A 60,238-nucleotide genomic window follows, 5' to 3' on the forward strand; every position below is an offset into this window, starting at 1 on the left:
CCCCCCTTCTATCTGTCTGTCTTTCTCTGTCCCCTCCCCCTCGGTTTGTCTGTCTCTCTCTGACCCCCTTCTGTCTGTCGTCTGTCTCTGTCCCCTCCCCCTCTGTCTGTCTGTCTCTGTCCCCTCCTCCCCGTCTGTCTGTCTCTCCTTCTCCTAGGGGTCCTGGGCCGGAATGGGGCTGCTCTCCAGGGAGAGGCGCTGGGCCCGGGAGGACAGGGAAGCGGCCTCTAACCTTTCTAGGAAAGCTGAGGCAGGGCTGTGGGCCAGGGGAGGGGAAGGAGCGCCGCGGAAGGTGGGGAAGGAATGGAGGGTGAATGAAGAGGAGGGAAGGCCGAGGGCAGGACCGAGGTGAGCATTGTGCGGGGCGCTGCAGGCCTCCCCGTCCCACATCTCTCACCCCTCCTTACCATTGAGGGGTTGGAGGCAGATGGAGGTGGGGTTGGGCTGGGGACTTGTCTGAAGCTAGATTTGAACTCGGGTCTTCCCCGCTGCAGGCTCGATGCTCCGCGTGTCTGTTGAGAAGCCGTGTGTGAAGGGGATTTGGAAGGGGGGAGGCAAAGAGGCCTCCCGGGATTCCGGTCTGTGGGTGACACAGATGTGCTTACTGACTTTTCCTTCAGACAGAGCCGTTGCTCAAATGCAGCGAGGTGGCTCCGTGGATGGAGCCCTGGGCCTGGAGTCAGGAAGACCTGAGTTCAAATTCAGCCTCAGTGACTCACTAGCTTTGTGGCTCTGGGCGAGTCCCTTCCCTCTGACTCCCAGAGGCACAGGGAGGATCAGAGGACAGTGACTGTGACGTGTGTAGCAAGGATGCTGAAGCAGAGCAAAGAGGAATCCTGGGTCAGAGACAGGTTTTGTGATCTCGGGTCACAAATAGCTATTTTATTATTATTTATAAGGCACGTCTTGCCACCTGTCTTCTTGCCACCATGGTGCCCCTGCCAAGTGTTGCCATATTTCAACTTTAGCTTTGAATTTGCCGTTTGTTTAAAGTTTGGAGAAGAAGGAAAAAAAAGCTTTAATCGTCCTAAGAAAATCTTTAGAGCAAGAGAGACTATTTTTCCTTTTTTAAGAAAAATCCAGGTGACTGATATGCTTGAAAAATAGTGTTAAAAAAGCGTGTCTTAAAATCGAGTTAAAACAAGCTGAATATTGTTCAAGAGAATTATGGTCTAGGCTCTAGGTATAACAGTGCAAAACAACTACATTTTACTAATTCTAGCCTAGATGCTTCCGTATTAACTTTATTTTTTTATTTTTATTTTTATTTTTTTTCCATATTAACTTTATATTTCTTTCTAAACAGTGCTTTTGGGGATCAGTTTAAAGCTGTTGGAAGGTCTTTGGGCATTTAATTTGACTGTCATTGCCTTAAAGGAGGAACTTGTTTTATGGCATTTATGCGGGTTTTAGGCCTGTGATACTTCCCAGGATCTCTGCTTCCTGAGTTATGATAGCTTTGCTGTCTCCTCTACCTTTGACCCCGGCCATCTCCAGAAAGTTTCCTAGGAAGGGCAGGGACTCATTGGTACCATCAGCAAAACAGGCACATTCCTTTCTGTCTTCTTGAGATGTCTTAAGGAAAAAGAAGGAATTTGAAATACTTAAGATAAAGGCCCTCCCTCTCCTTATTTTCTAGAAGTGGATCTTATCTCAGACTTGCCATATCTGCAGGCATCTGAATTAAACTGCCACATTCTTGGCGAGCTCTGCTTCCTAGCACAGAGGCCTCCAAGGCCATCCCAGAGGGATTTCTCCAAGTCTTTCTCTCCTTTTAGGGAAGTATTCCTCCTGCAAAGCAGAAGGCTTTCTAAGGAAGAGGAGCCATAGTTCTGTCAACTACTAATTTTGTGGCAGGATTAGTTAGTGGCCATGTGGCCCACGTATCTAGCCCCGAAACCATCCGCCAAAAGATCTGGTCAGCAAACTTCGCTGACCCAGTGTGGCGGACGTTGAATGAGCCAGGAAGCCAGAACGTGCGCGCCACCCTTCTGGTTCCAGAGAAACACGGCTGATTTCAAGCTAGGCTCGTGGTCCTCTTGATTCATTTTATGGGAAAATGATAGTGCTTTGCGGGAAGAAAAGACCTTCAAATAACCTGGGAACCCATTTTAAATATATTAAAATCTTTTTACAAGTAGATAGAAAAAGAAAAATGGGAAACACCAGGAGTGTGTGTTTGGCTAGTTCTGTGTAGATCCAATTGACCCTTTATTTGAACTTCAGGACGATTGATTTTGGAGCCGTCTTGTGGTGATAAAATAATCCACACGGACACGGGTCGGATTAAACAGCTGCACCTGAACTGGCACCGTCACTGAAAATTTAGTTCCCCTGCTTTGTTGTCTAAATAGAGATCACCCTTCCCCAACACCATTCCAGGATCTCGGGGTTTCTCCGGGCTTTCGTGTGAATCCTGTTAAGCCGGAGCTGTCGCCTCCTGCGAAGCTCGTCCCTTTACCCATGTCATGGCCAGGGGCACAAGGAACAGAGAAGCCGTCGAAAGCAGAAAGCACGTCCCGGAGAAGAAGAAGGAGTAGATGTAGGTCTGGGTGTAGTCATAGAGCCAACCTGGGGAGAAAGAGACATTTCTGTGACTTCCAAGAAGCAGCTGGGCCCTCTTTCAGGCACAGACCGTAGTCTGGCTCCTTTGGGGTCTCCCGGAGCCTTCATCAGCTCAAGCAAATCATCCCTCAGAATCTGGAGATTTAAGAAAGGGGGATTCAAATTTGAAAACGACACACGAGCCCCATAAATGTCAGCGACGTCAGGGGGTGGCACTGGAAAGCACAAAGAAAGACCCTTTCTGGGTTTGGCCGCGTGCCCGTCAGCATTTAGAGTTCGGGAGGATGGGATGCTTAGGGGTGGAGCACCCCAGAAATGGAAATGGAGAGGCTACCCCTATTTCTCTATTCCATAAGACTGACCAATTGAGAGTCCTTTTGAATGGAAATATACTTAAAATAAATTCCACGTAGATGAAAACTTTCTTTTAAGAAATCTGATGTTTAGCTTGGCCCATGATAGGACCTTATTCTAAAGTCTATAGCAGGGAGGTTCTTCTCTCTACTGACCCAGCAGATCCCTGAGCCGAGGAGGGGGACGCTGAGAAAAGCTCTGTCTCGTAGACAACATGGCTTGATGGGGCGATTAGATTCCGTGACCCTGAATGTGGTTCAGGCGTGGCGGGGTGGGCCAGGCAGCTCCTGCGCAGAGCCGCGGGGAGAGGGGGGCTTCCTGAATCATCTGGAAAGCCTGGCTGTCTCCTGTGGTCCACATCCTCGGGGCTCACTAAGGGGAGTCCCTCGGCCACCGCATTCCATTTTTTGTCCATAGTTATCTCTTTGGTGGGCAGCCAGGCGGTTCAGGGGATAGGAAGCCAGACCTGGAATTAGGAAACTTATCTTTGTGAGTTCAGAGCTAAATCTGGCATTAGACATTTCCTGATCACGTGACCCGGGCAAGGCACCTAACCCTATTTGCCTCTGTTTCCCCATTAATCAGAGAAGGAAATGGCAAACCACGCCAATATCTTTGCCAAGAAAACCCCAAGTGGAGTCATGAAGAGTCAAACAAGACTAAAAAACAACAATGAAAAATATTTGGAATGTAGAAGGAGACATGTAGTTTATTGGGGCCCTCAAAAGAATACACAAATTCACTATTACTGAGATCCTCTAAAATCTTGATTATTTGGTATCCATAAACTAGCTCTCCAGGGAACTTATAAGTGAATGGGCAGCTGAAGACCATCCTAGTTATGTTTTTGGTTGCCAAAAGAAACTTGGATTTAGTGAACTTTGCTAGCAATAACTTAGAAGTGGCACAGATAAGCTAAAGGCCCTCATTTTGTGTTTGTGGTTATAAAAACACAATACAACTCTGTTATGTCAAGAAAAGACTCCGCCTTTTTTTCACACAGTGAGTGTGTTTGGTTATTTCTCTTTCCTTTCCTTTAATTGGTTTTACTAACAACTTAAAAAGATGTTTTTTGTTTCAGATTTTACAGTAAAACAATTGATAAATTTAAAAAACTTAAATGAAATATGACTCTTCTTTATTCATTACTTTCCCCCCCTTCTTTGACTCCTTCCACATCCTTACAAAAAGAAAGATTAAGTTGCTATTGAAAGAACCATTTTCAACCCATCCTACAAAAGACCCCTTTAACCAGTTGATCATGACCAAACTAGACTATAAGATTTAAAGTCTTGCTGATGTGGTCCCCATTCTAACTGGTTTGCCACCACTGGTTCTAAGACAGAAGGTAAGGGTTTAGAATTTAAAATAAATAAAAATGAAGATGATTGGGAAGACTAAGAAAAAAGATAAAGAACTTAGTATCAGGCATTGTATAATTTTTTTTTCACGAGGAAGGCAGCCACGTGATACGTCCAAGTAAAGCCGAAATGTTTTTTTTTGGTGGCAGGTAGTTCTGGGAGAGAGTTAATTCAGAGAGTAGTGTAGGAAAAAGAGGTCAAACAAACTGTCGGTGCCTTTCCTCGGTCTCATTTAACGACTGAGGCCTGTCTGGCTCTCTAGACGCTGCTGCCCAGAATAGCAGGTCGAGGAGTACTGCCAAGTCTGCGTAACGAGGCAGTAAGATCAGCTTGGCAGATCTGTCAGAAGAACAGGGAATGCCACGGACGCTGTTGGCAGAATCAGGAAACGAGCTCTAGATCATTATTGGGAAGTGCCAGAGACACGGGCTGCAGAGTTGGGTTTGTGGGTCAGAAGATGACACGGTCCTGTTTCAGACTGGACTGTTGGGGGCCGTGGGGCTCGGATGCTGTTCTAATGCTCAGGGAAAGGAACGGATTTCAGCATCCAGAACACTTTAAAGTCTGGGAGTGAAACTGGGCCCCACCTGGTGAACCAAAGTGAAGTGCTTTGAGACCTTTCAGGGAGGGCGGCGTGCCTGGGCTCTGCAGAAGTTCTCCAAAGGATGGGCTGAACCACCTAAGTCTTAAATGAGTAATCCTTTTATTAAATTGTTGGCCTCAGGATTCCCAGGGCCTTGGGCCTTGAACAGAATAAATACTGGTTGAATTTTATGGAGTGGTATGGAGTGTTGGGCTGAGGCATCCTCCATTTCTTTCACGGGGAGTCCCGTTTTCTATTCTCGTTTTCTCACCTCTTCAGCCTAAACGGAAAAGCCTGGCGCTTTACAAGTGGCACTTGATTCTTTCTTGGAAGGCGTGAGGCCTTTTAAAATCCCTCGCACCCGGCTCCTTGGCATGCCCGTGGATGGGTGCCCTCCTCGTCTCTGCCCCGTGGTACGGGGCTGTGTGCCGCCGCTTTCACGCCACACCGCCAGTTGTGCTTTTGTTAAAAACAGGATTTTATGGTGGTGTTTGTTTCCCGCCATCTTCTCCGAGGCCTACCTGAGGCCTTAGTGCTTGGACAGTCGCCCCGTGGGGCCCGGGGGCACGAGGAGCCCTGCTCGGATCTGCTCCGACCTCGTGGCCAGGCGACTTCTGATGTTTATTGGGAGCAGGAGCCCCCCTCGTCCCCCCAATAAGGGCCAGCAGAAGAGTCGTCTGTACACACGTGGGCGCTTTGGATTTAGATGGAGGGATCCACAGACTTCCGCAGAGCCTTATGGGATTTGGATATATTTTAAGAACAAAGAAAGTCATTGACGGTTTGCCCTTCTCCCGCGCAGGGGCCGGCGGTGCCTGGGGATGCTGCCGCGAGCCTCCGTCCTCCTCGGCCCTTTGGGGAGCGGCAGGGGAGCGGATATCTGGAGGCGAAGAGCGCCCCGCCCAGATGGATCTCTAAACGTTCTGCTCGCCAGAATAAGGCTCGGCATCTGAGGGAGCATCTGCGCCGTCCGGGTAAGAGCCGTGAGAGCCTGCGTGGGTGAGAGAGCGGGGCTCCCGGGCACCCCGAGGGGCAGGGCCGAGCCCCGGGGTGGCCCGTCCGGAAGGGTCTCGAAGGCGGCCTCGTCCTCCTTCCAGGTGTTACAGCCGAGCTGCCGAGGCCCAGACCGGGCTAATGAGTGGCCTTGCAGGGATTCACCCCCAGGGCCTCTGACGCCTGAGAATCAAATCGGGATCAGGGAACTAACTCGCAAAAGAGAGAGTTCATGATTTCCTGAGACCGTGGCCCATTCGCCATTATTCCCACAGGGACCGGGATCCCAAGAGAGAGGTGGCCCCGAATGCCACTCTTGCCTGGACAAATTGTTCAGACTCTGTGGGCTTCTACTTTTAAAATTAAAAAAAAAAATCAGATTCTTAGAGCAATCCCAGATCAAAATTGCACCCATCTTGCAGAAGGAAAATCAAGGGAGGAGGTGTAAGTGCCTTTCTCGAGGTTGCCCTGTAGAGCGGCGCTCTCCCTCGCCGAGAGGCAGAACTTCCGCGTGGGAGAGGCCTTTGGGGGGCTCGTCCACGTGTCCCCCGACAAGGATTCCCCCCCACAAAATGCCCAGCACTCGGCAGCCAGCCTTCCGTTTCTGCACCTCGGATGGGGGGGAACCCAGGACCTCTCAGAACAGCAGATTCCTCGTGGATTGTAATTCGTAGTTCTTGATGCTTGAATGAATTGCTGTGGGGAGTTAGAATTGGTGCTAAATTCAGCCTGTTCTGGCTATGGGGGCACCCGGAAGGAACTCGGGGTTAACTCCCAGGAGAAAAGTAAAGTGTCTGCAGTCCCGGCTCCTTCCTGGAAGGGTTCACTCGGGCTCAGTAAACAGAGGAGTGACTTTCTTTTTTAAACCCCCACCTTCTGCCTTAGACTCAGTTCTGTGTAATTGGTTCCAAGGCAAAAGAGCAGTTAGGGCTAGGCAAGGTGGGTGAAGTGACTTGCCCAGGGTCATACAGCTAGGAAGTGTCTGAGTTCAGATTTGAACCCAGGACCTCCCATCTCTGGCCTCATACTCTACCCACCGAGCCACCTAACTGCCTCCTAAGTGAATGTTTGGGTTTTTTTTTTTTAATAATATTTCAGAAAGAAGAAAAATATTTAAAAGGTGAGGAAGCAGAATAATCTAATTGTTGTGGGACACCATAACTGAATTGGGGGGCTGGGAACAAATTACTTTTATCCTCTATTGGCAGGTGAGTTTTAATACCAACCCTTGATGAGAAAAATGAAACAAATTTGAGCTCTTGGCAGCTTGAGGATACTCAAATGCCACAGATGTGCAGGATGAGGAATGGCTGGTAAGTCACCTCCTGACTTCCTCCTTTGCTTTGTTTTTAGGATTCCGTGACTGCTTCATAGCCTGGCCAGGTGTGCTAAAGGCGTCACATTTCATTTTGGCTTTGCCTAATTCGGTAGAGACTTCCTAGGAAGGTGAATGAGCAGAGGGAGTGCAGAGTGTCCTGAGGTTGGAGAGGTTAGGCCATAGGCTAGGCAGCAGAGGAGGCTCGCTCAGGTGAAGGACGTCTCTTCTTGGGATTGACCCAGGGGCTGGGCCTGGGAAGTCCACCTCAGGGTCGACGTCTTTGAGTGATCCTGAAATGGACTTTCATCTCACTGAAGATCTTCCTCCCGTATTTCTGAATAAAATTGACTTGTGAGGGGTTAGAAAGATTGATGGTCAGCAATATCAAATTCATTTTTATGATCAACCGATGGGTCTCCCTTGGGGTATTCATGCACTTCCCATCAGTAAATTTCAGTTCACTTCTGATTTATGATTTTACTTCCTTTTTTATACCCATGGTTAAGAAATTAAAATATAATTTTTATAAATCCTTGAAAGCCTATATGGACACCCTATAAAACCATATATTAAATAAATGTAGTTCTGCAATGTCTACAATTTCCCACACTCTCTGTTGGCCCTCATTGAATTGAGACAAGTGATAAAGAATTAACTTTTTTTTGCCCAGTTTTACTTCCATACAGGAAAGAGAAAAATGAATATTCTGGTAAGCTATTATAAATTAGTGTTCTGACTGGGGATCACGGGGGAAGGTCCGTCTTCTGTGGCATTCAAAGCGGCCTAGAGAGTTTGAGATAGAATTTGACTTTTTATGGTTGTCATAGCAAGAAAGAGAACATTCTTGTAACATGCACCAAAGTGGAGAGACCCACCTTTGGCTTTGTTTCTGGTATTTTGTCATAGATAATTCTTAGGGCAGTTAAAATTTAAGACTATCTTACAATGGTCAGTTACCTATAGTCAGTCAGTGGTTTACTATTCCTGTGACTGGAGTAGGGATGTAGAGGCACAAATGTGACCACTGTTCAACAAAAGCCTTCCCTGTTAATTTTATAATTTGAAAGAAGGGATGAATTAAAAGACCAAAGAGATGCCTGAGGACTCTCCTTTTCCAGCTGCCTGTAATCAGGTCAGCACTGCAGTCAATTAGCAGTCACAGTACAGGAAGAAGAGTTTAACATAATTTTGTTTTAGCTGCTGTAGTTAAAGTGAAATTAAATCTAACAACCCCCTTGATTCAAAGAGCCTTACATAAATATTTACTTTCTATAAATAACCTTATCCCTTTCCCTAATGAAAAAAAAAGAGAGAATTTAAGATTTACATGGTTTTTGTTTTATTTTTAGAAATAAATACATCCATAGGTAATGGTATGGAATTTGGAAGTTAGAACATCTTTTATGATTTCACTGCTCAGCCTCATTCTAAATATTTTCATTATGCTATTCTTTCTGTTTTTTTCCTTTCTTTTCTTCCTCTTCTTTTTTTTATATTTAACTTTTTCTTTAAAGAGGTTTCCTAAATTAACTACTGCTGCTAAAATAAACTTCTGTATAATTTCCCTTTTGATCTTTGCCTTTTATTGAGTCTTCAATTTACAGAGTCTGAAATCTGGCTCCAGTATTAAACTACACATGTCAAAAAAGAGAGGTTCAAGATCAAGTCCCTCTTTGTCTCCTATAGTGGTCATGGTTGGAGAAGCATAAAAGTGAGTTTCTAGTGGCTGTATTTTTACTAGATGATTGGAAAATGTTATATTGTCTCTTCCTCAAACATATTCACTAGAAATGGTTCCATATCCCCTCAAACTCTTAACTCTCAATATGCTGATCTTGTTCAAGAACATAAATATTCAGGCTAGGTTAAAAAAAAACAGTGAGTATTTATTTATTTATTTTTTTATCCTGGGACTCCATTCTAGGAGCATAGGGCCACAACCAGTAGGCAATGTGTCACTCAGGGTCACCCAGCTGGGAAGTGTCTGAGCCCGGATTTGAACCTAGGACCTTTTGTCTCTAGGCCTGGCTCTCAATCCACTGAGCTAGCCCAGCTGCCCCTACTTTAGGTTGCAGTTTCTTTAGCAAAGTATAAAGTTGGATTTTTAGTCTTGAGAAGTTAATAGAATTAAGCATAGTCCTGCCGTCATTCTGCTTAACTTTCCACATTCATCAGGGAGGGCCTGCTTCCCTGCCACATTTTGTTCTAATCTTTTAAGTCCAGATGAAACGTCATCCACCATTTCTCATGAAGTTGTGGAATGACTAGGATAGAGAGAGACCTTCCACATGGCCCTGCTGCTGAGGCAAAGAAGAGACTGGCTGTTGGAAGACTGTCTCAGTGATGGTCTAGCAATTCCCACAAGATCCCAGGAAGCTGCGACCATGAAGTTCTGAAAAGCCCTGAAATTAGGGTAATAGGACCCGAATATCTGCCTCTTACCGTTGTGCCAAATTCTTTCCCCCAAAACCTATTCCCTTGAGGAGACTCAATTTAATTCAACAAGCATTTATTAAACATGTAGGCATAAGATACACAGGTATCTGTACAAAGGAGAGAATGAGGAAGAAGCTGAAAAACGGTCCCTGGCTTCAGTGGAGCCTCTTAATGTGGGGGGTGCTGCAGAGGCACAAATAAATGAAAAAAAGAATTTGAGGAGAGAATGGCCATCAACATTTGGTGAATAGTAAAGGCTTCCCATAGGAAATGACCCTTGAAAAAAGCCAAGGACTTCAAGAGACAGATGGAGAGCATTGCAGATGGAGGAGAATCTGTCCAAGCCTAGTGTCAGAAGGTGGAGCATCAGATTTGGAGAGTAAGAAGAAGACAAGGGAATGAGGCAGAAATGAAACAGTTCCTTTTTGGTAGATTGTGGATAGAAACTTAGACAGGCATCAATGTTTTCCTGGCTCTTGATTCACTTAGAAGGTAAATAATTACCTGCTATGGGTGGTCCAGCAAGAACAGCCAGTCCAGCAAAAAAGGCGGAAAATCCCAAAAAACTGTTTAGTGAATAATTCCCAGCAAAATCAACCTGTCAGAATCAGAACATCCTTGTTAGAGTATGTAAAAAATTGTTTCTTAAGACATAAAAATATGTCATCCCAAGTTTTGTGAAAAGCAAAAAAAATATATTTTTTTACACTAGGGCTAAAACGATATTTTCAGAGATTCATGGCTCTGAATACTGAATGATCACAGCCAGATTTCTGGGGTGTATTTCATCAAAAAGAGCTGCCACCTGGAAATCCTTGAAAGAAGACTGTTTACCTCCAAGGTGCCACGTCCCATTTTGTGGAGCTAATAAGCAGCTGGTCTCAAATGACTGGTAAGTAATCAACTCGGAGAAGTTGAGATTTTAAAGCCAATTCGAAGCTGCTGTAAATAACATTTTCTTGTGCTAACAGCTAGAGATACTGTCTACAGAGAGAAGCCAAGGTATATGGGCAGTGACATTCAGGGCTTCCTACCTGAAACTGGAAAACTGGCACACAAGGACAGGTAATACCCCTTCTAACCCACCAATATCTCCATTTTTATATCTTGTCAGGGCCCGCCTATCTGAAGCCATAGAAGCAAAGTGGACTCAAGGTGCCTCTGGGGTGGTTTAAAAAAAAAAAAACAGACTTGAGGCTCTTTCAGAGTTTTCCTTTTTTCTCTTTAATTTCTCCCTTGCCATACATGGATAGAATAATTCTCTCTCGTTCTCTAATCTCACCCACGATGGATGACTGGACAGATCCCTGACGGGGGTCTGCTTAACTATTGCAGGTCCCAGGGCAGTTTTCTCTGGCCACCAGATCAATTTCTAACCTCCTTCTGTTTAGGGAGATTACAGTAAAACATCGTCCTTCCTGGATGTTTTTCCTAACTAATGAATGTGTCTACTCACCATTACAGGGAACACCACTGCCATATAACAGCCACAGAACATGGCAAAGAAGATGGAATAAGTCATGAGGAGAGGAAATGTGGTGGCTAAAGGACCAAGCAGGTTAGTGATGCCACAGAGGATGAGGTAAGATTTGTAGTAGTTGTATCTCTTGATCCAGTTTTGGTCAGCAGCCCATCCAGACAGTGGCTGCATGACTGTCTCTGTGATACCTGGAGAGGCATCGGAGAAAATCCACATGAAAGCCTGGACCCAGTTTGCTCGTCTCCTTTGAAAGGAGTGACCACCTGAAACATCTTTGCAGATAGCATTTGACTCGGTCTTTAGGCCAGGTGAGTAATGTAGCAGCATCCTGGGAAGGGAGCCACCGAGAACCAATTCGTTTTACTTGTTTGTCCATCCCTACCCAGCTTTCACGTAGCTGCCCTAAACACACCCAGTGAAATATATTAAGAAGAACTCTTCCACATTGATTGAAAGTCACTTCTTGTCACCTCTAAGGATGCCTCAGGATACCCGTTAGCTCCCTTTAACCCAGCCTTCCCACCCCAAAGGGATCCTCTCTGTAAGGGAATACAAGGAAGCAGGACTCTGGGGAAGCCCGTAGAACCTTCCAGCCAGTGTCCTGTTGGGCTTGGGATGTGAGATGGAAAGGTTGTTAAAATATAATTAATAAAGTTTTATAAAAAGGAAAATTGAGACTCGTTCTTAAGACCTGTTATAAAATGTTGATAACCTATCCTGGTTTCCTGTGGGCTGCATGTCATTGTCACTTGCAGATACTTTGGGGTAAAGGATATCTCCAGCATGGCCGTGGTAAGAAACCAGAAGTACGTTATCTCGCAGAACACTGGCTCCTTCAGTGGGACCTCCTGTGCATTGAGTGGGAGGCTGCAACCTCAATTGCATTTGTGGTTTTCTTTTATTTTTTTTTCCAGACTAATAGAACCTCATAGGCTTTCCTCTTGAAATACTTTACCCTATTATGAGTTTATGTAAAATCAAGGCATTCAGATTAGGAGGTTCATAGAAAGAAATCTGAATAGCATGTGGTTTGTTTTTTTTTATTGTAAACTATTTCTAGTTTGGATGTAACATAGGACTTAACTTGCTCTAGGAAAACTGGTTTTTTAGAAGCCCCCAAACTACACTTTTTATATCAGCTTCATATATAGGTAGTAAGAGGAGTCCTATCAACAGTTGACCCATTTTTGTGTGGCTCAGTTGTTTATTGAAAGCCTGAATGTAAACAAAATAAATGAAAAATCAGTTCAACAAATATTTACTAAGAATCTGTTCTGTGCAAAGTGCTGTGCTGGGGCACTAGGACTACAAAGACTATTAAAAAAAATAGGCCCTTCACTCAAATAGCTTGCATTCTACTGAGGGGATATAACAGTTGCATAGATAATGAAGTAAAAGATATTCTGAGGGTGGTGAGAACAGTAAAACTAAGAGGCCAGTGAGAGCAATAACAAGGAAAGGGATCAGGAAAGGATTCCTTCTTGCAAGTGAGAGAAGATGAGCTGAACCATGAAGAAAGCTAATGATACCAAGAGGCAGCAGGGAGGAAAGATTCCAGCACTGGGGAAGGCCTTGGAGATGAGAGGCAGCATCACGTAGGTTAGTAAATGAGCTAGTTGGCCATTTTATGGGGATTGTTTTTTTCTTTGTGAGTGTATATTAATCTTGTTTTGACCTTGAAATAGAACCATTATCATATAGGAGCAGCCAAAGCAGGAGGGTATGGGTCATTAAGATAATAATTATTATTGAATCAGCCTTGCAGATGATTATTAGAATTATCAGTCCTGCCTATTCACTAATGGCTTTGGTAAATTGCCATTTCTGGATACTATTTCATATTCTAATTGGAAGACCATTGTGATTTTGCTGGAGCAAAGAGAGTTCTGATATGTGCCAATACAAAATGTACATGGGAAAAGGGCATTTTTAAAGCTATTATGTGCTCATAACTTTTGCTTACTGTTGGGGTTATAAGTACAAAAACTAACTTGTATCTGCCCTCAAGAAGCTTACATTCTAATAGAAAGAGAAAACCCCAAGGGAAGTGGCAGCTAGAGAGGAGCGTTTTGGTCTGAGAACTCACAGGGATAGCGAGTGGAGCCATAGAAGAATCGTTTGGTATACCCTGCCAGGAGCAGTGACTGGATTGATTTGATTACAGTTCCCAGAGAGACAGGTGGGAAAATTATCAGTGAGTAGGTGAGTTATAAAGAACATTTACAATACTACAATTATTTTTCATACGATCATTTAAAGTTTGCTGCGTGTTTTACATACAGACCTGAGGTAAGTACAGCTTTCATCCCCTTTTACAGCTAAGGAAATAGTCTTGAAGAGCTTGTGACTTATCTCTGGTCATATGGCTAATAAGTAATAAAAGGCCTGGGCGGATAATAAAGCAAGCCTTTACTATGCGGGCTTAATTATCTTGGTTTAAGGAAAGGAACGCTGGACTGAACATCATGAGACCTGTGGTCTTACTGGTCCCATTCTTTCACTAACCAGTCTGGAGCAAATCACTGATAGCAATGGGACTTCAGTTTTCTCCTCTCTAAAATGAGGCAGGTTGGACAAGAGGATGTCTGAGTAGCTTCATCTCCAAAATTCCACAATTCTGTATTGGACTATCCTAAGTCAATGAGAAATCACGTAATGATTCAAGGCAGAAAATATTTAGTTATAAATGGGTATTAGTAGCTAATTGAACAGATTGCCTGGCACATAAGCTCCAGATAAACATTGATGGGCTTGACTAACTGGAACTCATTATTTAATAACATAGTTTCTAGAGCTCTATATTTGGGGAAAATCTTAAGTCAGATATTAAGAACTCTCTTCTAAGCCTTAACTTATTCTTTTGTAGTCTTCCCTTTTCTCCTCCTTTCTTATAAGCTTTTTTTGTTCAGAAAATGACAGGTTAGTTTTTTATAGAGTTAAGCTTATCTTTCCTTTTAATTATAAAGGTAAGAACCCGGAAAACAACTCCCCAAAATTAAAATCTTAATTTTTCTTACCAGCCACTGCAATTAAATAAGAGGCATCCAGGGTGTCAATCCCCAGAGTTTTAGCTCTGGCTACCAGATGGAAAGTAGGGACGAAATATGCTAACTGGCCAAATAGGAAACACCAGGTGAATAGGTAAAATAAAGGGTTCTTAAATGAGGAGAAATCAACAAGCGGCTTGTGGGTCCCCGAGACAGCATTTTTATCATAGCATTGAGGCTCGTTGCTAAAGACCTCCTCGTCGTCTGGGCATCTTGAGATTGCTACACTTTGAACAGTCTCTTCATCCTCACTGACTAAGCAGTTTTCAGTGGGAGGCCGCCGTCCGTCATTGCTGGATGGAGCTTCCAGTGGGCTGACCGCATCTGGCCTTCTCATACTCGGTCTGCCTTCCCTTTTGTTGTTGATGGGCCGTAAGAGCATACTAGAGGGTACCAAATTTAATGAGATTGCTCCGAATATTAGAAGGGTACCTAAATAGAAAATGCAGTTAATTTTGTAACTTAAATGTAACCTTTCCTCATATTGCTTATAGGTTTGATAAAGATTTCATTGTTAAACATTTTGAGCTGAAATAGCCTTACCCCCAAAGCTGATTTAAAAAATTCTTTGTAACTTGAAATTATAATTTGATGGTTGCCCTTGGGGAAGAAGGGACTCTAGAAAGTGAAAGAGGGATGGAAAAAAGATAATCGAAGGTGCTTAGAAATGATTTTCTCCTTTACTTCATCCCTCCCCACCAATCCCTTTTCTAGAGACCAGATAATAAGGGCCCAAAATAAGCCTCTTTTTTTTTTTTTCCTTCCCTCAAAAGCCTGGAATAGCTAAGAATAAGGGAAAAAATTTCTATATTCTACTAATTAGAAAGTATTTTGCACTTAAAAAACTCTTTAAAATTTAAGTATATTTAAACAAAACGTGTCATTTATACTTTATTGTAAATTATTTTAATCTTGTCATATAGTGAGAGCTCAGTTTTTAGGCAGAGAATCATGATACTAGGAATATCTGTAATCGATAACTAGGTGTGATAATAAAGGATAATCTGTAATCGATAACTGCGAAGTGAGGGGTAGCCATAAGGGTGCCAGAAGGTAAGAGAATTCAGAAGGGTAAATGGAAAGTGGCTGCATGTAAGGATTACTGAAAATCATTTTATGTATTCTCCATTAGTGGCAAAATACATTCTTATCACATGATAGACATGTGAGAATTAGTGTAAATTGAATTGAATAATAGGTCGGATTCTTCAGTTGGATAATGTATTATGGCACCTGGTCCTTTAGTACTAATATGAGAGTTATAACCAGAGACTAAAGCATGTAGGTTTGTGATCTTGGCCAGATCTGTCAGGGATCTGATTTGGGGGAAGTCTTAGTTTATGCAATGCAGGTTTCATCAGAGTCATGTGTTGTGTAATGGTAACAGAGATTCAATTTAGGAAGAAGTAAGAATGAGAGACAGATATTTATTTTTTCTAAAGAATAATTAAAAGGAAAACTCTGAGGAGAATATTTCGACTAATACTTTATGATACTTCACAACTCTTCCCCTCTAAATCCTTTGAGGTAGGAGCATATTAGAAGACTTTGACAATGTGGCATTAGTGAACAGGTTCCAGAATTTTTGGACCTTATATAGATTGAGGAGAACTATAAAATTCACTATCTTAATTTTGTGCAATGGTTTTAGAGATACCAGGTACTAGTTATTCTGTTACAGTTCCCTTTGGAGAATGCTTATTGAAAAAACATAGCATCACGAATGAGGCTCTTTTGCAGAGCTGAGCCTATCGAACCAGGTCCCCTGGGTGTTTCAGTTTGATGGATACCTTGTTTTTTACATCAGCAAATTCCCCATGAGACTTTCCTCATAATAAAGAAAAACAGTTAAGCAAAACCATGGCACATGCCTGCAGCTGACAGCATTGCTTACATCTTGTATTTGGAGTCTTATTTCCCCACGAATAAGGGGCTGTTTCCTCCTTCTCCAGGGTTGTGCTTGTGGGCATGTACCCTCTTTTTCTTCCCTTTATAAAATTTATGAGCAGTAATAGCTAAAATGTTTGTTTATTCTCTTTAAGCTTAGGATTCATTTTTTCTTTTTCCTTTATCAGTAATCATAAAGAAAAAAGTATCGGAAACTATCAAATGCTCTTTTTTGCTTGGTCATTTTCACTGTTGTATGTTTCGGTTACATAGTGTTTCCCGAGGACTGAACTCTGCTAGTTAATAAGAAATTGGTAATGAGCTCTAAAAGCCTCTGATGCCTGCTGGTAAGCCTTGTGGATACTTAGAGACCTATCCCATTAGGCCCATCTCTAGGGAGTAGGAAATTTCCTTGTTTACTTTAGACAATTTTTTAAGGACCTTTCTCCTACTCATTTCCCATTAAACTATTATCCAGCCATCAAGTCACTAAGGGAGAAAGATTGTATTAAAAAAAATGCATTCTTGAGTCTTAACAAAATTGAACATGTCAGTAGAGCCAGTATTGGGGTGACTCACCTGGCCAATCATATTCGTCGATCAGAATTTTTGTTAGAGGGGCCAACAGAAATGTTAGCCCCATCCCTGAGCGGGCAATGGCAGTTGAAAGAGCTAGTCGTTTTTTGAAATATTTAGCAAGCATCAGAGGAGCTGCAAGATATAAGAGAGCAGAGCCCAAACCTAAAGAAAAGCAAAAGCAAAAACTTGGAATCACATTCACTTCCATTGAAAACAAGCATGTGAGTCAGTGGTCCTGAGAAGAAGCAATATATGACATAAGTGAATAGTTGGCTAATATTAGCAAATTGGATAGGTTCAGACTCACCTGGGAGAAGTCCCATAGATAGACAGAGGAAGGAGATGCTTGTGGCCAAGCTGCTGATCAAATATCCAGTGGAAATAAGGAGAGCACCAAGAATGGAAGTAAACTTCTCTCCTACTTTTTCACATAATATGGCACCCAGTGGAGCTTGGATAAAGAGAATGAGATTTTTAAAAGAGAGGTTATTCTTCAAACTAAGACAATATTAAACGTTGTAGGATAAATTAGGAATGAAAGTGCTCAGCTTCACCATTTTTTTGTGATTTCTAGGATGAAGAGTTTGAAGGAAAATTTAAGGCCTGTTGCTTTCAAAGTGCATATGCATGTAGATAAAATGATACCTATGTGGGTTGTCTGATGATCTCAAAATCTTGGCTACCCTATTGTATTTCAGGATGTAGACATGATGTAGACTTGAATTTTAGAACTCCATTTGGAGTAGGGTTGAGGGGAGGCGGGTTTTATGAAGGTATTAGGAGAGATCAAGAACAATGAGAGTTTGGAGAAGTATTTGAATGAGAAGAGTATTTCAGAGGAGATTTGGCTGAAGTGTTTTTAACCATTTGTTCTGTAGTATGTGTTGAAAAGCTGAGCACTAGCATTTAGGAGGAGGCAAAAGAAAGAGGGGACAACAGCTCAAAGGAAATTAAGATTCCAGAAGGTGAATGAAGGGTTTTTTGGTAATGGAGAAGTTGAGGAAATTGATAGGGATTCTAAAACAATTGGGCATAAAAGGTAGATTACTAGTGATCAGGAGCAAAAACCTAGCTCTCCTCTATTTTATGGGGAAAATGAAGGCAGTCTCTTAAGCTGTCTTTCATGAATAGAAAGTCAATGGCATTTTCTGTCCTCCCTATTTCCATCCAATCCATCCCTCATATCATGCTAGGTTTTGGTGAACTTGTGAGGTCCAGGTTAGTGAAAATTCATTTTAAACCATTAGTGATGTGCTTTCCCAACAAATTTGTTGTATTATAGTGTCCAATGTGTAAATAGAATTAGCTCTAGCCCATTCCTAGTTAAACTCGTACTTAACCTAGGCATAGAAATGACGGCACTTCCGTAGTGGGGAGGGGAGCCGAGCTACCCACACGTGACAATAAGTAACAAATCAAGAACAAGGGACTGCCCTTTGGGCAGTCCAAATCAGTGTAGAGGCTGCCATTTGTCCACTTGAATTAGAGGTGGACCCACGGGAAGTGTGGAGAGACACTATCTCTTCAAGTATGTTGGTTACTTCCTGTAGAGGCAGTTCCAGCTCTGAACATGGTGCTGACAGATCTCGGAGGAGCCTTCAGGCAGCTTCCCCTCTGAATGGTCACGTGGGTAAGTTAGGCTGACTTCCTTGGCCTACCTAGACCGCTTCCAAACTCTGCCTTAAGCAGGCACTAGCCTGTCTGGTTGCTAGGCCTTGAGGCTTGCAGCTTCATTTATTTAGCCTTTTAACCTAATCTCTAGTCCAGGCCTCCGCAGACTTGGACTAGCCTCTCCCTTTTCTCTTTATTCCTATACCTTTACCTTCCTGATTGTAAATAAAGTGCCTTAACCCGATGCTGACTTAGGTCTGATTTAATTACGGAATCAACCTGAATTGTTGATTCCTGGCGGCCACACTTTAAATACATATCTATAAAATACCTAAATTTCCCTCTTACACCAATCTGTGTCTTGGAATTAAAAGTGATGAGTGATAGATCTAGGAGAGTATAGTTGAACATAATGGTATTACAAAACTAGATCTTGATGATTTGACCCAGTAAGTTTCAGCCAGCCAAACCATGCTTGCTCCAAATGAATTACATTGCAGGGTTTGGAAAAAATACCCAGCACCCAAGGACAGAATTAGTGGTTCTAGATGCTGGGCCTGAAATTGGGCACTATACTTAATTTCAGGCTCAAAATGGTAGGTGGATGAAGTCTATTTCGACTTGAAAGGACTTTAAGTTGATAAGTCAGTGTGAATTCTAGTAAACGTTTCTCAGGTTAAAAGCACCCTTCCCAATGTCTTCCTTCAGCCTTGGGTGGCTGGCATGGGGCATCGACCCATTGACAAAGGCCCTGAGTTGTTTGTTTGAGGAATACCTGCAATGAAGCGTAATGATGACATTAAGGATCCGATCCAGCCAATCTGCTCTGAAGTGCCACCAAATTCTTCTTGAAAAACCACGAAGAAAATTGCAAAGTTCTTGGTCAGTCCCATTAGAAGCATATTTACCTAAATCAAAGCAGTACAGATAGTTCCGGTCAATGGCTAAGCTTAACTTTGCAATCCCCAGAGGCAAACTGAAGTATTTATGAAGTGACTCAAAATTGTGCAATATAAGAGACAGTCAAAAGAGCTAGTATATTTTATTCTGAAGAAAACTTGGACAGAACAAGAGCTGAAGGGTGGAAAGAACATTGAGTCCTGGCAAAGATTCAAACTAAGCTCCCAGGGCCTCAGTTTCCTTAGATGTAAAGTCAGGGATTTGGTTCAGATTTGCCTTCCAGCCCCATATTCTAGGACACTGAGAGCTCAGGCTGTTATTTGTAGAGAGTCTAGTTCCCAGTTTGTTCTCAATCATTAATTGATTTTGCAGGGATGGAGTCAGAGGAACTGCCAGTGACTAGCTGTGTTGACCTAGGGCAAAGACCTTTCTGAGCCTCAGCTTCCTTATTGTAAAATGAGAGAACATACATTCCATGTTCTTTGAGATCCCTTCTAGCTCAGGATCAGGGGTATTTGAATGATTAATTCCTGCTTGTAAATTTTAAGGTGAGTTCTGTCCCAAGGTCTTTGAGAGATGAAACAACTTATTTTAATTTTGTGAATTAGATAATTCATTTTTCATCTTGCTCAGTCCTAAGGTAAAAGGACTTCTTTCTAATTGTCTTAAAAAAAAAACCTTACTTTCCATTTTAGAATCAATACTATGGGGAAGGGAGAGAGGGAGAGAAATTCAATCATATAATTTAGGAAAACTTATGTGGAAATTTGTTATTACCTGTAACAGATTAAAGAAAAAATAAACGGCTATACTCAAAACCATCAAAAATAAAAATGAAGAATCAATACTGTGTATTGGTTCCAAGGCAGAAGAGTGGTAAGGGTAGGTAATGGGGGTCAAGTGACTTGCCCAGGGTCACACAGCTAGGAAGTGGATGAGGCCAAATTTGAACCTAGAACCTCCTGTCTAGGTCTGGCTCTCAATCCACTCTCAATCCCAGCTGCCCCATCCCAATTAACTTTTAAGGAAGAGTGGTATTTAACCTAAAGATGATCTTGATTCATAGCTCAAAGCATTGCTGGTGAAGGACTTCCTTTCCAGGGATGATTCCACCCTCCTCCCTAGCAGGCTTGTGTTTGCTGAGCATAATTTAGGGACCTTTTAGCATTGTTTCAGCTGTTGAACACTAGGTTCAGACTAACTTCATTCCAGCTTTATCTTTGAATTCTTGGGCAATCACCAAGCTCCAAGAGTGAGTGGGGAGGGGAATGTATCTTATTCCCTTCTGATATGCACCTTGTTCTACATCTTCATTCACTTATTTTCTGCACTGACCGGAGACTGGCCATGATGGCATACATGTGAAGTACCTCTTGCTTCAGACACTATATACCAGTTTTCTTTTCAAACTTGGGTAGGGTTCCTTTCCCCTTTCTCCATTTTTTTCTGAGGGGAAGGAGGGGTAATAAACTGCATTTCTTTGTGTGCTAGACACATTCCCACACACACCAAAAAAAAAACCTGTAGCCAAGAAATTAAGTGGTCATTGTTCTAAATTTGTGATAATCTGATTCTTGTTACCCATAAAAGACTTACAGGGAAGTCTTCAATGAGGGAGGTATGTAGTCTAAGTTGAGTCTTGGAAAGAAGGGAGGTAATTTTATAATGTAGTGATTTCATGGGTAAAGTGATGAGGAAGGAGTTATTTCCAGAATTCTAGATCTTGGATGTGATTTTCATTGGTTCTGGGACATAATTGCGTCTGTCCAGGTTACTATAAATGGAAGACTTAACTTGAGAAATTGGAACTTTGAGAGTCATGTTTGTCACTGCTGTCCTCAAGGATTATGGCAGGGTAACGGATAGACTGATTTAAGTGCCATAAACCTAGGGAAAAGTGGGAGAGTACCCCAGAAACCAGATAACAGGGAGAAGGAAAGGACAGCGCCATCTAATAGCCTCTTCTTGCCTCTTCCATGTGTAGCTCACAGCTTACCTGTGCTGCCTCCTCTCCCAGAAGGCTGTTCCTAATATCTTAGCTGCCAGTGTTCTGCCTCACTCCCCACAAACTACTTTGTGTTTATTTTTTATGTAGTTTGCATATCCTTAGCTGCATCTGTGTTTTCCCTTGGTAAAATCTAAAATGATTGCAGGTAGTGACGGTTTTGTTTTTTGTTTTTTAACCATGCCTTCTATCATGGAATCAGTGTTGTATATAGTTCCAAGGTAGAAGAGTGAAAAGGGATAGGCAATGAGGGTGGGTTGGGTACTTTGCCCAGGGGTCATATTGCTGAGAAGAATCAGAGGCCAGATTTGAACCCAGGCCTGGCTCTTTATCCACTGAGCCACCTACCACCACTGTTCTTGAAGCATACTGGCTTTAATACTATAAAACAATCCCTGTCCATCCCAAACTTGAGCAACTACTCCATTTTTGAGAAGTAGATCACCACTTCTTCCTGTTGTTTTAGTCTGGGCATTACAGATCTTCCTAACGTATCCATGGTTGGAGATGACTTAGCTTCACTGTAGGGGATAGCTTATATACCCTTCTGGAGACTGCTGGTTCAGGAAACAGGTCTGGGTCAGCTTTTCTCCACCTACAACTTGCTGATATTATGGGGCTTAGAGTATTGTCCTTACTCAAAAGTAATGAAAGCTTTCTTTCCCTAGGTGCTAAACTTTAGGCCTTTCCTTGCCCAGCTACACAAGCTAGGGCTCTGCCACAAATTTTAGCACTACCCGATTTCCTTATCATGTGCCCCATGCCTCTTTGAGGTCCACTTCCTCACATGTTAAGAATATTCTTTTATTGCCCACCTCCAACCACTTCTGTAAAATGGGAGGGTTGGCCTAGATGACATCTAAGAACCAATGTTCTATGCCACCCCAGATTCTGTTAGAAAAGTGAGTGTGAATAGGTGGAAGAAGAGCTAAATCTCTCTCACCAGACCTCTGACATTTTCTGTCTCTCTGGCTGGTAAGTCTACACTGAATACTTGGACCGTGGTCTCTTGTCATTAACAGTCTATTAGAACTAAAGGCAATTCTGTATTCCTGAGGTGGCCCCAGGGATATGCTGACATGCAAGGGCTCTCATCCCATCAAATAACCATTTTGACAAACAAAGGGTTATTCCCATCCTTTCCACCTTAGGGCCACTGAGAACAGACTTCTCTGACACCCACTAGCACCTTGTGTAATTTGTTAATGAACCAGAGGAAAGGAGGGAGCGGGAAATGGGGAGAACCTTTCTTGAAGCCACCAGCATATACCCCTGGCCTGCTTCCGACACCTTTAGTGTTCGTGCAGTTCAGCTCAGATGTTTACTATGAGCCTTGGTTAGAAGGGCATCACTTGCCCATAATCTTATTATGTAGGGACTGTTTATTATGCTCCTGTTTTCTTCACTAAACAGAATGATCTGTTTAGCAGGAAACTGAAATCCATGATAAGGAAGTGTGGAGCATCTTGCTGTCTTGAATGAGTCAGGTCATTTGGCCTGAATGACTAATATCCCATATAGCTACTAAAAGAGCTGATGTGATTGCTAAATTGCTTTTGATCATCTTTGAAGCACCATCTGGGATAGGAGAAGTCCTGCATAACTGCCATTCACAAATCTAATAACAGTGCTTGGGCTGGGGTAGGCCAGCTAATAAGTCAAATCACAATTCAGATCCAAAAAGCAATTGTGATTGGTTGAATCTAATGAAATGTAAAAAAAAAAAAAAAAAAAAAAAAAGCTCTGGGTTTTGGTTTTTAAATAACCCAATTGAGAGGGCAGCTGGGTAGCTCAGTGGATTGAGAGTCAGGCCTAGAGAGGGGAGGTCCTAGGTTCAAATCCGGCCTCAGACACTTCCCAGCTGTGTGACCCTGGGCAAGTCACTTGACCTCCATTGCCCACCCTTACCACTCTTCCACCTAGGAGCCAATACACAGAAGTTAAGGGTTTAAAAAAAACAAACCAATTGAATGAATGCAAGATGAATAAGATACAGCTAGACCAGTTCATAAGAAAAAGCTTGGAAGTTTTAAGACTGCAAGTTCTGTAAGTCAGAAAGGTGACAGGCCAGCCCCACAAAAGCAAATGCAGTCTTTAGGTTCATCAATAGAAATACTGCTTCCAGAGTGAAGAGTAGGACAATCCTACACAACTCTATCCTCTGCATGCAACATTTTGCCAGGTTCTAGGGGGTCACTTTTTAGGGAAAGATATTGGATATGCTGGAGTTGATGGGGTGACCAGGATGGTGAAAAGACTCACTTGTTTCATAAGAGGATGGAAGGAAGAAGCTAGGGATGTTTCTCTTTAAGAAAACTTGGTGGGGACATGAGCATTCTTTTCAAATATTTAAGGATCTCCTTCCCTAGAATGACTACTGGCACCAAACCTTCTTCCCTCAGGCTTCAAACTGCATACCTTCCCTCACTCTTACAACAGAAGACACGGTCTCTGTCTTCACTAATGCCATTTATTAGCTATATTGTAGAGGGGCATCTCATTGGCTACAAGTTGGATTAGGTGGCTGCTTAGTAGCTTTGAATCCTTGAGATGTTCTATTTCTGTGAAAGTGAGGACACCTGATGAGGGCTTCCTGAACATCTTTGTCAGTTCTCTCCTTCCCACCCCTCACCCCCACTCAGTGGAAGAAATGTTCCCCCACCTGTAACCAAAGATTCAAATTCTGGATGCCACATTTTAGGAAAGGTCATTGACAAACTGGACTAGGTACAGAAGAGGGCGAAAAGGCTCACAACTGCCCCAAGAGAATGGACCGAATTACCTTACTGTGTCCTTGGAACACATTGTCTCTTCCTTCCTCCAAGATACAGCTGCAAGAGTTATCTCCCTCTCCACTGGATCTGTTCATCTCCCAATAAATATATTTTAAGGCACCCTCAAACGGAATGCCTCCTTTTGACCCTTCTACTCTTTGTGGCGAGCAACCAAATTTTTCTTTCCCTTGGCTGCCTCTACTTCCTCACCATCAACTAACTTGAAATCTAGCTTCTATCACTGTCATTTTACTGAAACAGCTCTTGAAGGTCACTAATGATTTCCTAATGATCACATGAGAGCCTTTTTTAAGTTCTCAACATCTCTGCAGTATTTAATGCTCAAATAACCCGCTTGATATTTTCACTTCCCTTGGTTTCTAAGATGATCTCTACTCAGTTCAATAAACATTTAAGTTCTTATTTTTATAAGACACTGTACTAGCTTCTAGGGATACAAAGATAAAAACAAGTCTGTCCACAAAGCTCACACTGTAATAGTCGGTATGTAAACTGTGAGTAGAATCCAGAATGAAGTCTGAGGTTATTTTAGCCAGAGTGTTACTACAAAAGACTTCATGCAGGACATGGTAAGTAAGCAGAGCCTTGAAGGGAAACCAAGACTTAATGAGATAAATGTCAGTAGTAAGGCTTGGCCAGGATGCAAAATGTATAAGGAAATAGGGTGAAGTGACGTGGGGAAAGGTTGTGAAGCTTTAGAATGCCAAGTTAAAGTTTATGCTTAAAATGGTGATACGTTTCTTTCCTGAGCGAAAGAAGGTATATCTATTATCCTGCAAGCAGATAATGAATCACAGAATTCTAGAGCTTAGAGTGGCTGCCTTCCAGGTCTCAGAATTTTTTTATAAAAGAGAACTCAAAAGTATGGTCTCTCCAACCCCCATTTACAGTTGCCTCAGCAATCATGGCAATTTCATTGACTTCCACAGCTTAGAGTCAACGGTTGGCAACCTTTTTGGCCGTGACAGCCATAACCGCCTGCAGAAGGAGGAGGATGGAGGGGGAAGGCGCTGGAATATGGGGCAGGGGCTGAAGGGCCCCCTGGGGCACATCCTGGGGCTCTGCCCGGACTGGCTGGTCCGGAGGTGGAGCCAGATATGGCGTTGTGACCCCTGGCTTAGACTAACACCTTTCTGTAGGCGACCCTCAGATAGACCCAATCTCTAACTTGGACTTCTTTTAGAGCTCTGAGTCCCTGAAGGATGCCTGTTGGCCAGATCAGGATATGCACTCTTGGATTGATTGCCCATAAAATGGAGCTACAAATATGGCAGTTTTGGGTGGACCCTACAGAGGAATGAGCTGGGTCCCTCGCTGAATAAAAGGAAAGGAATGGGGAAATCAATGGTGTCAGTGACCTAAACCACCTTTCTTAAACCCACATATTCTTGTGAAAGTGCTGTGTGGCTCATTTGGGCCCACCTATACTAAAATGCTTTCCTGTGGCTGTCAGCTTACATTTAGCCCCGTGTTGAGGCTAGTCTTTCTTTGCCATTTTGCCCCAAGTTATTATCGAATCAGTTGGAGAGTCACAGCTGCACTTATTCTTTTTTTTTTTTTTTTTTGCCTCCTGCTGTTGATTTATAGGACAGCTAAATGAGCATTTTCTACCTGCTTCCAGAAAAATGGTTACTTGGCCCTAGCAGCTCTTTCTGTAGTGAGGTTTTCATTTTAGCTTGGCAGCTCTCTAGCAGTGATTCTCTGTTTAACTTACTTTCTATTTCCTGGTATTTCAGTTAGGTGAGCATCAATGGAATAGCTGCTGGGAATAGTCCTTCCATTTTTGAAAGAACACTCAGGGTTACTTATGAATAAGCCAGTTCTCTTGATGTTGGCAGCTACAACATATTTCCTTATTCCTTTTCAGTGGCATGATCTGTCAGTTTAGTGTAGTATTTTTTTTTAACCCTTACCTTCCTCTGAGAATCAATATTATATATTGTTTCTAAGGCAGAAGAGCAGTAAGGGCTAGGCAATTCGGGTTAAGTGACTTACCCAGAATCACACCTAGGAAGTGTCTGAGGTCAAATTTGAACCCAGGACTGCCTGTCTCCAGGCCTGGCTCTCTATCCACTCAGCAACCTAACTGTTCCCCACTTTAGCTTTTTGGCACACTGCTTCACCATCTGGTCCTTAAGCTGGTCCCTCCGAACTGGGAGAGGCTCCAGATGGGCATCCCTGACATCTGAGAGGTAGCACCAAGACCAGTTAATGGTGCCAATCATTTGAAGATGAAGTCAGCAGGATCTTAAAGTTTTGGGTCAGCATGAAAGTGATTGTACCGTACAAACTATAAAATACCTTTGGGGAACTTTTCCTGAGAAGGAATGAGTTTATTTTTCAAGTAGGATATCATTTTAAGCCTTTCTAAGTTGTCAAGGAAAATGGAGGGGGAAATTCTCAAGTTGTTTTTTTTTTTTTTTTTTTTTTTAGTTAGAATCATACAATTTATGAAGTTTAATTGTAACATCCTATGGGGGGGGGGGGTTCTTCCCTCCAGGAAAGAGGAAAATGAGTGAAATCTGTATTTGACACAATGTTTCTTCTAAGGACAATTTAAATCGAGTCTTTTAGTTCCCAAGCATCTTGTGAGTCTCTGAAAGTAGTCAAAACTCTTTCCTAGATAATTTAGCAATAACCTCCTAATCATTCTCCCAGAGTCCCTCCTTCCTCCTTCCAGCAGCCAAACGAAGTCCATACAGATTTGACCCAGACACTCCTACTCTAGGAAGCTTTGGTAGATTTCCATAATTTTTAAGCTGAAATACAAACTCCTTTGTTTAGCATTTAAAACCCCTGGAGGTCTGGCTCAGGGCTGTTTATCCAAGCTGATTATATGTTAACTTTGTCTCCTACGCTGTGCCATAGCCAAAGAGACCTTATTTTTGCTCCTGTGCACATCATCTCTAGCTTCCAAGGTTGTGCACAGGCTGTCTGCCATATTGGATTGTGCCCCAAGGCTCACCTCTGCTGGCTTCAGCTGAAGGCTAACTCCTCCTCAAAAAAATGCCTTTCCTGAGCCTCCAAGGTTACAGAGGCCCAGCCCTCCTCGCTGTTCATTTTGTGTATGGCCTGTATCTCCCTGGCAGAAAACAAAGACTGGAGCCATCTCGCCTTAGCATCCTCAGGACCCAGCCCAGTGCTGGCCTGTTGAATAGATGAAGACCCATTGATTGAAGATCCCACTCAAGGAACACCTCTCCTCCTTGCTGTTCATTTCCTTTCATTCTAACCTTAAGAGAAGCAGAGGATAGCCAGCTGGTGATTACCCTGCAGAGGAAATTCTGGTATTCACTATGGAGAATCTTTTCTTGGACTTTTTGCTTCTTAAATACATTGTGGCCTGCTTACTCTTGGGCCATTTGGATCTGAGCATTATTTTATTTTCTAATTGTATCCTAAAGCCACATGGAAATTCTTTGATCCTGGGTTCAAAACTGGCCCCAGACAATAACTATGTGATCCTGGGTGAGTCACTTAACTCCCACTGCCTAGCTTCTGCATTGGAACTGATGCATCGTATTGATTCTAAGATGGAAGGTAAGGTTTAAAAAAAAAAAAAAGTTTATGTGTATGTAGAGTCCAGTTACTTTTTAACAGTGCAAAAGATCAGAGTGATGAAAGGTCAAGTGTCCTAGTAAGTTTTTTCTTAACTGGGTTGCAGATGTTTTTTGAATATTGACAATCTAGTTCCAACTCACTAAGTAACTTCTCTCTTTGCCACTTCCCATAATGCTGCTATCCTGCATGCACACTTGGTGAAGGGAGGTAGGAATAAAAATTTGCCACAAAAATAATTTTTCTTTGAATATTCTTGTGGCATCCTTTATATTGTTCCCTGAAAAGAAGTAGCCCTACTCACTGTGTGACATCTCCATGTCCTAACTGCCAGGAAGCTAGAGTCAAGCAGATAATAGTTGGCTGTTTTAGGTCATTTAAGGTTCTTCTGGTCTCAAAAAACAAAAAGTTAATTTTTTTTGCATTCTGGATTAAAATGAGAAACCGAACCTAGTATTTCTCCCTGTTGACCCTGTCTTCCCCTATGCCATGCCTCCCCTAGACCGAGACTTCCTCATGTTTTGCCCACTGGAGGCTAAGGAAGAAGTATAATCTCACAAATATTTACCAGGAAGAAATGAAACACTATCATCCATCCCCATCCTCCGTCATGGGGTTCAGCATAAGGATGTAACTTTGCCTCCTTCCTCATCACGATCGGTTCTACCTTTTTTCTCACTTTTAAAGAGAATCCTGTAAGAAAATGGCCATTTCCCAATTAGTATTTTAAGCCTCAGTTGGACTCGAGAAAGCTTTTAAGTCCCATTCCTCTTAGTGGTACTCGGCAACCTACCCATTAGCTTTCCAATTTACTTGCTCTCTTTTATTTCTGAACTGATACCATAGGTTCTGTGATCAGTGTTGTTCTGTCTACACTAACTTACCAGGTATAAGACTTTTCCAGAGTCCTGTTCATCTTTTTGTTAAATTGACTTACATGTAGTGGTCTCTGAGAATGAATCATGCTCATTTCCCTTGTCTGACCTTCATGACAAGTCCATCTGTGGAGAAAGGGATTATTCAACTTGTGCCATCAGTGGAATTTTAAAAGCCTGGTCATCCGGAAAAATCCTTGACCTGTTGACTTAGAGCATTCTTCGAAGTTCTGGCTTGAGGAGGATGATCCCTGAACATCACGATCTTGGTTGAGTGAAGAGCAGTGTCCTCTGACACAGAGTCCTTTTCACACTAATCTTCCACAGTCGGTTTTGGCCAAACGAATTCTCCTTTACTTTCTCATGATGTTAAGTGGCTTAGGAGGTCATTTAATTAAGAACAACAGCAACAGCTACTGCCTGAAGTGCTTACAAGATGAAGAATGATAAGGTTCTCTCTTCTCACTTGTATCCTTAATAAAATCTAATGGTTAGACCTTGCTCAACCTCTAAAAAGACTGAGAGGTACCTCAAGGGATCTCCAGAAAGCCCCTCGTCTAGAAAAAAATTATAAGATTACAGAAGGGCCCAGTTAACTAACTTCACAGGCGGGGAACAGTTTTTTAGTTCCCCACAGACCAGGAGGGGTAGAGAGGGTAACCGGATAGGACAGACCAAGGGTTGGGGCCGCATGGTAATACCAAATGCCTAAGCTGGTGGGCTGTGGTGGGGGAGGAATGTATCCTCGCTGTTGATCCAATGAAACACAAAATGCCATTTCCATCTTACCTTTTGATGTGAAACCTGGCAAAGCCTCGAGGAAGGCAGTTTAAGAAGAAAAGCAAATTATACCATGTCGTGGACTTCTACTCCTTTTCAACAGCTTGCTCCAGCATACTGCAGAACATAGACCAAGTGAGCATTTATAAGAGCCTGTAAAAAGAGCAGACAGGAAAACCAGACTCCGATCCCAATGGACTTTACTTCCTGAAGGGAGGAGCAAGGTCTGTCATTTGATCCCAGCAAAAACTCTTCCCCCTGTGACTTCTTAGCATTCATCTCTTAGCTGCTCAGAGCTATCCTGCCCTGGCTCTGAAGCTCCTTCACTCTCCACCAGACCAAACAAGCCCCTTTTTGTGTCCTCTCTTAAACTTCTGTCACCCAGATTTCTCCCTAAAAGTCCTCGATGCTGAGGGCTTTCATCTTCCTTCCCTTCTGGGGCCAGGCGGAGGGTCAGCAGACTGCTACACCACACTTTGAAATTCATCCTGTACTGGCCTCCAGGTTATTCCCCATCTTGATTGACTTGAACAAGGCTGGACAGCCTCTCTCTGTTCCAGTCCCATCTTCGTCATTGGGACCTTCGATACTCATGTGGATGACCAGACATCCTGGCCTTCAAATTTCATCAGCTTCCCCTCCTATCCAGCTCTTAGGACCTCGTTCCAGCCAGCTGTTGACCGATGACAAGACTGAAGCTGTGATCAACCTTCCCTAACTCTGAATTTTGCATTAGTCGTTCCATGATCTTGTAGGCTCTTTTCCCATGGCTTTTGTGATGTTGCTTTCCAGGTTCTGCTCCAGTAATAGATCCCATTCCCTAAGTGTGTCTGTTCCTTTGAGGCTCATTTTCTAGGCTCTTTGCCTCCCTAACACCAGATGCAGTGCCTGACCCACAGAGGCCTGAGGAATGCTTACTGACTCTTACCCTTGATATAATGGCTCCGCTTCTGGAGCGGTGGGTAAGCTGTGCAGATAATTCCTCAGTGTATTTAGTGGTCTCGTTTTGCTCTTGCATTAGCCCCACATCTTGCCCCAAGTCTAGTTTTGTCCAAAACTGAACACATCATCTTTACCGATGAAGCTGCCCATCCTGTTTCCATTGATGGTAGTACTATTCTTCCCCATGCTTGAAAGATTAGTATCAGTTTTGCTGCTTCCTACCACTTTACTCATTCAATTGGCCATCCAAGTCCAATGGATTCTTGCATCCAACCCTCTCTCCTCTCCACTCACTCTGCCTTTATCTTAGTACATTTTTTAAAAAAATCCTTACCTTCCATCTTAGAATCCATACCATGTACTGTTTCCAAGGCAGAAGAGTGGTTAGAACTAAGTAATTGGGATTAAGTGACTTGCCCAGGGTCACACAGCTAGAAAGTGTCTGGAACCAGATTTGAACCCAGAATCTCTCGTCTCTTGGCCTGGCCCTCTATCCACTGAGCCACCTAGCTGCCTCCCTTAGTACATATCTCTTACATGAAATGATCAAATAACTAGTATTTCTTACTTCAGTTGCTCCCCTCCTTCCCCCTCCACCCTTTCCAGCCATCCACTAACAAAGCTGCCGAAGTAATTTCCTTCAGGTACAGTTCTGGTATCATTACTCCATTCAAAAACCATCAGTTGCTTTCTCTTTTAAGTTGGAATGTAGATTCCATCGTGAGGCTGCTCCATCTGTCTCACCAGCTTTCTTTTACCAGTCCTTTATGTGTTCTGTGCATGTCAAGGTAGTGTCCCAGGTTTTATCCTGAACTTAGTGATCCTCTGCATATTCATGTAACCTGTCCATGCCTAACAGGTACTCCTTCCATCTCTCAAACTTATCTTCCAAGACTCAGCTCCTGTCATCTCCAAAATCCTTTTCCTGATCAGTGTTCCTCCTCCCTTTTTCTGAATCCTTTCTTTGCCTCCTTCTTACTTGCCATTGTATCCTAATTACTTGTCATTCCCTTTTTAAAATGTATGGTCCTTGTGGGCATGGGCACTTTTTTTTAGTTGCCCCAAGTGCTATTTTTCATTACTGGGGAAGGTGGCTTGAGTTCTTGAAGATGCAGCTAGCAGAATAAAAGTTCTGATGAGCTAAAAAAGGCATAATGGTATAGTCCAATTAAGTATTAGCTTGATTTCAGATTCATAATCAAGTTGGCCATAGGGTGAAGAAATGCTGTGTGGTTGTAGGACTCCTCGAGTGTGTCAGTGTTAAGCAGTATCCACCATGACAAAAAGCTCAGATCCTTTGAAATATTTCCTCTTGCTCCTAACATAGCACATAAATATTTAGTTGACCTGAAGTATGTTCAGTAAGTCAGGTTTCTTTGAACACCTAAAAAAAGGTCCCTTGTAACAACCCTGTGAAGTAGGTAATGCATGTAGTTGAGTTTAAGAATGGGATGCTAGCTCACGCACATTCCCTGACTCTAAATTTTTTCTTTTCACTATACTCCAAGACAAGGGATCCAAAAATATCTCAATAAGCAGGAATAATGGGCTAAGTAACATTGTAATGGTTATTTTAGAGTGAATAGTGAATTTCCACTGAGGGGATGAAGAAGAAGCCTGTAGAACCAGGCAGCTGTCTTGAGCTTACTGTATAAATCTCATGTTCATTCAGGCAGAAACTCCTCACCTCTACATAGGTGCTTTTTTAAAAAAACCTTTACCTTCTGCTCTAGAACCAATATTTAGTACTGGTTCCAAAGCAGTAAGGGCTAGGCAATTTGGGTCAAGTGATTTGTCCAGGGTCATGTAACTAGGAAATATCTTGAGGTCATATTTGAACCTAGGACCTTCTGTCTCTATGGTTCTCTATTCATTGAGCCACCTAACTGCTCCTGTGCAAGTGTTTATTAAGAATAAATGTGAGGGACAGCTGGGTGGCTCAGTGGATTGAGAGCCAGGCCCTGAGAGGGGAGGTCCTAGTTTCAAATCTAACCTCAGACACTTCCTATATGACCCTGGGCAAGTCACTTGACCCCCATTGCCTAGCCCTTACCACTCTTCTGCCTTAGAACCAATACACAGTATTGATTCTAAGATAGAAGGCAAGGGTTTTATATAAATAAATTTTAAAAATTAAAAAAAAGAGAAATGTGAAATTTACCTAGACTGGAAAAATCTAACCATATAAGGTTAACATGAAGATGATAGGAGTCGTGCCAATCTATAAGAGTGGCATTCCTGTCATGTGTTGGTCCTGCAGTATAAGTGTCTGTACCTGTTAGACATCAAGAATACTGAGTTGACATTTGGTTCTTCTTGTCACAATTCAAGAGACAGTCAGATGTGATGTAGAACACATCCGGAAAGCAAACGATACCAAGACTCAAAATGTTCTAAGGCATGTATGGAGGACTTGGAATTAGTTTTCTTAGGAACCAGGTGAGCCCCCTTCTGGCATCTGAAAGACTGTCTTTTGAAAACCACCTTCAAAAGACAGCCTTAACATGAAGGGAATAGAAAAGGAAGGGGGGTGTGTGGGAGGGGACAACAGACTTCGGCTTCTTAAACAGAAGATGTTCCTAATAACTTGCAAACAGGCATTCAATAAATATTTATTGCATTAAATATCAGAGAAGTATTTTCTCCTACTGTAAAATAACAGTTTCTTCCTAATAGTGGTGTAACTGCTCTGGTCCTTCATTTGCACAAGATCAGATATCTCCTTGCCTGTTTATACATGGTTATGCATTAAGTACCATATAACTTATAGAGGGTACATTTCTTACTCACAGAAATTAAATTTAACAGAGAAAACTTAATATAAAAATACTTTTCTCCAGCTGTTCCCATTTTTTTAATGTAATATGTTCTGCCAGTGAAATTGAGGTTAATTAGCCATCACACCACCACGCTTATGGATAAGAAAGGGGCTTTAGGAAAACTTTGGAAAGATAAGTAGTTGGAATCATAGGGCTTATTTTTTTTTAGCTAAATATTTTTAAATGCTTATCTTTTGTCTTGTTATCAATTCTAAGACAGCACTGCAGCAAGAGGTAGGCAGTCAGGGTTAAATTATTTGCCCAGGGTCACATAGTTAGGAAGTATCTGAAACCAGATTTGAACCTAGGTTGTCTTGACTCCAGGCCTGCAGCTCTATTCACTGTGCTAGTTACTACTCAGCTGTCCCAATAATAGGACTTTTTATTTTTTTAATTTTTTAAACCCTTAACTTCTGTGTATTGACTTATAGGTGGAAGAGTGGTAAGGATAGGCAATGGGGGTCAAGTGACTTGCCCAGGGTCGCACAGCTGGGAAGTGTCTGAGGCCGGATTTGAACCTAGGATCTCCAGTCTCTAGGCCTGGCTCTCAATCCACTGAGCTACCCAGCTGCCCCAGGACTTTTAAAAAATAGAAAATTTTGATCCTATATCCTTTAGACTGTATGATACAAACATTCTGTGCAACCTAGGAAAAGCTCAGTGCTTCTTCAGCTGACCATACTGATCATACCCAAAGTCTAGAGATACATCAACTTAGTTTTGACATACACCTTAAGACATTAATTACCCTTTCACTAAGTGCTTATAAAGACAATTCAAAAGTAATAAACAGAAAAGAAGCAGGTATTATATTTAATGGATGGCCTAAGTACTGGCACTTCATCATGTAGCATTATAGCAAAATGAGATGGAAAGATTGGTCTGAGTTCTACACTTGTTTGGAGAATAGGTCTGAGAGGTCAAGACGCCATTTTGTGTACTGCCACCGTGATGCCATCACGTTTCTGGATCATTATATTCCTGAAAGGCAAAGCAGAAGAAATTTGATGATGTTTATTCAAACAAGTGGTGTCATTACAGCCTGGTCTTCAACTAAATGAGCATAAAAAACACTCTACCTGCTCTATTATTAGGGAACAGCAGAAATTCAAAGTCACAGCTAAGACCCTTGGAACTTCCCATTTTAATAAGAGTACTATCAGAAAAATGTCATTGTTTAGGATAATTTTTTTTCTCTGTGGCTGCTCATTTCTTAGTTCAAGAAACTATCAGATCTACATTTATACATAATGTACTACCAAGTCTATTTTAGTACCTACAACCTCTTTATAAAGTATTTAGCCTGGCTTGCCAATATGGAAACTGAGGTTTTGAGGATGAATAAAATTTGTTTAAGATAATAATGGATTAACAAAACTAGTACGGAACATAGATTAAAAACTACCAATTTATTTACTATCCTTGTGGTTCTAAAGCTGAGGTTATTAATCTGAGGTTCCAAGAGATCTGTGAATATAAATTTCAGGGGGATTGTCAATTTGGATGGGAAAAACATTAAATCTTTACTTTCACTAACCTTTAAATTTAGCATTTCCTTCAATTATGAATATGAGGGTACAGCCAGATGGCTAAGTGGCTAGAGCCCCAGTCAGGAGGTCCTGGGTTCAAATGCAGTCTCAAGGTTTTTTTTTTTTGTTTTTTTTAATTAGGAATATAAAAAGAAAAAAAGCTACCCTTATTCTGAGCAATCTGTATCTACAGCCATGTTGGTGAACCTGTGGCATGCATGCTGGAGGGGGCTGTTCCCCTCCCCTTCTCCACACCAGTCCCTCTGCCCAGCAGCCCAATGGGGGCACTTCCTCCCTCTCCCATCTGGAGTAAGGCAAGGGAGATGTAGTGTGAGGGTTGCAGTTTGGGTACTCAGTCTCTGAAAGGTTCAATATCACTGATCTACAGGATTCAGCAAGGTGTCAAAGGTATTCATAAAACACAAGAAGAATAAAAACCCCTGCTTTAAAGGAACAAGTAAAATCCCCTAAAGGACATGGAAACCATTCCAGTCCTCAATGCCATATGTGTGAATGAAAAATGCAGGGGCAACTGATTGGATAAACAATTTCTAATGAGTAAAAACCTAACTGCACATACTTACCCATTGTCTGACTCTAGACAGACCATAGGGATATCTGTTGGGTCAGAGGTCAGTTTAGCTGCTTGCTGGGCTAGGACAGAGATCACTCCAGCATGTTCATCAGACAGGGTTCCACGGCCTGAAAGGCACAGAAATCGCCAAACTGAGCATCTACTCTTTGGGATCAGGATGGTAATGAATATATAAAATTTCAAGAAAGTTTTGATTATCTGCCTTCCACACTAACTGCTGGCTATATCTATACTCTCATGTACGGTCACTGTCAGTTTTTAAACTAAAGGGCCACTGGAAAACTGCCCTAAGATATCATGATCAGTTCTGTCAAGGGGATGAATGCTATCATTCAAATCAATCCTGCATATATATTCAGTCATGAAAAATCAACTGAAATAAACCAATTTCTTAGGGGTAATTTGACATCCTTTAACTAAACTCAAACAGACATGCCTCTTAAGTCTTTTGGCTAAGATTATCAATAAGGCCAACAACAAGGACTTGAGGTGTGTGTCCTCTCTGGAGGCAGTTTCTTCGTTTGAATAAACTGACTTAATTCTCTAAGGCCAAATCCTCCTAGAGCAGGGATCGGCAACTAATGGCTCTCCAGCCATATCTGGCTCCACCTCTAGACGGGCCAGTCTGGGCAGAGCCCCAGGATGTACCCCAGGGGCCCTTCAGCTCCAGCCCCATATTCCAGCGCCTTCCAGTCATGGCCTCCTCCTTGTTCTGCAGGCATTTATGGCTCTCATGGCCAAAAAGGTTGCCGACTGTTGTGCTAGAGTAACTAATGCCAGCAGGATTGAGTTTTGATTGCTACCTTATTTCAGTCTTGGGATGTTAAGTCTCAGGTCCTACAAACCAACAGTAATAAACAAGTTTACTTTGAAATATGTTGGCAATTACAGAAACAAACACAACTGTGTCTGAGACTAAGCCAGGTAAAAGACATAAAACAGATTATGTAGATTTATTGCTGACAATGCTGCTCATACAAACCAAAGGGATCTAGTGTGGTTTTACAGGACTGGAGAACTTCTTTTGGGGACACAAAGTTTCAGAATTCAGGCATCTGAATTCTGAACAAATTGTGCAAATGAATCTAGAAAGTAACTTTATTCCTTTACTCCCCCTACCCCCATGCCTCCCCCTTTTAATCCGCCTGGATAATAAATTGCATCAGTATCTCTTCCAAACAGATTTTTCAACCAGTACTTTTAGCTTGAATTAAAGGCCAGGCCAGCAGGTTCTACTGGCAATATGTAACATTATTTGACTTTGTGCTCATAAATGAATAACAGCCTCTCTTTCTTTACTTGGATGATAAATGGGTGACCTCTAAATCTAATTGTTAGTGCTCACATTTATGGTACTACTATTATTTTAGTGGAAACAAGTGGAATATGCTATACCACAGCCCTTAAAATCTCTTATTTCTCTGAGGCCACAAAACCCTAGAAGATAGGGTTTTATAGGTGCCCTTATAAAAGTATTTAAAGACTGAACTTTCAAACATCAAATAAAAAGAACATTTCTAGATGCAAAGTACAACAGGGAGGGCTATACATAAACCATAAATCCTAAACATCTTAAGAAGAGCTTGGCTTTCCTTAAGCTGTTCTGCTTGTTTGTTTTCTTCTATGCTAGGCAATCTGGGTTCAGTGACCTGCCCAAGGTCTAGTAAATGTCTAAGGCCATATTTGAATCCAAGTCCTCCTGACTCCAGGCCTGCAGCTCTATCCACTATGCTACTTACCTGCCCCTCAATGACCTTCTTTAGGGACCTGGTGTAATCTTTCACTCACCCTCCAATTAAAAAAACAAAACAAAACCAAAGAAGTATTTTTTTTTATCTTACTGTGTGAATACTTGCCTGAAAAGGGTTTTACTTTTTTAACCCTTACCTTCTAAGAATCACTACAAGGGGGGGAGGGGGTGAGAGGGGGGGACAGCTGGGTAGCTCAGTGGATTGAGAGCCAGGCCTAGAGACCAGAGGTCCTAGGTTCAAATCTGACCTCAGACACTTCCCAGCTGTGTGACCCTGGGCAAGTCACTTGACCCCCACTGCCTAGCCCTTACCACTCTTCTGCCTTGGAGCCAATACACAGTATTGACTTCAAGACAGAAGGTAAGGGTTAAAAAAAAAAAAAAGAATCAATACAAGGCAAAAAAAGTGTAAAAGGCTAGACAATGGGGCTTAAGTGACTTGCCCAGGGTCACAGGTAGAATCCAGGGCTCCTATCTACAGACTGGGCTCTTTATCCACTGAGCTACCTAGCTGAGCTCTGAAAGGTTTTAACTAAAGGCTTGGTGAAGATCTATTGTTGTCTGAAGACCATTCAAGATCATTTGAAAGATGAACAAAAGTTAGCTGCCTTTTTCTTTTAGTTGCAGCAAATCAATTAAACATTTATTAAGTACCTACTGTATACAAGGCCCTCTGCTGGGGATAGAAAGAGAAAAAAAAACAAAAATACCACCCCTGACTTAAAGGAACTTACATTATGACAGGTACACAATACATGATAAATGAAAGGTGGAGATTAGGAAGGAAAGATCTCCCACAGGAGTTGACACCAGAGTTGAACTTTTTAAAGCAAGCTGCAAAATTCTAAAGCAATGTTGAGGACGTATTGGGAGGAGGGGGGGGATGAAGGACCTATGCAAAAGCCTGGATGGTGTGTGAAATTTTGGAAATAGATAATATGCCAATATAGATAGGATAAAGAGTATGAAGCAGAATAGAGCAAAATAACCCAAGCTGAGCCACAGAGTGATTCGACACCTCAACATATTAACTGTAAGACCACAAGCAAACCACTGAACCTCTCTGAATTTCAGATTGCTCAGCTGTAAAAAGACCTGCAGAGCTTGCCTCACAAGGTTGTTTGGGGCCCAAATGAGATGTCTATAAAATAGTGTCATGTATTACTGTAGGAGGCTCAGGAGTTTGTGCTTTATGCTCTAAGCTAGTGAACCTTTTATTTATTTATCCACCCATTTATTTATTTGCTTTTTTTTTTTTCAAATTTTTAGGCAATGGGGGTCAAGTGACTTGCCCAGGGTCACACAGCTGGGAAGTGTCTGAGGTCATATTTGAACCTAGGACCTCCTGTCTCTGGGCCTGGCTCTCTATCCATTGAGCTACCCAGCTGCCCCCTACCAGTAAACCTTTTAGAGGAGCAGGTGATGATGGTTCTGAATAACCCCTCTGGCATATGTGCCATAGGTTCGCCACCATGGTGCCAAGCAGTAAGGAAACAAGATTTTTGAGGAGGGAACCTGAATTAGGAAGGTCATTTTGGTAGCCAAGAAGAGAATAGAGAGCCTGGGAGCAGGAAGACAAAAAAAAAATAAGGTTTTTAGGAGAGGTGATTTATGGGCGTTTTTTTTTTTTATTTTTTTTTATTTTAAACCCTTAACTTCTGTGTATTGACTTATAGGTGGAAGAGTGGTAAGGGTAGGCAATGGGGGTCAAGTGACTTGCCCAGGGTCACACAGCTGGGAAGTGTCTGAGGCCGGATTTGAACCTAGGACCTCCCGCCTCTAGGCCTGGCTCTCAATCCACTGAGCTACCCAGCTGCCCCCGCGAAGTTTTGTTTTGAACAAATATGAGATTTTACATCTAGGGGATATCTAGTAGGCAGCTGATAATGCATAACTGGAGTTCAGGCAAAGATCAGAGCTAGAAGCACAGATTTGAAAGTCATCAGTGTAAAGATAAACTCTCAGGAGAATCTATAGAACATACCACAGAGAACATTACACAGAAAAGGGATCAGGACAGCCCTAGGGGTGCAAACACATGAAGGAGGTAGGAGATGCCTGGCATTTCAGCAAAGAAGGTATCTCAAAGGATTAAGACAGAAAGAATATGTAGGAAACAATGTCAAGAAAGCAAGATAAGGAGAATATATTCAAGAAGGGATGGTCAATAGTGTAAAAGCATCTAAGAAATCAAGCTTCATGAAAACTGGGGAAAAGCCACTGGATTCGGTAATTAAGAGATCCTTAGTGGAGGAAGCAGTCTAAGTTTCCAGTGGTGCTGGAAACCTGATTATATGCAGTTGAGAAATGAAGTGTCTGGTTTAAAAAAACAAAGACAGGCCTAGAGTATAGACAATTCTCCCTGTTTGGCACTGAAAAAGAGAAGGCAATAGGTAGGGATAGCAGAGGCAAATAAACTTTTTAAGCCATAGAACAGAAAAGCTTATTTGTGGTGGGAGGGAGTGTCAGTAGATAGGGAGTAGTTACCTTCCTATTCTACCTAAGTAATCTCCCAAATAATCTAGTTATATAACTAAATAGTCATTTCTCGTCTCCCTAAGCCTAGAATCAGGGATGATTGATGAAACAAGCTCTTAAAAGATGAGATTGAGGGCATATGTAACAGGGTTTGCCTTTTTAAGGAGGACTGTGTCTTCCTCAGACTGAAGTAAATTAGGGTAGAAATAATGGGTAGAGATATCAAAGAGTTTTTAGATAGAGAGTAGAGGAAAAGAGGGTGGGGACAACTGAGTCCTTATGTTGATTTTCTCAGTTAAGCAGGAGACAAGGACACCTGCCAAGAAAGACAGTAATGGTGGTAACTGGGGAGCCTTTATAGAAAAGGTTGCTGCTGATAAAAATGGGACAAAACCCAGAAAAAGTTAAGAGATTGTATTAAGGGCCCAATTGAGATTATTTAACAAATCAGTAAGAAAACCAGTTAGAGAAACTTTTTTTCTTTTAGTAATGATCCTCTACACTAAGTTGAAGATTCATTTTTAACATCAGAAAAAGTAGCTACATAATGAAACCACCGATTTTTTTTTTTTAAGTACTGGAAATTCTAGTAATAAGAATAGTTCAGAGAGATGGTGTAGATATAGATGTAGCTCCCTTATTTCCTTAAAACATGCAATGCAATGACATCAATGTCAAGAAGACTGATCATCAATAACAACTCTAAGTAGGTACACCTATCAACTTCCTTCTTAAAGAACACCTCTGTGGCCAATGAGGTACTCTAAAGTCTTGTGGCCTTGCTATTCTCACCTATGACATTCCAGCTCCTGAGTAAATGCATTTTCGATGGTAGTTCCAGCCTAGAATGCTCTCCCTCTTCACCCCTACTCCTTCAAGGCGAACTGCATCTTCTGCAAGAGGCTTCTGCCTTTCCTCGGAGGATTACCTTCCATTTAAAGTTTAAATTTTAAACTGTGTGGGTTTTACATCTATGGAGTGGTTTGCATGTTGCCCTCCCAGATTGGAATATGAGATTCCTGAATACACAGTACCACATTTTTGCCCCGTTCAGCATCCTCAGCGCTCAGCACAGGACCTGGGTCATAGTAAGTCCTTCATAAAAGTACCGGAAAACCAGGTGCCCCTTGTCTTTCCTCCTTTCACCTCCTAAGCAGAAACAGGCACGTATCGGGTGAGAGAAGCGCCGGTGCGTACCGATGGCCCCTCCCCCTCAAACACCTTTAGTTGGGATGACAAGGGCTGGGTACAAGCGAGACCTCGCAAGTGCTACTTACAGCCCAGGTTCAGTCCTTGCGAGTCCGTGCACAGAACACCCACGATGGACGGGTTCTTCATCCTAACAGAGTATACACACACACCAAGGTTAGCGGACGAGTCATTCAGGTCTCGATTTAAAGCCCCTTTATATACCAGGCTCCCCACCACGGGGCCGCGGCCAAAGCAGCATAGAAACAGTCCCACAGCTCAAACGGCGCACGGGAACGAAAGGTACTAGAGACCGGGGCTGCGGCCAGATCCCCGCGAGCGGAAGCAGACACCGCGCCGCTGCCCCTCTCCCCTCTCAGGCCGGGTCTCCAGGCTGCCACCGGCGTGCTCAATCTGCCTGTGCCCACACTACTCACGTGTCTTCCAGGTGCTGCTCCAGGGTCGCCTCCATCTCGGGTTCGAGCAGTAGATTTCAGGGGAGGCCGCTCCCGGACTGTCGTGTCACGTGACCACCCTTCTACCGGTGGTGTGATCACGTGCCTTCACCGGCCCAGCTCCACAGTTACTGGACGGAGCTGCAGAAGGGTCAAAAGACATCAATGCGCTTTCAAAATAAACACTTCCTTTTTTTCCCCAACTTCCTTCCGCTGGGTCAGGAGAATGGGCCTGGTTCAGACGCTACAGAACCGTGCACTATATCCATGGGGGCTTCTGCAGGCAGAGAAGGGGACGTCACCTCCAAGACTTGAAATGCGGAGGAATTTCTGCTGGTGTAGTGGCCTTCGGTTGTCATGGTTACCCACTCAGGCAGCGCCGGGGTGGGGCGACGGGGTGATGGGGGGCAGGGAATGGGGAGGGGAGACCCGTTGGCTACTGACTGGTACCTTGAATCCTCCCCACCACTGAGAGCTCCAAAGAATAATCTTTGAACAGGTGGGGATCAGGGTGGGGGGATGTGTCCAGAATGGGCTTTCACCTTGACCAGGTGACCTTGGGGAAGTCACTTCTCTGCCCAGGCCTCTGTTTTCTTCTTTCTAAAAAAAAAAAAAAAAAAAATGGGAAAGGACCCATTTGTAAAAAAATATAGCTGCTTTTTTTGGTGATAAAGAATTGGAAACTAAAGGGATATTCCTCAATTGTAGAATGGCTGAACACAATGTGGGCTATGATGGTGATGGAATACTATTATGCTGTAAGAAATGATGACAACGATGATATTTCAGCAAGAACTAGAAAGACCTATGTTCTCTGATGCAGAGTGAAATAAACAGAACCAGGAAAACACTACTCAGTAATAGCAATATTGTGGAATGATCAAATGTGATAGACTTAGCAACTCTAAGCAATAAAATAATCCAGGACAATTCTGAGGGATTCATGACAAAGAATGCTATTCACCTTTAGAAAGAACCATTTTCTCCAAAATGACTAGAATGGGTTTTTCACTTTTTTTGGAGGGGGTTCTGGAACCCTCTAACCCCTTCTTAGGTTTGTGTTAAGTGTATAAAATAAGATACACAAGACTACACAGGAAATCATGGAAAAGTAAGCAAGTATACTTAAATATAAAATGTATACATATATTTGTGCACATATATTTTTAAAATAGATATATTTAATATAGAAACAGAAAAAAGTGAAAAATTTTGTTCATGTTCTATTCTTCATGACCCCATTTAGAGTTTTCTTGGCAAAGATACTGTAGTGGTTGCATTTCCTTCTTGGTCATTTTACTGATAAAGAAACTGAGGCAAACAAGGTTGAGTGACCTGCCCAGGGTCACACAAGGTTATTAAGTGTTGGAGGTGAGATTTGAACTCGGGAAGTTGAACCTTTCTGACTCCAGGCCCGGCACTCTATCCACCTGTCTTGAAATTTGTATATCCCCAGCACTGAACACATTCTTTCAAATGTATGTTCAGTCTTGTCTAACTCTTCATGACCCCATGGACCATAGCATTTGAATACTGTCCATGGGATTTTATTGGCAAAGATACTAGAGTGGTTTGCCATTTCCTTTTCCAGTGGTTTAAAGGCAAATAGAGGTTAAATAAACTTTCCCACGGTCTTAAAGCTAATATGTATCTCAGATGGGACTTGAACTCAGGTGTTCCTGACTTTAGGCCCAGTGCTTTATCCCAGCTGCCCCCATTCTCTGGTATTTTCTTAAGTGGCCCCATCCCCTCCATTTGACCATTAGATTTAATGATAAGAGATTGATTTTTGGGAGCTTTGAAGAGGAAAGTTGGAGTTGAATAGTTGAATTAGAAGTCAAAGGTCTTAGTCTTTCTTTTGGACCTTTAGCCAAACTTACCCTATCTCCTCTTTTCCATTTCTTTTGATGGCTAGAAGGATCCTCTGCTAAATGAAAATAAATTCAGGACCACAGACAAGAGAAGTTCACAGAAGTCATGCCTTGATGTCCTATTTATGAAGTTAAGAATTGGGTTTGAAAAAGTTAAGACTTCCTTTTTACTTCTGTTTTTCTTTCTCTTTTCCTTTTAAGTTTTGACACATTTGGGGTTTTTTGCATTATAATTTTCCAATGTCTTTCCCATATCTCCTTGAATTTTCCCTTGTAACAAAAAAGAAGTTAGATAAAACTAGTTCATGAATGATTTGTCTAGTAACATGAAGTAATTAGTACCCACAGACCTTTCCCCCATCTAAACACTCACACCACTAGTTCTTCTCCAGGGAGAAGATGGATCATTACCCTTGAAAAGAATTCTTTCCTTTGTGTTGTTTTCATTTACCTCTGCACTCTGTCTCAGGTCATCCAAGTCTTGCCGTGTTTCTCTGTGCATATAGCCAGCAGTGAGATATGAGTCAAAAAATATGAACATTTTGGTAGCTGTTTTCACACAATTGCAAGTAGTTTTCTAGAATGTTTGAATCAAAGAGGCTGGATTTTTTAAATGCCAAGTCCTTAGGAATGGCAAAAGGTAATTACAAATCTAGAGTCTAAAGCAGTGATTCCCAAAGTGGGCGCCACTTCCCCCTGGTGGGTGCTGCAGTGATCCAGGAAGACGGTGATGGCCACAGATGCATTTATCTTTCCTATTAATTGCTATTAAATTTTTTTAAAATTAATTTCCAGGGGCGTTAATATTTTTTCTGAAAAGGGGGCAATAGGCCAAAAAAGTTTGGGAACCACTGACTCTAAAGGATCATTTTACCTAAGTTCTTTTTCATAGATGAAGAAACTGAGCCCCGAGATATGTAATTTGCCAATAGATATACAAGTCTGGCATTTGTTCCAGGCCTTCAGACTCCAAACCCAGTCCCACTGTACTGCACTGCAAGTATCAGTTTTTCCAGAGCCACACCTACCTTTACCCCTGACCTACTTTTTGAGTTTTTTTTTTACTTTAATAAGTGAATAACCTATTTACACATTTGTTGTGGATGGATACTAGAGGGCATCTTCTGATTGGTGGAGGGACTACTATTGTTTTAGAAGCTGAGATGTGCTTCATATGGATGGAAGGGAATGTAACCCCAATGTGCCACCAGAGGGCACCAAGACCATAGCCAAAACTAATCCACTCACAAAAGGAGTCTGCTGATGAGAGAAATACCACCATTCTTTCATTCCCGCTCTAAGAAACCTTTGACATCATCCAATTAGTTCAATCCTCTAATTTTACCTCCAAGAGGAGAAGTCACTTGTCCAAGGTCACCAACCTAGAGAGCAAAGGGCACCAGTGGAATTCCATGGTTTGCCTTTTTCTTCTGTCTAGTACTCTTAAGATATGCTGGGCTTATAGTGCTTAAAACATAATTTTAAGACCCTAATCTCTGTTCTCAGGGTGCTTACACTGCAGCTGGGAAGATGGGAAAACAGAGAACAACATGGTAGTTGCCAAAGGAATATTAAAGCTGTTAGTCCCTCTTCCATCCCATGCAATCCCCTTACAGTTACAGATACTTTGTTTTGAAGAACATTTTAGATCAGCATCAGTTTTGTTCTCTTTTTTATCACAATTCCTCATGGTTAAACTATGTGAATATAATAAAAACAACAGTACTACCAAAATACTTTTAATGCCATCCCTATCAAAATGCCAAGAGGCTAACTCATAAAGCTTGATAAAATAATAATAAAATTCATTTAGAAAAATAAAGCATCTAGACTATCAAGGGAATGATAGAGTAGGGATGAAGGGGGAATGGTACTTCTAGACCTTAAATTACAAAGCAGCAGTCATCAACACCATCTGGTATTGATTTTTAAAAAAAGAGACAAATTAATGAGAACAGACTAGAGGAGGGAGATTGAGAAACAATAGAACTCAATAACCCAGTATTTGATAAATGGAAAACATAAGTTGCTAAGGGAAAAACTCCAGAACTGCTGGAAAAACTGGAAAGCAGAAATTAGGCTTAGACCTGCACCTTACACTACACTCTACAGTTCATTCTAAATGGAGGTGACCTTAACATTAAAGATCATACTATAAAAAAAAAAAATGAGAAGAGAAACAGTACCTCTCACAGCTATGGGCAACATATTCTTAATCAGTCAAGAGATAGAGGCAATTTTAAAACATAAAAGAGACCATTTTGATTGCATGAAACTGAAAAGCTTCTGTCCAGACAACATGAAAGCATCTAGGATAAGGGAAGTGGTCGAATGGGTAAAAAAATCTTTGTATTAAATTTCTCTGAGGGTTTGGTATCCAACAATATAAACAATGAATCAACCTATATAAGGCTAAAAGCCATTCTCAGATAGAAAAATGGTCAAAATTATTTTTTTAAAAACACAATTCATGAGACCCCCATCTAATGTTTGTTTTTATCAGACAAAACCAGAAGATACATTCATTCACAAACAAAAGATATAATTAAATAGATTAGTGAGAGAAATAAGGAAAATATTCTCCCCTAATATACATAGGAGCCTTTTCTATAGATTCCCAGCGGAAGGGGGAGGAACGCACATGAGAAAGGGAACATGCAGAGTCTGGACATCTAATGCTCTTAGGACATACCCAGCTGAAATACCTGTCTGGCGCAAGCTCCTACTTATTGCTTTCCTGCAGAATTGAGGATGCCATGGGCTTTAGACTGCTGAAGTCACCCTGGGCTTCTTTTATCAGCCAAACTGCCATCTACTGGTTCTCTGCCAAGCAGCTACTGTATTTTTTGTTTGTTTCTCCAAATTGGTTTCCATATTGGAAATCAGGTTACAGTGAATTAAGAGGAAAGTTGAGAAGGAGATAAAGAGGATATGTGTCAATGGTTTTCTCAAGGAGTATGGTTGAGAAAAGATGAAAAGAAGAAAGACTATAGAGCTGACTAAAATGTTGTTCTTAAAGCATTTAGTTGCATTGGAGGGTAAAGGAGGTAGGGACACTATTAGAGAAGTCATGGAAGGTGGTAGGAGGAGAAACCTTGGAAAATTGCTAGAGAGAGTCATTAGATAAAATCCCAAGACTCCACCGGGGAGGTTATGGGAATAATGTTAGGTTATCAACAGAGCCTAAAGACTTCTGCTGGGAAGATGGGGCTAAAGGAGAACTTGCTATGTTTTAGGAAACCCATGAGTCAAGGAGGTCCTGAGCTAGTTTCTTTCAATGGTTGCTGCTGAATTACAAGGTTGTCAGCACCCATTCTGTACCTTAGCGGCAAAGCCTCAGTCACTCAATTTACAACTCTGCCAATAAGTGACTGAGGCCATATTTGAACCTAGGATCTCCCATCTCTAGGCCAAATCAACCCATTTGTCCCCATCAGTAATGATTTAGGGCATTTATTTCACGACTATAAATAGCCTTGGTTTCTTCTGAGATTTCCTGGTTCATATTCTTTCACCATTTATCAACTGGGAAAGGGCTTATTTTGTTATTAATTTGACTTAGTTCCCTTTATATTTGAGAAATGAGGCCTTTATTAGAGAAACTTGCTGTAAAAATTTCTTTTATATTACTTCATTGTCTATAGTATCTTTTAGTAAAATGTAATTTCCCTGATTATCTCTTCTAATTAAGTTTATTCTGTTTTTGCTCTGAGATCATGATTACCACTCCAGCTTTTTAAATTTCTGCTGAACCATAATAGATTCTTCTCCAGTGCTTTATTTTAACTCTGTTTTTCTGTTCCAAGTGTGTCTCTTGAAACCAACATATTGGATTTTGGTTTCTAATCAATTCTGTTATCTGCTTCCATTTTATGGGTGAGTTCATCATATTCACATTCACCATCATGGTTATTTAGTATTTCCCTCTTTCCTGTTTTCTTAAATTTATCTTTCATCCTCTTTTTTAACCTGTCTCTCCTTAAAAGTCTATTTTGCTTTGCTTCTTACTACTACTTCCCTTAATCCACCTTCCCTTTTATCATTCTCCCCCACCATATCTCTTATCCCATTCCTCTTCTATTTCCACATTGAGTCAAGTAGGCTTCTATACCCAGCTGAGTGTGTATGTATATTCTTCCCTCTTTGAATCAGTTTTGATGAGAGATTTAAGCATTGCCCACCCCTTCACCATTTTCCCTTCCAGTGTAAAGCTATTCCCTGCAAAACTCTTTTATTTGAGAAAAATTTCTCCATTCTACCTATCCCTTACATCCCAATACATCTGTTTTTCTTACTCTTTCATTTTTTTGAGATCATCCCAACATAAATGACTCACACTCATGCTCCCTGTCTATGTGAACACCTTTTAACTGTCCTAATAATGATGAAGTTCTTATGAGTTAAAAGTATCATCTCATATAGTAATGCAAATAGTTTAAACATATTAAGTCTCTTATGATTTATTTTAGATTTACCTTTTTATACTTGTCTTGAATCTTATGTTTGAATGTGAAATTTGTATTCAGCTCTGTTCTTTTCATCAAGAATGCTTAAAAGTTCTCTATTTCATTAAATATCCATTTTCTTCCCTGAAGGATTATTCTTTTTTTAAAACCCTTATCTTCCATCTTAGAATCAATACTGTGTATTAGTTTTAAGGCAGACTAGTGGTAAGGGCTGGGCAATAGGGTTTAAGTGACTTGCCCAGGGTCACACAGCTAGGAAGTGTCTGAGGCCAGATTTAGAGACCAGTTTTCCTGACTCCAGGCCTAGCACTCTATCCATTGTGCTACCTAGCTGCCCCCGATTATACTCTTTTTCTTTTTTTTGCTGGATAAGTTATTCATGGTTGTAATCCTAACTCCTTTGCCTTCTGGAATATCACCTTTCCGGCCCTATGCTTCTTTAATGCAGAAGCTGCTAAATCTTGTGTGACCCTGTCTGTGGCTGAATAATATTTGAATTGCTTCTTACTGGATGCTTCCAATATTTTCTCCTTGACCTGGTTGCTCTGGAATTTGGCTGTAATATTCCTAAGAGATTTCATTTGGGGATCTCTTTTGGAAGGCGATTGGTAGATTCTTTAAATTTCTATATTACCCTCTGGATCTATGGTTCTAGGGCAATTTTCCCTCATGATTTCTCAAAATATGATGTGTAGTCTCTTTTTTTTTTTATCAAGGCTTTTATGTAGTCCTATGATTCTTAAATTATCTCTCTTCAATTTATTTTTCTGTCAGTTTTTTTCTGATATATTTAACATTTTCTTTTTTCATTCTTTTGAATTTGTTTTATTGTTTTATTATATTTCATGGAGTCATCAACTTCCACTTGCCCAATTCTAATTTGTAAGAAATGATTTTTTTTCCATGAGCTATTATACCTCTTTTTCCATTTGGTCAATTCTACTTCTTTAGAAAATTTTTTTCTTTATTTAAGTTTTGTGCTTCTTTTACCATTAGGCCAATTCCCTGGGTGGGGTTTGTTGTTTGTTTGTGTAGGTTTTATTTGTCTCTTTTTTGGAGCAATACTTGTTCTTTATAATTTTACAGCATTCTCTTGTGGTTATCTTGTGGTTGTTCTTTCCATTTATGTTGTATGAATTGTGTATATTGTTTCCTTGGTTCTTCTTACCTCACTTGATATCAGATTGTACAAATTTTTCCATGATTCTCTGTATTCATCATATTCATTGTTTCTTAGAGCACAGTAATATTCCATTATATTCATGTACCACAATTTATTTAGCCATTCCCCACTTAATGGGCATCAACCTTTTTTTCTAATTACAAAAAAAGTGCTGCAATAAATATTTTGGTATATATGGAAGCTTTGTTATCAATGGCCTTCTTGTGGTATAAGCCTAGTCAAAGTTTATGGAAATTTTGATCATTTTATTTGCGTAATTCCAAATTTCCAAAATAATAAAAACTAATTCATAGCTCCACCAATTAATCAAATTAGCTTAGATCCTAAGAGCTTTATATATATTAACTCATTTGACCCTCATAATCACTCTAAGTTGTGGAAACTATTATTAACTATCATTTTGCTGAAGAGGAAAATGAGACCTAGAGAAGTTAATTGACTGTCCAGAGTCATTAGTCTGGTCTTCTTAAATTAAAATCTAGGGACCTAACCACTATGCAACCTAGCTATCTAAATTTAAAGGTAGACTACATTGACAGTACCTCCATAATCTACTGGTTTAGTAACTATTAAAATAAAAAGGAAATAAAGTTAGTTTCACATGCTTTCTTTCTATGAAATGTCTCTATTTAGATATATCAAAAGTACCTTAAATTCAACATGATCTAGATTTAACTCATCTTTCCTTCTAAAATGACTAAGCCTCTTTTAAAAAGCCCTCATCTTCCATCTTAAAATCAATACTATCTATTGGTTCCAAGACAGAAAAGCCAAGACAGAAGAATGAGGACTATGCAATGGGGGTTAAGTAACTTGCTCAGGGTCACCCAGTTGAGGTCATATTTGAACCCAGGACCTTCCATGCCCTGGGCTGGCTCTCAAACCACTGAGTCACATAACTAAGCCTTAGAATTTCCTAATATCTAATAATTGATTCACTATTTTCTTAGTCATCTGGGCTGACCTCCTTGGAGTTTTTTCCATGACCAAAAAACTGGAATAGGTACAAAGAACGGTGACCAGGATGGTGAAGAGGCCTGAGACTAAGCCTATCAAGCATGAGGACTAGTTAAAGGACCTGGGGATATATAGTCCAGGGGAAGGAGGAAGGAATACAAGGTAAATCTGTAGTTATTTGAAGAGATATCATATAGAAGATAGCAAAGAGAACTGGAAAATAGATAGAAGGCTTCTGGTTCCCTATCTGCAAAAATGAAGGCTTTGGACTAGGTTCCTTCTAGTTAAAAGTCTAAAATTCAGTGATGCTAAATGGCAGACATGTAGATTTCTACTCATGAAAAAGAAAGCCCCAAATCAACTGTTTATAGGTGAGATTCGCTATTGTGATGGGGAGTGGATCACATCACTAGAGAACTTCAAAGCATTTGACCACATTCCTGGGATATTAAAGAAGAGGGGAGAATCCCTTCTAATTTTTAAGACTACGTAATACTTGACTTATCTGTCTCCCACAACCCCAAACCCTTATGACCTGATCCCTTCCCTCCTGAGTTGTCATACACCTTACTTCCTCCAATGTACTATGAGATCCCGTGACACTAGCCTTCTTGCTGTACCTTGCACACAAAATCTACTTTCAGACTCCCGTTTTCACTGGCTATTCTCCCTACCTGGAATTCTCTTTCTTGTATTCCCCGACTTCCTTTGAATCTCAGCTCTAATCCCACCTTCTACAGGAAGCCTTTCCTGATCCACCTCGATGCTAGTGACTACCTCCCCAACCTATCCTGCAAAAATCTGATCTATGCATAGTTATTTGCTGCATTTGCAATGGCTCCCCCATTAGACCCAGAGTTCTTTGAGAGCTGGGACTTCTGCTTTTTGCCTTTCTCTGTGTTTCAAGTGCTCAGCATAATGTTTAATGAGTGTTTTTTTGACTGACTAGCAAATCTAATCATTAGCCACATCCTATCACTTCTTCAGCTAGGTGGTACAGTGGGGTTGGAGTCAAGAAGACCTTATTTCAAATCCAATCTTAGACACTGACCTGTTTGTCTCAGTTTCTTCATGTATAAAATGACCTAGAGATGGAAATGGCAAACCACTCCAGTATTTTTGCCAAGAAGACCCCAGATGGGGTCATGAAGAGTCAGATACAACTAAAAATGACTAAACAACAGCAATCACTTCTATATTTTGAGTGGAAGGTTAGAGGATTATAAGAGAATCTAGAAGTCGCCTACTTCAACATTCTTCTTTTGTAGAAGAGGAAAACTGAAGGACACACAATTTCCCTAAGATCATGGAGCTAACAATTACAAGAACTGGGATTCTAGATCAAGTCCTCTTACGTTAAATCTAGTGCCTTTCCCACCACATCATAATTTAATTTAATCTTGTCTCCATTTCCATCCTCATTCAGACCTTTATTACTAGTTTTCTTGACTGTAGTAGTAACTTCTTAATTGGTCTCCCTGCCTAAAAATTTTCTCCCCTTCTGTCTGTACTGTATGACAATGTGAAACAATTTACTTGATGCACAATTTCCTGCAATGGCAATTAAAAAAAAATTCAGCTTAGTACTTTTCCACTCCCTCCCCAATGAAATGCACACATCTTGAAGGCATTATGGGTAAGGGAAAGCATGCTGGTTTTGGTATCCAAAGACCTTGGTTCATTGTCTGACTTTACTACCCATTGTTTTTATGATCTTGTGGATCATGGAACTATTTCCTCATCTATAAAATGAGAGAAGGTTAACCTAAATGACCCCTGAGTTCCTTCTAGTTCTAAATTTATACTCCTATCAACCTTTCATCCTGATTTTTCCCTGGCCATGCCTCTAATCTGGAATATACTCTCCTTTTACCTCTTTCCTCTTAGAATTCCTTGTTTCTTTAAAGATTCTGCTCAAGTTAAATATATAACATATATATATATATATGTATATATATAACATATCTTCCATATAAAGCTTTTCTTTTTAGATGCTATTGTTCTCCCATTTACATTGTATTTATTTGATATATTCCTATATATGCCTATTTTATACCCTAATAGGCCATAAGCTCCTCTAGGGCAGGGACTGTCTTATTTTTATCTTTGTATTCTTATTACCTGGCCTAGTGCCTGGATCATATATGGCTTTGTCATCAGTTTTTTTTTTTTTTCTAGTTGTGTCTGACTTTCTGCAACCCCATTTGGGGTATTTTTGGCAGAGATACTGAAGTGGTTTGCAGTGTCCTTCTCCAACTCATTTTACAGATGAAAAAAAAAAAACAGAGACAGAGTTAATTGACTTGCCCAGGATCATACAGCTAATAAATGCCAAGAACCAGGTTGGAACTCATGAAGCTGAGTCTACCTGCTGACTCTACGTCCTACAATCTAGGGCACCATCTTACTGACCCTGGGATATAATAGCAGGTGATTAATAATGGCTTGCTGTTTGGTTAGTACCTCCTATCACCATCCAGAAATGAGTTATTATTCCTCTTGCCCCCATAGTATTCTCTACTGAACTTTCTTTAGCTATTTGGTATTATATTGATTTGTGGCAATGTCATATTTCTCCTGCTGAACTATCAGCTCAGTGAGCATATGCAGGGACCAAATTTTATTCATCCTGGTCTTACCTCTTAGGATTAGTAGATGCTTGGACACAGTAAATGCTCAATACATTTTTGTTGAAGTGAACTGAATTAATAGGCTCCAGGTACCTTTCAACTTTTTAGCTTATGTACTAAAGATTTTTCCTTCAGCTGACTTTAATAAAAAGCAAAAGGGGTTTAATCCCCCAAAGTCCCCCCCCTTCCCCACCCCAGGAAAAAAAACTATCATTTGTATGGTGAATTCAAGGCTCTGGGGTTTCTTCTATAGCCTTCCTTAGGGCTGAGTCCCATAAGTACAAAATAGAAGCAGACTATACTTAAGATGATTCAGGGCAAGCCATGTGCATTGGAACCCAGAAACCTATTTCCCATCTGGTTAACTTATTCTGCTACCCAGGAGAAATGAGATATTTTCTAGTCCAGTTCAGCACGTAAGCCTTCATTGGTTGTTCAGTTAATGTGGCAGTGATAAATCAAAACAAAGCCCTTATGAATAAAAAAATGCTCAATTCCAGCATAAAAAAATTGTTGGCCAGGGAAAGGAAAATTGAGAAAGGCTGATAAAATACTCTCTCCTTAATTAGAGTGTCTGCATCACATATCAAATCAACCATAATGCCCAGATTTATTGGCTTGGGAAGATGTAAATGAAATAAGGGCTAGAAAATGAATGGAAAATTCATTACCTGTATTAAAATTTATCTGAGATGCGGGCCTGACCAATGATGCTTTCAGTCAATTACAGAATTTCAGCAACTTGGGAGCTTTCTTACCCTTCTCTGAACTGTTTGGTTTGTTTTTTGTTGTTGGCTTTCTTTTTTTTTTTTTTTTTTTTTTTTGCCATATGCCTGTGTTGCTAGGGTGTCTCGCCGCCAGAACCCTCAATTGTGTCTAAGTTTATGGACTCTTCTGTCTGGAAGCAATGTTCTGATTTCCAGGATCTCAAAACATTTTCTGGAATGTTTACATTTCTATGCTTCAGTTTCTCCATCTATGAAATTGGGACATCAGTTCTTACCTCAAAAAAAAAGGAGGTCCTTCAGGCAAAGAAAAAATAATAGACCATATTTCTACAATATTTTAATGTTTTCAAAGAGAAGCAAAATTATATCTGATTCTTTGAAGAGATGAGCAAAATCATGAAAACTTTAGCTAATCTTAAAAAGAAAATGGAGAAAAATAAAATAAAAATTAGACAAGGTAAAATCACAACAAAAAAGGCATGAAAAAGAATAATCAGAAAACTTAACATTTAAAAGAAATAGAGAATTATCTACAGAAATATAAAATGACAAAATTAACAAAATATCAAAAATTGATCATGGAAAATTAAATTTCAGAAAAAATTCATTGAGCTGGCTACAAAGACATAAAAAAAGAAAAACAAGCAAACAGACTCTGGTCCAAATGGATTTAAAGCACAATTAATATCTATACTACATAAATTATTTTCAAAAATTAAGAGGGAAAAATTCTTCCAAATGGATTTTATAAGGTCACCTATTTTTATAGTTCTAATGCATAAGTCAGGGAAGGATAAAATAAAGAAAAAAACTAGAGACCAATATCACAAATGAATATTTAAAAATTTCTGTAAAATTCTTCCAGAGACTATATAACCAAAAAAAGTCACCCATTATGATCAAGTTGGATTTATATCAGGTATGCATTAATGGTTCAATTTTTGGAAAACATTGAACATGATCACACTAAAAATAAAAACCAACCAACTCTAAATGATTATGTCACTAGATACAGATAGGGGTTTGGCAAAATATAGTATTAATTTATGATTTTACAACTTTACAAAGCATAGGCATTGGAAGCCTTTTTTAATATTATAAAATGTATGTATTAAAAACCCCAAACTCAAATTATATACAATAGGGTACACTAAAAACTTTCCCAATAAATCCAAAAATAACTCAAAGATGCCCTTTTTCTCACTCTTGACACAGTTCTCAAAGAGCTAATGATAGTGACAATACAAGAGACAGAAAAGGACGGCATAAAACATTGGACAAAATGTCCGCTTTTCATGATTACATGACGGTTTATGGAGATCCTAGATAGTAAAATTGAAAAATAAACTGAAATAATTAAAAGCTTCAGAAAAGTAGCAGGCTACAAAATAAAAGCCCACAAAAATAACATTTCAATACTACCAATAGTCCAAAATAGCTACAAAATGAATAAATGTCTTAAGAATCAAACTATGAATGTTTCTATATGAACCATAGTTATATCATTATAAAATATTCTTTAAAGAAATATGGAACACTTAAATGTTTTAAAATAAATATATTACTCATAGTGGGGACATACATATGTAATAAAATGATACTACCTAAATTAATTTCCTGATTTAGTGCTGCCATCAATCAAACTACCAATGGTATCCCTTATAATATTAGTCAAAATAGTAACAAAAAAGCTTTTAAAGGATCAAAAGGTCTAGAATATTAGGGGAAATTGTGGAAGGAAGTAGGGATGAAAGGAGAAAATAGCATTTCCCAACTTCAAATTATAAACCAATATTCATGAAACTATTTGGTTCTCATCAAAATATAGAAAAAATCAATCAATGGAATAAACTGGATAAGAAAGAATAAAAAAAAGAAAAAAGCTCAATAAGGTAGTGTTTAATAAATTTGAGGACAGTAAAGAATTCCCTTTTTGACCAGAACTGCTTGGAAAACAGGAGGAAATTAGGTTTAGATCAACAGCTTATACTATATATACTACAATGAATTCAACATGGATATATAACCTAAATACTAAAAACCATACCATAAAAAGTTAGTAAAGCAAATAAGATACTATTCTGTGAACAGAGGAGCTATTCACAACTACAAATAAGATAATTCTTAATCAAAAAAGAGAGATGATCACACAAAGAAGATAATTTTGATTATATTAAATTAAAAAAGGTTTTCTCAAATTAATTTACTTATTTAGTGCCATACCTATCAAACTACCAAGAAATTTTTTTTACTGAATTAGATAAAAACTAAAAGTTCATTTGGAAGAACAAAAGATCAAGAATATCAAGGGAAATAATGAAAAAAAAATGTGAAGGAAGGTGGCCTAACAGTACCAGATCTTAAACTATACTATAAAGCAGTGGTCATCAAAACAATATGGTACTGGCTAGAAGACAGAAGGGAGAATCAGTGGAAAAGACTTAGGCTTAAGTGACCTCAGCAAGACAGTCTATGATAAACTCAAAGATTCTAGCTTTTGGAACAGAAACCCACCATTTGACAAAAACTTCTGGGGAAATTAGAAAACAGTATGGGAGAGATTAGGTTTAGATAAACATCTCACATCCTATACCAAGACAAATGCAGAATGGATGAATGACTTGAATATAAAGAAGGAAACAATGAATAAATTAGGTGAACACAGAATAATAGCATATTTGTCAGATCTTTGGGAAAGGAAAGATTTTAAAACCAAGAAAGAGTTAGGAAAAAATTACAAAATGTAAAATAAATAATTTTGATTACATTAAGTTAAAAAGTTTTTGTACAAACAAAACCAATGCAAGCAAAATTAGAAGGGAAGCAACAAATTGGAAAAAAAACTATTAAAAAAACCTCTGACAAAGGTCTAATTACTCAAATTTATAAAGAACTAAATCAATTGTACAAAAAATCAAGCCATTCCCCAGTTGATAAATGGGCAAGTGACATAAATAGGCAATTTTCAAACAATCAAAACTTTCAATAAGCACATGAAAAAGTGTTCTAAATCTCTTATAATTAGAGAAATGCAAATCAAAACAACTCTGAGGTACCACCTCACAACTAGCAGATTGGCTAACTTGATAGCAAAGGAAAACAATAAATGTTGGAGGGGATGTGGCAAAATTGGGACATTAATGCATTGCTGGTGGAGTTGTGAATTGATCCAACCATTCTGAATGGCAATTTGGAACTATGCCCAAAGGGCTTTAAAAGACTGACTGCTCTTTGATCCAGCCATACCATTGCTGAATTTATAACCGGAAGAGATCATAAGGAAAAAGACATGTACAAAAGTAATTACAGCCATGCTCATTGTGGTGGCAAAAAATTTGGAAAATGAGGGGGTGTCCATTGATTGGAGAATGGCTGAACCAATTGTGATATATGCTGGTGAAGGAATATTATCATGCTCAAAGGAATAATGAACTGGAGGAATTCCATGTGAACTGGAATGACCTCCAGGAATTGATGCAGAGTGAAAGGAGCAGAGCCTGAAGAACATTGTACACAGAGACTGACATACTGTGGTAAAATCAAATGTAATGGACTTCTGTACTAGCAGCAATGCAATGATCCGGGACAATTCTGAGGGACTTATGAGAAAGAATATTATTCACATCCAGAGGAAGAACTGTGGGAGTAGAAATGTAGAAGAAAGACAACTGCTTGATCACATGAGTCAATGGGGATATGATTGGGGATATAGGCTCTAACCCATCACCTTAGTGCAAATATCAATAATGTGGAAATAGATCTTGATCAATGACACATGTAAAACCCAGTGGAACTGCACATTGGCTATGGGAAGGGAGGGAAAAAACATGAATCTTGTAACCATGGAAAAATATTCTAAATTAATTAAATTAAATTTTCCAAATTGAAAAGGTCTTATAAGAACAAAATTAAAATAGTTGTTGGGGGAGGGGGCATGTCTTTGTGTCAAATATGGCTGTTAAGAGCTTGATATCCACATTCAATTGGCCATTAGTAAAGCCAGAAATCCCATTGATCATAAAACAATAGCTTAGAGCAGGGGTCAGCAACGTATGGCTCTCGAGCCATATCTGGCTTTTTTGAAGGCCAGATATGGCTCTTTCTTTCTTTTTTTTTTTAAAACCCTTTAACTTCTGTGTATTGACTTATAGGTGGAAGAGTGGTAAGGGTAGGCAATGGGGGTCAAGTGACTTGCCCAGGGTCACACAGCTAGGAAGTGTCTGAGGCCAGATTTGAACCTAGGACCTCCCGTCTCTAGGCCTGGCTCTCAATCCACTGAGCTACCCAGCTGCCCCCAGATATGTCTCTTTCTACAGGAGCCATAAAGTCCATTTTTTTTTTCAGGCACTGTTACAGGAGTGCACACTGTGAGCACTGTACGGCTCTCATGAAATTACATTTTAAAAAATGTGGCGTTTATGGCTCTCACGACCAAAAAGGTTGCCGACCCCTGGGCTAGAGGGACCTTTGGGGGCCATCTAGTCCTTCATTTTACAGATGAAGAAAATGAAGTCCGGTAAAGACATGTGATTTGTCCATGATCATTCGAGGAACAAGTATCAGAGATGAGATTTGAACCCAGCTCCTCTGAATCCAAAGCCAGATCTATTATGCCAGTGAGGCATTATTCAGGAAAACCAAAGGTTCATGAAGAATGTGTGTTCTTTCCACTCCTGCCTGTGGCAAGCATTTCTCCCTGGGCCTTTGTTTCTTTATCTATAAAACTGGTCTAATCTCAAGATGATTCTTGAGTTTATTCTTTTTCTTTTAAGTTCTAGACTGGAATTCCAGTGTCTCTTTCCTTTTTCTCAAGGACCTACTTGTTATCACAACAGGATTAGTACAGGGGTGTCAACCAGTATCATCTAGAAATCAAGTGTGTTTTCACAGGAACATGGTGCAAGATTTCTTAGAGATCAATAAGCTTATTGAATCTTTCTACTCTCTCTCTCTCTCTCTCTTTCTCTCTCTCTCTCTCTCCCTTTTTCTTATTCATTTGCCAGAATTGTCTTTATAGAGATCTGGTCATGTCACTCTTTTCCTCAAAAGTTTCTAGAAGCTCTTTTTTATATTGAGTAAATTTCACCATCCATTCCAGGTCCTCCACCACTGATCCCAGCTTGGTTTTACAAACATCTTGTGTTATTTCACTGAGTGCATTTAGTATTCTAATAAAGCTCAATATGTGTAACAGTCTGCTTTTCCACCTCCATGCCTTTGCTTATCCTGTTGTTTCCTGTATTTGAACTCCTCTAGTCCCCTTTTCCAGTTGAATCCCAGTCATCCTCTAGAGCAGTGATTCCCAAAGTGGGTGCTACCACCCCCTAGTGGGTGCTGCAGTGATCCAGAGGAGCAGTAATGGCCACAGGTGTATTTATCTTTCCTATTAATTGCTATTAAAATTTTTTAAAAATTAATTTCCAGGGGGCTAAGTAATATTTTTTTTGGAAAGGGGGCGGTAGGCCAAAAAAATTTGGGAACCACTGGTCTAAAGCTTGATTCAGCTGGGCCTGGGACACTATCTTGTAATTCAGAGGTATCAAACTCAAATAGAAACAGGGCCACTAAACCATATGTTAGGATCCCTTTAGACAGCATATTGTCTTAGAAAACCATAGATTAATATTATCTGTATTTTATTGTATTTTTATTTATTTTGTTAAAGACTTCCCAATTCTATTTAATCTGTTTCTGGCTCACTCGGGAATGTTGTGGATTGTAGGCTAAATGTTTGACCTTTCTGCTCTAATCTCAGCTACTGAAGAGGTTAAGACATATATTTCTTAAATTTGGGGGTTTGAGTGTCAATAAGCTATGCCAATTGAGTGTTTAAACTAGATTTAATATTAATATGCCAAGCACCCTGGAGGGCTTAAGGTGAGTCAAACTGAACAGAGCAGGTCAAAACTGCTGTGCTAATCAGTAATGGGGTCAAGTTGTGAACAGCACTTGCACTTCCGCATCTGGAGAGATTGGGAAATTCAGTCTTAAAATGCAAAAACAAAAATACCACCACCCAGAAAACCTTCCATTTAAATGTAGCCCATCTATTATGAACTTTTCATCAGTCTTTCCAGTCTGACTTGTGACAATCAGAAGTTCCAAAAGACTAGCTTCTGGATAAGAAAATCAATTTATTAATCGATGTAGCAAATAACCAAAAAATCATTAGTCTGTGTTCCTCTTGGAAATCTAAGGCAAAGACATTCTGCCATGGGGACCATTAAATATAATTTTGGGAGTCCATTATTCAGCTCCCCCTGGATATCCCAAGACATCTCTAATTTGTGAATAGCCACTGAGGAAGCGATTCATCAAAACTCTCCAACCCTCCCCATCCCTTGAGTGATGGTTGACCATCCCACGCTTCATCCCACGCCCTCAGTGTCTGGAAGGGAAAACAGAGCACTGCTTGCTTAGGTTCGACCTCATGCAGTGTTACTGAATGGAAGATTCAAGGACTCGGCTCTGCTGCTAGCAGAAGCTCCTAGCCCAAACCAGGGCTTATCTACTGGGCACGACCAACCTCCTCATCTCTCGTCCAGCTGCCTGTAGTGGAGGATTCTCCATCCTGGGATGCTCCCCAAATTTCCTAGGAACAAAGGAATGAGCAGAGAGGTCCAGGGATGAATCTGAGCCTCCGTTCAGAACTCAAAAAAAGAAAATTGAATATAGTAAAAATAAATTCTCTAATCCTAATATTCTTTCTGCGGCATCACAAAGCATTTCGTCTCTGACTCGTCTGAACTACTTGCCATATATATATATATATATGTCATGCCATATATTTCATGGCCTTCCATGAAAGAGAGAAGGGAGAGAGGGACAGTCTTGGTGCCACATCAGATCCATAAATATTTACCAAAGGAAGCCATTCAGCATGAGGAGGGAATTTAAATACTTATTTTGGTGAGATCATGGCTCCATTTTAATATATGCTAAAGTATTGTTACTGGTATTTGCAACTTACTCTCCCCTAATAGACAATAAGTATTTATTAAGGGGCAGCCAGGTGGCTCAGTGGATAGAGAGCCATGTCTGGAGGTTCTGGATTCAAATATGACCTCAGACCCTTCCTCTCTTTGTGACCCTGGGCAAGTCACTTAACCCCCATGGCCTAGCCCTTACCTCTCTTTTGCTTTGGAAGCAATTCTTAGTATCGGTTCTAAGATGGGAAGAGAAGGGTTTGGGTTTTTTGTTTTTTTAAGAGTATTAAGCATTTAGCTTACATTTAAGTGGGGGAGACCGTAAATAACTAAATAGGCCCCTAGATAAACGCACCCATCTCGGATGCATGATAGGACAGATGGGAGGTGATGGGTTAAGGAGCCAATTCCATCTGAATTTATGGTCTCTCTCTCCCCAAGCACGGAGCGCAGCGCTCCGGCCCCAGCAGGTGCCCCCTTGCTGAAGTCCCTCTTACATGGCTTGCTGTCCAGCTCGGTGGGCGTCCCGCCTCCGGGAGCGGTCACTCACCCGGACAGCAGAGCAGATGGACCCAAGAGGGCGCAGCCCCCCTC

The 60,238-nt window shown here is 40.8% G+C and overlaps 2 protein-coding genes across 3 annotated transcripts; both read right to left on the reverse strand.

The window, feature by feature from the left end:
- Positions 1-2,174: 2,174 nt before the first annotated feature.
- On the reverse strand, positions 2,175-28,416 carry SLC16A4 (solute carrier family 16 member 4). 2 transcript variants are annotated; one of them, XM_044672298.1, is made up of 8 exons: positions 28,041-28,416; positions 18,990-19,122; positions 16,911-17,054; positions 16,604-16,765; positions 14,108-14,569; positions 11,067-11,278; positions 10,115-10,208; positions 2,175-2,571 (listed from the first exon to the last, which is right to left on the reverse strand). In XM_044672298.1, exons 1-8 carry the CDS (start codon positions 28,122-28,124, stop codon positions 2,420-2,422), a joined length of 1,443 nt encoding a protein of 480 aa, XP_044528233.1. In that variant the 5' UTR covers positions 28,125-28,416; the 3' UTR covers positions 2,175-2,419. The 2 variants fall into 2 exon arrangements, with proteins under 2 accessions (XP_044528233.1, XP_044528234.1); XM_044672299.1 differs by lacking the exon at positions 14,108-14,569 and having other exon boundaries at positions 28,041-28,413.
- Positions 28,417-33,674: 5,258 nt separating this feature from the next.
- LAMTOR5 (late endosomal/lysosomal adaptor, MAPK and MTOR activator 5) lies at positions 33,675-40,976 on the reverse strand. Its single transcript, XM_044675954.1, has 4 exons — positions 40,866-40,976; positions 40,518-40,579; positions 35,002-35,119; positions 33,675-33,869 (listed from the first exon to the last, which is right to left on the reverse strand). The coding sequence occupies exons 1-4, from the start codon at positions 40,898-40,900 to the stop codon at positions 33,809-33,811; spliced, it is 276 nt and encodes a 91-aa protein (XP_044531889.1). The 5' UTR covers positions 40,901-40,976; the 3' UTR covers positions 33,675-33,808.
- Positions 40,977-60,238: the final 19,262 nt, after the last annotated feature.

The sequence above is a fragment of the Gracilinanus agilis genome, chromosome 4 (assembly GCF_016433145.1).
Source record: "Gracilinanus agilis isolate LMUSP501 chromosome 4, AgileGrace, whole genome shotgun sequence".
NCBI lineage: Eukaryota > Metazoa > Chordata > Mammalia > Didelphimorphia > Didelphidae > Gracilinanus > Gracilinanus agilis.

Bases quoted from the DNA above. Each gene is read 5' to 3' on its own strand.
- SLC16A4 (XM_044672298.1), bottom strand. From the start codon at position 28,124: ATGAGGAAGGAGGCAAAGTTACATCCTTATGCTGAACCCCATGACGGA. The intron at 17,055-18,989 runs GTATTCCTCAAA...TCTTTATCCAAG, and splicing joins ATCATTACGCTTCATTGCAG to CTCCACTGGGTGCCATATTA. The intron at 16,766-16,910 runs GTGAGTCTGAAC...GCTTTTCTTTAG, and splicing joins ATCTATGGGACTTCTCCCAG to GTTTGGGCTCTGCTCTCTTA.
- LAMTOR5 (XM_044675954.1), bottom strand. From the start codon at position 40,900: ATGGAGGCGACCCTGGAGCAGCACCTGGAAGACAC. The intron at 35,120-40,517 runs GTAAGTAGCACT...TGTGCCTTTCAG, and splicing joins GCAAGGACTGAACCTGGGCT to GCCGTGGAACCCTGTCTGAT. The intron at 33,870-35,001 runs GTAAGTATGTGC...TTTGCCTTTCAG, and splicing joins TGTCTAGAGTCAGACAATGG to GAATATAATGATCCAGAAAC.